The 66,071-nt window shown below is 41.9% G+C and overlaps 11 protein-coding genes across 12 annotated transcripts; 4 read left to right on the forward strand and 7 right to left on the reverse strand.

The window, feature by feature from the left end:
* Positions 1–9,211: 9,211 nt before the first annotated feature.
* LOC133236990 (histone H3.1-like) lies at positions 9,212–12,591 on the reverse strand. The gene has a single exon (XM_061399329.1). The coding sequence runs from the start codon at positions 12,584–12,586 to the stop codon at positions 12,176–12,178; it is 411 nt and encodes a 136-aa protein (XP_061255313.1). The 5' UTR covers positions 12,587–12,591; the 3' UTR covers positions 9,212–12,175.
* An 831-nt stretch (positions 12,592–13,422) lies between these two features.
* LOC133236999 (histone H2A type 1-B) lies at positions 13,423–13,935 on the reverse strand. The gene has a single exon (XM_061399338.1). It carries the CDS (start codon positions 13,874–13,876, stop codon positions 13,484–13,486), a length of 393 nt encoding a protein of 130 aa, XP_061255322.1. The 5' UTR covers positions 13,877–13,935; the 3' UTR covers positions 13,423–13,483.
* A 207-nt stretch (positions 13,936–14,142) lies between these two features.
* Positions 14,143–14,811, forward strand: LOC133237024 (histone H2B type 1-C/E/F/G/I-like). Its single transcript, XM_061399366.1, has one exon. It carries the CDS (start codon positions 14,203–14,205, stop codon positions 14,581–14,583), a length of 381 nt encoding a protein of 126 aa, XP_061255350.1. The 5' UTR covers positions 14,143–14,202; the 3' UTR covers positions 14,584–14,811.
* Positions 14,812–20,790: 5,979 nt separating this feature from the next.
* Positions 20,791–21,275, reverse strand: LOC133237020 (histone H2B type 1-C/E/F/G/I). Its single transcript, XM_061399362.1, has one exon. The coding sequence runs from the start codon at positions 21,227–21,229 to the stop codon at positions 20,849–20,851; it is 381 nt and encodes a 126-aa protein (XP_061255346.1). The 5' UTR covers positions 21,230–21,275; the 3' UTR covers positions 20,791–20,848.
* Positions 21,276–21,486: 211 nt separating this feature from the next.
* LOC133237005 (histone H2A type 1) lies at positions 21,487–22,014 on the forward strand. The gene has a single exon (XM_061399344.1). The coding sequence runs from the start codon at positions 21,552–21,554 to the stop codon at positions 21,942–21,944; it is 393 nt and encodes a 130-aa protein (XP_061255328.1). The 5' UTR covers positions 21,487–21,551; the 3' UTR covers positions 21,945–22,014.
* Positions 22,015–25,186: 3,172 nt separating this feature from the next.
* On the reverse strand, positions 25,187–28,518 carry LOC133236982 (histone H1.4-like). The gene has a single exon (XM_061399322.1). The coding sequence runs from the start codon at positions 26,802–26,804 to the stop codon at positions 26,172–26,174; it is 633 nt and encodes a 210-aa protein (XP_061255306.1). The 5' UTR covers positions 26,805–28,518; the 3' UTR covers positions 25,187–26,171.
* On the forward strand, positions 25,503–26,153 carry LOC133236995 (histone H3.1). The gene has a single exon (XM_061399335.1). The coding sequence runs from the start codon at positions 25,503–25,505 to the stop codon at positions 25,911–25,913; it is 411 nt and encodes a 136-aa protein (XP_061255319.1). The 3' UTR covers positions 25,914–26,153.
* A 1,217-nt stretch (positions 28,519–29,735) lies between the features above and the next one.
* LOC133237025 (histone H4) lies at positions 29,736–30,148 on the forward strand. The gene has a single exon (XM_061399368.1). It carries the CDS (start codon positions 29,777–29,779, stop codon positions 30,086–30,088), a length of 312 nt encoding a protein of 103 aa, XP_061255352.1. The 5' UTR covers positions 29,736–29,776; the 3' UTR covers positions 30,089–30,148.
* Positions 30,149–34,632: 4,484 nt separating this feature from the next.
* On the reverse strand, positions 34,633–35,111 carry LOC133237021 (histone H2B type 1-C/E/F/G/I). Its single transcript, XM_061399363.1, has one exon. The coding sequence runs from the start codon at positions 35,069–35,071 to the stop codon at positions 34,691–34,693; it is 381 nt and encodes a 126-aa protein (XP_061255347.1). The 5' UTR covers positions 35,072–35,111; the 3' UTR covers positions 34,633–34,690.
* An 8,060-nt stretch (positions 35,112–43,171) lies between these two features.
* On the reverse strand, positions 43,172–50,576 carry LOC133237011 (histone H2B type 1-M). Of its 2 annotated transcripts, none has more exons than XM_061399351.1 (2): positions 49,827–50,576; positions 43,172–43,318 (listed from the first exon to the last, which is right to left on the reverse strand). In XM_061399351.1, exon 1 carries the CDS (start codon positions 50,214–50,216, stop codon positions 49,836–49,838), a length of 381 nt encoding a protein of 126 aa, XP_061255335.1. In that variant the 5' UTR covers positions 50,217–50,576; the 3' UTR covers positions 43,172–43,318; positions 49,827–49,835. The 2 variants fall into 2 exon arrangements, with proteins under 2 accessions (XP_061255335.1, XP_061255334.1); XM_061399350.1 differs by lacking the exon at positions 43,172–43,318 and adding an exon at positions 46,615–49,520 and having other exon boundaries at positions 49,827–50,575.
* A 220-nt stretch (positions 50,577–50,796) lies between these two features.
* H1-4 (H1.4 linker histone, cluster member) lies at positions 50,797–52,003 on the reverse strand. The gene has a single exon (XM_061399318.1). It carries the CDS (start codon positions 51,928–51,930, stop codon positions 51,271–51,273), a length of 660 nt encoding a protein of 219 aa, XP_061255302.1. The 5' UTR covers positions 51,931–52,003; the 3' UTR covers positions 50,797–51,270.
* Between the last annotated feature and the right edge of the window lie 14,068 nt (positions 52,004–66,071).

Raw genomic sequence — 66,071 nt, forward strand, 5'->3', positions numbered from 1 at the left:
TCTACACAGTCAGCAAAAACAAGACAGGGAGCTGACTGTGGCTCAGATCATGACCTCCTTATTGCCAAATTCAGACTGAAATTGAAGAAAGTGGAGAAAACCACTAGACCATTCAGATCAGATCAGATCAGATCAGTCGCTCAGTCATGTCCGACTCTTTGCGACCCCATGAATCGCAGCACGCTAGGCCTCCCTGTCCATCACCAACTCCCAGAGTTCACTCAGACTCACGTCCATCGAGTCAGTGATGCCATCCAGCCATCTCATCCTCTGTCGTCCCCTTCTCCTCCTGCCCCCAATCCCTCCCAGCATCAGAGTCTTTTCCAATGAGTCAACTCTTCGCATCAGGTGGCCAAAGTACTGGAGTTTCAGCTTCAGCATCATTTCCTCCAAAGAAATCCCAGGGCTGATCTCCTTCAAGATGGACTGGTTGGATCTCCTTGCAGTCCAAGGGACTCTCAAGAGTCTTCTCCAACACCACAGTTCAAAAGCATCAATTCTTTGGCTCTTGGCCTTCTTCACAGTCTAACTCTCACATCCATACATGACCACAGGAAAAACCATAGCCTTGACTAGACGAGCCTTTGTTGGCAAAATAATGTCTCTGCTTTTGAATATGCTGTCTAGGTTGGTCATAACTTTCCTTCCAAGGAGTAAGCGTCTTTTAATTTCATGGCTGCAGTACCATCTGCAGTGATTTTGGAGCCCTAAAAAATAAAGTCTGACACTGTTTCCACTGTTTCCCCATCTATTTCCCATGAATTGGTGGGACCGGATGCCATGATCTTTGTTTTCTGAATGTTGAGCTTTAAGCCAACTTTATCACTCTCCACTTTCACTTTCATCAAGAGGCTTTTGAGTTCCTCTTCACTTTCTGCCATAAGGGTGGTGTCATCTGCATATCTGAGGTTATTGATATTTCTCCCAGCAATCTTGATTCCAGCTTGTGCTTCTTCCAGTCCAGCGTTTCTCATGATGTACTCTGCATAGAAGTTAAATAAACAGGGTGACAATATATAGCCTTGACGAACTCCTTTTCCTATTTGGAACCAGTCTGTTGTTCCATGTCCAGTTCTAACTGTTGCTTCTTGACCTGCATACATATTTCTCAAGAGGCAGATCAGGTGGTCTGGTATTCCCATCTCTTGAAGAATTTTCCACAGTTTATTGTGATCCACACAGTCAAAGGCTTTGGCATAGTCAATAAAGCAGAAATAGATGCTTTTCTGGAATTCTCTTGCTTTTTCCATGATCCAGCGGATGTTGGCAATTTGATCTCTGGTTCCTCTGTCTTTTCTAAAACCAGCTTGAACATCAGGAAGTTCATGGTTCACATATTGGTGAAGCCTGGCTTGGAGAATTTTGAGCATTACTTTACTAGTGTGTAAGATGAGTGCAATTGTGCGGTAGTTTGAGCACTCTTTGGCATTGCCTTTCTTTGGGATTGGAATGAAAACTGACCTCTTCCACTGCTGAGTTTTCCAAATTTGCTGGCATATTGAGTGCAGCACTTTCACATATGACCTTAATCAAATTCCTTATGACCATACAATGGAAGTGAGAAATCGATTTAAGGTACTAGATCTGATAGAAAGAGTGCCTGATGAACCATGGATGGAGGTACATGACATTGTACAGGAGACAGGAATCAAGACCATCTCCATGGAAAAGAAATGCAAAAAAGCAAATGGCTGTCTGGGGAGGCCTTACAAATAGCTATGAAAAGAAGGGAAGTGAAAAGCAAAGGAGCAAAGGAAAGATATACCCATTTGAATACAGAGTTCCAAAGACTAGCAAGAAGAGATAAGAAAGGTTTCCTCAGGGATCAATGCAAAGAAATAGAGGAAAACAACAGAATGGGAAAGACTAGAGAAATCTCTTCAAGAAAATTAGAGATACCAAGGAAACATTTCATGCAAAGATGGGCTCAATAAAGGACAGAAATGGTAGGGACCTAACAGAAGCAGAAGATGTTAAGAAGAGTTGGCAAGAATACACAGAAGAACTTACAAAAAAGATCTTCACAACCCACATAATCACAATGGTGTGATCACTAACCTAGAGCCAGACATCCTGGAATGTGAAGTCAAGTTGGCCTTAGGAAGCATCACTACGAACAAAGCTAGTGGAGGTGATGGAATTCCAGTTGAGCTCTTTCAAATCCTGAAAGATGATGCTGTGAAAGTGCTGCACTCAATAGTCCAGCAAATTTGGAAAACTCAGCAGTGGCCACAGGACTGGAAAAGGTCAGTTTTCATTCCAATCCCAAAGAAAGGCAATGCCAAAGAATGCTCAAACTACCGCACAATTGCAGTCATCTCACACGCTAATAAAGTAATGCTCAAAATTCTCCAAGCCAGGCTTCAGCAATATGTGAACCGTGAGCTTCCTGATGTTCAAGCTGGTTTTAGAAAAGACAGAGGAACCAGAGATCAAATTGCCAACATCTGCTGGATCATGGAAAAAGCAAGAGAGTTCCAGAAAAGCATCTATTTCTGCTTTATTGACTATGCCAAAGCCTTTGACTGTGTGGATCACAATAAACTGTGGAAAATTCTGAAAGAGATAGGTATACCAGGCCACCTGACCTGCCTCTTGAGAAACCTGTATGCAGGTCAGGAAGCAACAGTTAGAACTGCAGATGGAACAATGGACTGGTTCCAGTTAGGAAAAGGAGTATGTCAAGGCTGTATATTGTCACCCTGCTTATTTAACTTATATGCAGAGTACATCATGAGCAGTGCTGGGCTGGAGGAAGCACAAGAGGGAATCAAGATGGCCAGGAGAAATATCAGTAACCTCAGATATGCAGATAACACCAGCCTTATGGCAGAAAGTGAAGAAAAACTAAAGAGCCTCTTGATGAAAGTGAAAGAGGAGAGTGAAGAAGTTGGCTGAAAGCACAACATTCAGAAAACTAAGATTATGGCATCTGGTCCCATTAGTTCATGGGAAATAGATGGGGAAACAGTGGAAACAGTGTCAGACTTTATTTTGGGGGGCTCCAAAATCACTGCAGATGGTGATTGCAGCCATGAAACTAAAAGACGCTTACTCCTTGGAAGGAAAGTTATGACCAAACCTAGATAGCATATTCAAAAGCAGAGACATTACTTTGCCAACAAAGGTCCATCTAGTCACATTTATGGTTTTTCCAGTGGTCATGTATGGATGTGAGAGTTGGACTGTGAAGAAAGCTGAGCACTGAAGAATTGATGCTTTTGAACCGTGGTGTTGGAGAAGACTCTTGAGAGTCCCTTGGACTGCATGGAGATCCAACCGGTCCATCCTAAAGGAGATTGGTCCTGGGTGTTCATTGGAAGGACTGATGTTGAAGCTGAAACTCCAATACTTTGGCCACCAGATGCGAAGAGCTGAGTCATTTGAAAAGACCCTGATGCTGGAAAAGATTGATGGCAGGAGCAGAAGGGGACGACAGAGGATGAGATGGTTGGATGGCATCACCGACTCAATGGACATGGGTTTGGGTAGACTCTGGGAGTTGGTGTTGAACAGGGAGGCCTGGCATACTCTGGTTCATGGAGTTGCAAAGAGTTGTACACAACTGAGTGACTGAACTGAACTGAACTGGAAGCAAGGAAAAAAGGAGTTCATGATGTCCAATATACAAGGCCACTGAAGGATTCTGTGAAAATGTACTTTGATCATCTATTTACTATTGATTGTAAGTACCAAATTAAGTGAATTTACTTAACTTGCAAAGGCCTTATTTGGTAGAAAGGCAAATCACTTTGGTAAGGTGAAACAGATATAACTCCAAAGATTTCTAACCTCTTGGATTAATAAAATAATTTTAATAATCTTATCCTAACATTTCTTACATTGTCTATAAATATTCTAATTTCTTAAACGTTCTTTGAACTTAATACAGCATTTTACCTGTTGGTTCATTTATTGAAAAGTGAAGCTCTTTGACACAAATTCATTTTTATTTGTTGATCATAATTTTTTTGTTTAAAAAAAAAGAAATGTGATATTATGTGCTTGTGACTGGAGACTGGGACATTGGAAATAAAGACAGTCAAAGAGATGTGTTGTTCCTGTCACCTTTATCTTTAGGCCTGGGATATTGCACACTTGTCTCTCAATGCCATGGCAAATCATCATTGATAAGCAGCACAAAGTAAGTTGGAAATTGCAGACAGGAAAGCAGATTCTGCATCAAGCATGAGTTCATTGTGGACCAAGGAAATGCTCTGGCCACTACAGAAAAACCTCTGAAATCTGCTAAGATATATCTAAATATTAAATTAAGGTAAAAGAATGGACTGAATTTCCTTTCGTTGTCATATGAAAATATAGTCTAAAATGTCTGCAGATCTGTTTTTTAGTTTTTCTAAAGGAAGGTATTTCTGTTTAATTACGTATTACGCTGAACCTACAATACATTGGCCACTTGATGAGAAGAGGTGATTCATTGGAAAAAACACTGATGCTGGGAAAGCCTGAAGGCAAAAGGAAAAGGAGGTGGGATATTTTTGTCCATTACAGAGAAATATTATCTTTATCTACTAGAAAAGGTAAAGGTTATAATATAATTCAATAAACCTTTTTGATCTAAATTGCTCTTTTAACTTGAATTCAACCTTCTTCCCTTCTTCCCTGATTGTGATGGTGGTGGTGGTAGTAGTGGTAATGGAGGTTGTAAATATTTCCTCTATACCTCTTGATTTTGGATTAGCAAAGGAAAAATAAATAGGACTATTAAACGTATATTCATACATGCAGAGGAAGAGACCCAGTTCACCTGAGTTCAGTCGTTCAGTCATGTCCAACTCTTTGCAACCCCATGGACTGTAGCACAGCAGTCCTCCTTGGCAATCAACAACACCCGGAGTTTACCAAGACTCATGTCCATTGAGTCGGTGATGACATCCAACCATCTCATTCTCTGTCGTCCCCTTCTCCTCCCACCTTCAATAATTCCCAGCATCAGGGTCTTTTCAAATAAGTCAGTTCTATGCATTAGGTGGCCAAAGTATTGGAGTTTCAGCTTTAGCATCACTCCTTCCAATGAATATTCAGGACTGATTTACTTTAGGATGGACTGGTTGGATCTCGTTGCAGTCCAAGGTACTCCCAAGAGTCTTCTCGAACACCACGTTTCAAAGGCATCAATTCTTCAGCACTCAGCTTTCTTTATACTCCAACTCTTACATCCATACATGACTACTGGAAAAACAATAGCCTTGACTAGACTGACCTTTATTGCCAAAGTAATGTCTCTGCTTTTTAATATGTTATCTACGTTGGTCATCATTTTTCTTCCAAGTAGCAAGCGTCTTTTAATTTCATGGCTGGAGTCACCACCTACAGTGATTTTGGACCCCGCCAAAATAAAGTCTGTCACTGTTTCCATTGTTTCCCAATCTATTTGCCACGAAGTGATGAGACCAGATGGTGACTGCAGCCATGAAATTAAGACACTTACTCCTTGAAAGAAAAGTTATGACCAACCTAGACAGCATATTTAAAAGCGGAGACATTACTTTGCCAACAAAGGTCTGTCTAGTCAAGGCTATGGTTTTTCCTGTGGTCATGTATGGATGTGAGAGTTGGACTGTGAAGAAAGCTGAGCGCCGAAGAATTGATGCTTTTGAACTATGGTGTTGGAGAAGACTCTTGAGAGTCCCTTGGACTGCAAGGAGATCCAACCAGTCCATTCTGAAGGGGATCAGCCCTGAGATTTCTTTGGAGGGAATGATGCTGAAGCTAAAACTCCAGTACTTTGGCCACCTCATGCGAAGAGTTGATTCATTGGAAAAGACTCTGATGCTGGGAGGGATTGGAGGCAGGAGAAGGGGTTAGACATTGAGTTAGACAAGGCTGTGGTCCTAGTGTGATTAGATTGACTAGTTTTCTGTGAGTATGGTTTCAGTGTGTCTGCCCTCTGATGCCCTCTTGCAACAGCTATCATCTTACTTGGGTTTCTCTTACCTTGGGCGTGGGGTATCTCTTCACGGCTGCTCCAGCAAAGCGCAACCGCTGCTCCTTACCTTGGACGAGGGGTATCTCCTCACTGCCGCCATTCCTGACCTTCAACGGGGGATAGCTCCTCTAGGCCCTCCTGCACCTGTCTTGTCTAACTCAATGAAACTAAGCCATACCCGTGGGGCAACCCAAGACGTTCGGGTCATGGTAGAGAGATCTGACAGAATGTGGTCCACTGGAGAAGGGAATGGCAAACCACTTCAGTATTCTTGCCTTGAGAACCCCATGAACAGTATGAAAAGGTAAAATGATAGGATACTGAAAGAGGAACTCCCCAGGTCAGTAGGTGCCCAATATGCTACTGGAGATCAGTGGAGAAATAACTCCAGAAAGAATGAAGGGATGGAGTCAAAGCAAAAAGAATACCCAGCTGTGGATGTGACTGGTGATAGAAGCAAGGTCCGATGCTGTAAAGAGCAATATTGCATAGGAATCTGGAATGTCAGGTCCATGAATCAAGGCAAACTGGAAGTGGTCAAACAAGAGATGACAAGAGTGAATGTAGACATTCTAGGAATCAGCCAACTAAAATGGACTGGAATGGGTGAATTTAACTCAGATGACCATTATATCTACTACTGTGGGCAGGAATCCCTCAGAAGAAATGGAGTAGCCATCATGGTCAACAAGAGTCCGAAATGCAGTACTTGGATGCAATCTCAAAAACGACAGAATGATCTCTGTTCGTTTCCAAGGCAAACCATTCAATATCACAGTAATCCAAGTCTATGCCCCAACCAGTAATGCTGAAGAAGCTAGAGTTGAACAGTTCTATGAAGACCTACAAGACCTTTTAGAACTAACACCCCAAAAAGATGTCCTTTTCATTATAGGGGACTGGAATGCAAAAGTAGGAAGTCAAGAAAGACCTGAAGTAACAGGCAAATTTGGCCTTGGAATACGGAATGAAGCAGGGCAAAGACTAATAGAGTTTTGCCAAGAAAATGCACTGGTCAGAAAAAACACCCTCTTCCAACAACACAAGAGAAGACTCTATACATGGACATCAGCAGATGGTCAACACTGAAATCAGATTGATTATATTTTTTGCAGCCAAAGATGGAGAAGCTCTATATAGTCAGCAAAAACAAGACCAGGAGCTTACTGTGGCTCAGATCATGAACTCCTTATTGCCAAATTCAGACTTAAATTGAAGAAGGTAGGGAAAACCACTAGACCATTCAGGTATGACCTAAATCAAATCCCTTATGATTATACAGTGGAAGTGAGAAATAGATTTAAGGGCCTAGATCTGATAGACAGAGTGCCTGATGAACTATGGATGGAGGTTCGTGACATTGTACAGGAGACAGGGATCAAGACCATCCCCATGGAAAAGAAATTCAAAAACGCAAAATGGCTGTCTGGGGAGGCCTTACAAATAGCTGTGAAAAGAAGAGAAGCAAAAAGCAAAGGAGAAAAGGAAAGATATAAGCATCTGAATGCAGAGTTCCAAAGAATAGCAAGAAGAGATAAGAAAGCTTTCTTCAGCAATCAATGCAAAGAAATAGAGGAAAACAATAGAATGGGAAAAACTAGAGATCTCTTCAAGAAAATTAGAGATACCAAGGAAACATTTCATGCAAAGATGGGCTCAATAAAGGACAGAAATGGTATGGACCTAACAGAAGCAGAAGATATTAAGAAAAGATGGCAAGAATACACAGAAGAACTGTACAAAAAAGATCTTCACGACCCAGATAATCACCATGGTGTGATCACTGACCTAGAGCCAGACATCCTGGAATGTGAAATCAAGTCAGCCTTAGGAAGCATCACTACGAACAAAGCTAGTGGAAGTGATGGAATTCCAGTTGAGCTCTTTCAAATCCTGAAAGATGATGCTGTGAAAGTGCTGCACTCAATAGTCCAGCAAATTTGGAAAACTCAGCAGTGGCCACAGGACTGGAAAAGGTCAGTTTTCATTCCAATCCCAAAGCAAGGCAATGCCAAAAAATGCTCAAACTACCACACAATTGCAGTCATCTCATATGCTAGTAAAGTAATGCTCAAAATTCTCCAAGCCAGGCTTCAGCAATATGTGAACTGTGAACTTCCAGATGTTCAAGCTGGTTTTAGAAAAGACAGAGGAACCAGAGATCAAATTGCCAACATCTGCTGGATCATGGAAAAAGCAAGAGAATTCCAGAAAAGCATCTATTTCTGCTTTATTGACTATGCCAAAGCCTTTGACTGTGTGGATCACAATAAACTGTGGAAAATTCTTCAAGAGATGGGAATACCAGACCACCTGATCTCTCTCTTGAGAAATTTGTATGCAGGTCAGGAAGCAACAGTTAGAACTGGACATGGAACAACCGACTGGTTCCAGTTAGGAAAAGGAGTATGTCAAGGCTGTATATTGTCACCCTGTTTATTTAACTTATATGCAGAATAAATCATGAGAAATGCTGGACTGGAAGAAGCACAAGCTGGAATCAAGATTGCCGGGAAAATTTCAATAACCTCAGATATGCAGATGACACCATTCTTATGGCAGAAAGTGAAGAGGAACTCAAAAGCCTCTTGATGAAAGTGAAAGTGGAGAGTGAAAAAGTTGGCTTAAAGCTCAACATTCAGAAAACAAAGATCATGGCATCCAGTCCCACCACTTCATGGGAAATAGATGGGGAAACAGTGGAAACAGTGTCAGACTTTATTTTGGGGGGCTCCAAAATCACTGCAGATGGTGACTGCAGCCATGAAATTAAAAGACGCTTACTCTTTGGAAGGAAAGTTATGACCAACCTAGACAGCATATTCAAAAGCAGAGACATTACTTTGCCAACAAATGTCCGCCTAGTCAAGGCTATGGTTTTTCCTGTGGTCATGTATGGATTTGAGAGTTGGACTGTGAAGACGGCTGAGCGCCGAAGAATTGATGCTTTTGAACTGTGGTGTTGGAGAAGACTCTTGAGAGTCCCTTGGACTGCAAGGAGATCCAACCAGTCCATCTTGAAGGAGATCAGCCCTGGGATTTCTTTGGAGGAAATGATGCTGAAGCTGAAACTCCAGTACTTTGGCCACCTGATGCGAAGAGTTGACTCATTGGAAAAGACTCTGATGCTGGGAGGGATTGGGGGCAGGAGGAGAAGGGGATGACAGAGGATGAGATGGCTGGATGGCATCACTGACTCGATGGACGTGAGTCTGAGTGAACTCTGGGAGTTGGTGATGGACAGGGAGGCCTAGCGTGCTGCGATTCATGGGGTCGCAAAGAGTCGGACACAACTAAGTGACTGAACTGAACTGAACTGATGGGACCAGATGCCAAGATCTGCATTTTCTGAATGTTGAGTTCTAAGCCAACTTTTTCACGCTCCTTTTTCACTTTCATCAAGAGGCTCTTTAGTTCTTCTTCACTTTCTGCCATTAGGTTGGAGTCATTTGCATGTCTGAGGTTATTGATATTTCTCCCTGCAATCTTGATTCCAGCTTATGCTTCATGCAGTCCAGCATTTCACATGATGTACTCTGCATATAAGTTAAATGAGCAGCATGATAATATACAGTCTTGACATTATACACCCTTTCACTATCTTTAACCAGTCCATTGTTCCATGTCCAGTTCTAACTGTTGCTTCCTGAAATGCATACAGATTTCTCAAGAGGCAGGTCAGTTGGTCTGGTATTCAGAACTCTCAGAATTTTCCTCAGTTCGTTGTGGTCCATACAGTCAAAGGCTTTGGCATAGTCAGTAAAGCAGTAGATGTTTTTCTGGAAGTCTCTTGCTTTTTTCATGATCCAATGCATGTTGGCAACTTGATCTCTGGTTCCTCTGCCTTTTCTAAATCCAGCTTGAACATCTGGAAGTTCACAGTTCCTGTACTGTTGAAGCCTGGCTTGGAGAATTTTGACCATTCCTTTGCTAGCGTGTGAGGTGAATGCAATTGTGCGGTAGTGTGAACATTCTTTGGCATTGATTTTCTTTGGAATTAGAATGAAAACTGACCTCTTCCAGTCCTGTGGCCAATGCTGAGTTTTCCAAATTTGCTGGCGAATTGAGTGTAGCACTTTCACAGAATCCTCTTTTAGGATTTGAAATAGCTCAACCAGAATTCTATCACCTCTGGTACTTTTGTTTACAGTGATGCTTCCTAAGGCCCACTTGACTTCGCATTCCAGGATATCTGGCTGTAGGTTAAGTGATCACTCCATCGTGTTTATCTGGGTCATGAAGATCTTCTTTTGTATAGTTCTGCGTATTCTTGCCACCTCCTCTTAATATCTTCTGCTATTGTTAGGTCCATACCATTTCTGTGCCCATTTTTGCATGAAATGTTCCTTGGTATCTCTACTTTTCTTGAAGAGATCTCTAATCTTTCACATTCTGTTTTCCTCTATTTCTTTTCATTGATTGTTGAGGAAGGCTTTCTTATCTCTTCTTGCTATTCTTTGAAACTCTGCATTCAGATGCTTATATCTTTCCTTTTCTCCTTTGCTTTTTGCTTCTCTTCTTTTCACAGCTATTTGTAAGGCTTCCTCAGACAGTCATTTTGGCTTTTTGCACTTCTCCTTGGGGAAGAGACCCAGGAAAAACTAATTTAAAGACGTGGGTTAGAACTTCAGTTTACATAGTGTCTTCATCAAAGAATTGATTTGTAGAGAAATGACAATGCAAAGAAAAGCAGTTTTAGGCTTCTAAGGGCAGCAAACTGTGAGAAGGTAAATATATGGGAGCAAACTAACCCAGGGTTGTTAGCAAATTTCTGTGGAGCCTCTCTACTCTGACATGTCTACAGCTGTCTCCAGGATAGAATTTATATCCTGCCTTAGGCAGAAAAAGAGGAGTAGAGAGGGTTTTTTCTTGCCATTATTGCTTATTAACTGCCTGCTGCTGCTGCTGCTGCTGCTGCTAAGTCGCTTCAGTGGTGTCCGACTCTGTGCAACCCCATAGACGGGCTCCCCTGTCCCTGAGATTCACCAGGCAAGAGTACTGGAGTGGGTTGCTTTTCCTTCTCCAATGCATAAAGTGAAAAGTGAAAGTGAAGTCGCTCAGTCCTTCCTGTCCGACTCTTAGCCCTTCCCTGTCCGACTCTTAGCGACCCCATGGACTGCAGCCCACCAGGCTCCTCCATCCATGGGATTTTCCAGGCAAGAGTACTGTAGTGGGGTGCCATTGCCTTCTCCAATTAACTGCCTCAGTCAGTTCAGTTCAGTTCAGTCGCTCAGTCATGTCCGACTCTTTGCGACCCCATGAATCGCAGCACGCTAGGCCTCACTGTCCATCACCAACTCCCAGAGTTCACTCAGACTCACGTCCATCGAGTCAGTGATGCCATCCAGCCATCTCATCCTCTGTCCTCCCCTTTCCCTCCTGCTCCCAATCCATCCCAGCATCAGAGTCTTTTCCAATCAATCAACTCTTCGCATGAGGTGGCCAAAGTACTGGAGTTTCAGCTTTAGCATCATTCCCTCCAAAGAAATCCCAGGGCTGATCTCCTTCAGAATGGACTGGGTGGATCTCCTTGCAGTCCAAGGGACTCTCAAGAGTCTTCTCCAACACCACAGTTCAAAGGCATCAATTCTTCGGCGCTCAGCTTTCTTCACAGTCCAACTCTCACATCCATACATGACCACAGGAAAAACCATAGCCTTGACTAGGCGGACCTTTGTTGGCAAAGTAATGTCTCTGCTTTTGAATATGCTGTCTAGGTTGGTCGTAACTTTCCTTCCAAGGAGTAAGCGTCTTTTAATTTCATGGCTGCAGTCACCATCTGCAGTGATTTTGGAGCCCCCCAAAATAAAGTCTGACCCTGTTTCCACTGTTTTCCCATCTATTTCCCATGAAGTGATGGGGCCGGATGCCATGATCTGCGTTTTCTGAATGTTGAATTTTAAGCCAACTTTTTCACTCTCCTCTTTCACTTTCATCAAGAGGCTTTTTAGTTCCTCTTCAATTTCTGCCATAAGGTGTCATCTGCATATCTGAGGTTATTGATATTTCTCCCGGCATTCTTGATTTCCGCTTGTGCTTCTTCCAGCCCAGCGTTTCTCATGATGTACTCTGCATGTAAGTTAAATAAGCAGGGTGACAATATACAGCCTTGACGTATTGCCTAGGGAGGTAAAATAAGGGAAAGCATTACAATAGTTCTTATCGACAAAGTAGGTGGCTCTGAAAAGAGCCTTTTTCAGTACAGAGAAAGCAGCAGGCTTGGGATTAAGCCCTCTCTCCGCGGATGCGGCGGGCAAGCTGGATGTCCTTGGGCATGATGGTGACGCGCTTGGCGTGGATGGCACACAGGTTGGTGTCCTCGAAGAGCCCCACCAGGTAGGCCTCGCACGCCTCCTGCAGCGCCATCACCGCCGAGCTCTGGAAGCGCAGGTCGGTCTTGAAGTCCTGCGCGATCTCGCGCACCAGCCGCTGGAACGGCAGCTTGCGGATCAGCAGCTCCGTGGACTTCTGGTAGCGGCGGATCTCGCGCAGGGCCACCGTGCCCGGGCGGTAGCCGTGAGGCTTCTTCACGCCGCCGGTGGCCGGCGCGCTCTTGCGGGCCGCCTTGGTGGCCAGCTGCTTGCGTGGCGCCTTGCCGCCGGTGGACTTGCGAGCGGTCTGCTTAGTGCGAGCCATGAGGCTAACAGAAAACTGGCAGGAGAGTATTATGCTGCTAGTGCTGCTTCTGACCTGATTTATAGGAGCAAATCAGTTTGATTCCTAGGTCCCGCGCTGTGATGTAATTGGTTCTCACTTTGCCTTTCGGAGAAATATGACCGGATTTCCTTTAAAAATTAAAAGTATAATCGAACTTTTATCCTGAGTCTATAGTCCAGTATAACATGAGTCCATACAGTAATATAACAGTGAAGTTTCATTTAGTACTGATATTAATGTAGTTCATTCATTGCATTTTATGAACAGAAATAACCAACGGACTAAACAATTCTAATCTCGTTATCCGCAAAATTTAAAAATCCCGCCCTGACATGTCACTGGCCAGCTATTCCTCCTTTGTTCTCTTGTTATACTTTTTGACAGGAAATTCATTTGACTATGCATTTATATGTAAAGACATATCGTGAACAATACACGCAAAACCTCTCAATGAGGCATTACGGTCTTGTTATTTACCTACATGTACGTCATTCATAGCCTACAAGCCCAAGTTTATGTTTTGATATGGAATTCTATAAACATGGATTTTTTGAATTTACAAATTATACCTTTTGTTATAGGCTAGGTTAGAAAGCTACTAACAAGAATTTTTCTAAGACTTTATGGCGCGTTAAGTGACCAATGGCTAGCAATTTAGCACCTTTTTAGCAAATATGGGAGATACTCTTCCCTTTTTAAACACAACACTTAACACTATAATATTAGCAAATAAAACTTAACTAAGATAATCCATTCGTTTTCATTGGAACACGCCTCCTGTAGTTACTAAGTAGTCCAGCACTTTACAGAAAAAGTGAGTGGCTCTGAAAAGAGCCTTTGATTTTCAGAACTGGTAATGTAATACTGCTAAACGTTTCACTTGCCCTTGGCCTTGTGGTGGCTCTCGGTCTTCTTGGGCAGTAGCACTGCCTGGATGTTGGGCAGCACACCACCCTGAGCGATGGTCACACGACCCAGCAGCTTGTTGAGCTCCTCGTCGTTGCGGATGGCCAGCTGTAGGTGACGCGGGATAATACGGGTCTTCTTGTTGTCCCGGGCCGCATTGCCTGCCAGCTCTAGAATCTCGGCGGTCAGGTACTCCAGCACCGCCGCCAGGTACACCGGGGCCCCGGCACCGACCCGCTCGGAGTAGTTACCCTTGCGAAGCAGGCGGTGAACTCGGCCCACGGGGAACTGAAGTCCGGCCCGCGAAGAGCGGGTCTTCGCTTTTGCTCGGGCTTTCCCTCCTTGCTTCCCTCGCCCAGACATGACAAGCGTTGAGCAAAATCAGAACCGCCACAGGAAAAGCAGAAAAAAAGTGATCTATAAGCTCCAACAAGATGGCAGTTATAGTGCTGGGTGGAATTGCAGCATGCGAGATAGGATTGGTTAAAACCTTCTGTTTTGTGTCTAACCAATAAGAAAAGAGATCTGGTGGAGGTAAGTTTACATAATCTCGTCACGAATGCCTTGTCAAATCAGGTATGAATATTCGTAACCACCTTATTTGCATAGACCGCCTATAAAAGACGAGATTCTATTTACCAGCAGGCATTTCAAGACCTTTCTGTGTTTTTGGTGTTGTTATTATAGACATGCCTGAACCGGCTAAGTCTGCTCCTGCCCCTAAAAAGGGGTCTAAAAAAACTGTGACCAAGGCCCAGAAGAAGGACGGCAAGAAGCGCAAGCGCAGCCGCAAGGAGAGCTACTCCGTGTACGTGTACAAAGTGCTGAAGCAAGTCCATCCGGACACCGGTATTTCGTCCAAGGCCATGGGAATCATGAATTCTTTCGTCAATGACATTTTCGAGCGCATCGCAGGCGAGGCATCGCGCCTGGCGCATTACAACAAGCGTTCGACTATCACATCCAGAGAGATCCAGACCGCCGTGCGCTTGCTGCTACCTGGGGAGCTGGCCAAGCACGCCGTGTCCGAGGGCACTAAGGCTGTTACCAAGTATACCAGCTCCAAGTAAATACGCTTTGCCACAGTTGACGGAGAATGCAGTGGCACCCCACTAGTCCATGGGGTCGCTAAGAGTCGGACAGGGCTGAGCGACTTCACTTTCACTTTTCACTTTCATGCATTGGAGAAGGAAATGGCAACCCGCTCCAGTGTTGTGGCCTGGAGAATCCTAGGGACGGGGAAGCCTCGTGGGCTGCCGTCTATGGGATCGCACAGAGTCGGACACGACTGAAGCGACTTAGCAGCAGCAGCAGCAGCAGCAGCAGCAGCCGCTGTTAAACCAAAGGCTCTTTTCAGAGCCACTTACATTTTCACTTAAGGAGTTGTATACTCTTTCTGCTCTAATTTGGCTGGGCATATAAAGTGCAGTTATGTTTGGTGCTTGAGATAATGAGATGAGAAGCTTCTATTTTGAGAAGAAGGCTCTTAAGTCTAACATTTACCCAAACTTCGTTTCTGTACTAAATCGGCCAGTTTTTTGTTCTTTTTATATGGTAAGCAAGGGCGGCCGACTAATTGTAGTTTCCAGCTTCCCGCAACCTCTTTTTTCAGGCCAGAGTCTATGTTCCCACATCAGCCTGACCCACAGAGTTAAGATCCTAAACTCTTATCAGGCCTTTGCTCCAGGGTTAAAGATGCTTTTCCCTGACATCCCCTCCCTCACCCCCTTCCCCCTCCTCGTCGCCTGCGTATGGCAGGACCCCTTGATTACCTTTGTAAAAACAACCAATAGTTTTCTAGTTTCCTGACTGGACGTTGAAGTGGTGCCAATCTTCCCTTGATTTTCCTTATTTCACTTAGTTTAAAAGTATTAGGCACTTTGATACTCATTGCATTTTCCTTAATCTGGATGTCGCGAGATTTCATAAAAAATGAACAAATTCACCGACAGATGTAGCCTAATGCTGGGAGAGGAGGTTATTCTTGTAAAAAGACTTCTTGATGTGTTGAGAGATCTGTAGATGTGAAATGTTTTTCAATTCTATTTGGACATCTTTGAAAGAACATTGCCTCAGAAGAACATTGGTTGGAATTTGAATTTTGTGAGGTAAATAATCTTTGGTTCTCACAGCCTCAGTTTCTTACTGTAAAAATGAATATTATGGGAGTTCCCTGAGTTGTCCAAAGGTTAGGACTCGGCTTTTTCACTGCCTTGGCCTGTTCAATCCCTGGGAGGGAAACTAAGATCCTGCCAGCCCTGTGGAGCAGCTCCCCACAGCACTACCCCCCTCCCCCCCCCCCCAAAAAAAATTATTGTAACCAACTCCATTGACAACACTTTTGTGTGAAAAAAATGCAATAATTGTAATAAACACAAACATGTTAGATAGATATACAACTCATGAAGTTATTTATGGACATTATGAGGTTAATTCTTTCCATCATTCCTACACTTTACATATAAGAAAGACAAGTTTTTGAAGTAGTATTATACTCAGAAGTAATAATAATACTATAATGAGTGAGTAAAGTTCTGCTCCATGAAATTAGACATTCTTTTGTTCAGTAGGACCCTATGGGGCCTTCTGTGGAAAATTCTTCATGAGATAGGAATACCAGACCACCTTACCTGCCTCTTGAGAAATCTGTATGTAGGTAAAGAATTAACAGTTAGTCTGGACATGGAACAACAGACTGATTCCAAACTGGGAAAGGAGTACAAGGCATCTGGTCCCATCACATCATGGAAAATAGATGGCGAAACAATGGAAACAGCGATAGGCTTTCTTTTCTTTTCTTTCCAAAATCACTGCAGATGGTGACTGCAGCCATGAATTTAAAAGACGCTTACTCCTTGAAAGAAAAGCTATGACCAACCTAGACAGCATATTAAAAAGCAGAGACGTTACTTTGCCAACAAAGGTCCATCTGGTCAAAGCTATGGTTTTTCCAGTAGTCATGTATGGATGTGAGAGTTAGAGTATAAAGAAAGCTGAGCACTGAAGAATTGATGCTTTTGAACTGTGGTGTTGGAGGATACTCTTGGGATTCCCTTGGACTGCAAGATCAAACCAATCAGTCCTAAGGAAAATCAGTCCTGAATATTCATTCATTGAAAGGATTGATGCTGAAGCTGAAGGTTCAATACTTTGGCCACCTGATGTGAAGCACTGACTCACTGGAAAAGACCCTGATGCTGGATAAGATTGAAGGCAGGAGTATAAGGGGATGACAGAGAATGAGATGGTTTGCTGACATCATGGACTCAATGGACATGAGTTTAAGCAAGCCCAGGGATTTGGTGATGGACAGGAAGCCTGGTGTCCTGCAGTTCATGGTGTCACGAAGAGTCGAACACAACTGAGCAACTGAGCTGGACTGATGGGGCCTTCCCCCATAACCTTTGTTTTAGATCCTCTCTGAGGTATCTTCCCTGATAGTTCAGTTGGTAAAGAATCTGCCTGGAATGCAGGAGACCCTGCATTTCTCGATCTGGAAGATCTGCTGGAGTGGAATAGGCTACTCACTTCAGTATTCTGGCCTGGAGAGTTTCACGGACAGTATGGTCCATTGACATGTATATTCCATAGGGTCACAAAGACTTGGGCAGGACTGAGCGACTTTCACTGAGGTATCAACATTTGATGCAATCTTTCTGACTTCTTTTGCAGAAGTGAAAACCCTTCCACGGAATGGAAGATGTTAACTACTTCATGACCATGACCACCTAGCTCCATGCCTCCTGGAGCCTAAAGTGAAGTGAAGAGGCTCAGACACATCTGACTCTTTGCGACCCCGTGGACTGTAGCCTAACAGGCTCCTCCATCCATGGGATTCTTTAGGCAAGAATACTGGAGTGGGTTGCCATTTCCTTCTCCAGGGGATCTTCCTGAACCAGTGGTCAAACCCGGGTCTCCTGCATTGCAGGCAACGCTTTACCCTCTGAACCACTAGGGAAGCCTGGAAACGAAGATCTGATCAGTTTAACACTTGTAACACCACTCTGTTACTCTTTATAAGTCAGTGAGAGAATTTTGTATAATCTAATCAAATACCGTGGGAAACCACTTCCCTCAGCTCACTTTTAAAAACCCAGGAGCTTGAGGCTTTTTAGGGCCTGAACCACCTCTCATTGCAAGGCTTTAGAAAAAGCCTTTCTCTATTCCCAACGCCAAAGTTTCAGTTTGGCCTCACTGTGCGTTGGGCCCAGGAGACCGAATTAACATTTCTGCTATTAAAACGTAGACACCCTAGCTAAAAAAGGAAATGTAAACTGTTGCTGTTAAAGCAATGTGAAAATTATGTGAGTCTGCAGCATTTAGGAAGCATTTACTAGTATCTATAGTCATTTTCATATTTACCCTTCTAAATTTCAGATATGTAGTTATAATCTTAAAGAACATCATTGAATAAATACATTAATCAATAACTCTTAAACACGTGTAGGTGCATTAATTTTTGGTTGGGGTCTGATAAATTATCACAATTATAGTGGCTTAAAACAATACATTTATAATTTTATGGTTCTTTAGATCAACATTCAGAAATGAATCTCATTGAGGTAAAATCAAGCTGTCAGAGTAAGAGTGAATCTGTTTCCATGCCTTTTGTGACACCTGGAGTGTTCTTTGTTCCTTTGCTCATGGCACCTTTCCTAGATTTGAAAGTAAGCAATATCTGGCCAAATCATTTTCATGCTGCCTTCTCTCTGGATATGCATTCTGATTCCCTCTTCCATTGATAAGGGCCCTTGTATTATATTAGGTTCACTTGGGTTCTCTAGGATAACCTTCTATTTATTTATTTGGCCTCACCACCCAGCATGTGGGATCTTAGTTTACCAACTAGGCATCAAACCCCTGCCCCCTGCAGTGGAAGCATGGAGCCCTAACCACTGGACCACCAGGGTACTCCCTAGGATAGCCCTATTTAAAGTCAAATGATAAGTAACCTAAATGGCATCTGCAATCTTAATTCCCATTTGTTATGTGTCCCAACATATTCATAGACTACAGAGATTAAAAGGTAGACAAAATTGCAGAGGCATCATTGTATCTAGCACAGTAAATGACAGTATTTTTAAAATTTGACAGAATGTTATATATTTTGCTTTTGGCGGGAGGAGGAACATATGGACACATTATTGTATGTAATTTCTGGGAGTTCGTATACTCCACTAAAGCTCATGTAGTAGACCTGGTTTAGGTATTTACCCCTGGGACTACAGAAAGCAAAAATTGTCTATTTACAATAATATGAAGTCTTAAGTACAGCTATATGGTTTAGTTTTCATTCTTTCAATATATATATGTATATGTAATAAATATGTATTATATATTTATATTTATTATTTTTATATATTATATATTATATATATATGTTGTTGCTTTTCTTCTTTATGTATATTGTGTTATTTGAATGTTTGCATACATTTTTGTGTATGTTGTGTTGTAAACTTAAGTGTACTTTGAGTGGGAAGCCTGCCATTCATGAGAAAGTAATTTACACAATGTTATAGGCTATTATGACTTTTTTCCTACCAGGGTTGAAATCCTAAAGTATTTTAAAATATACTCCTAGCATTTGTTCAATATGGGATGTCATTTATAGCGGTTTATAACCTTAAGCAGATTTGTAAATGGGGATTCTCTGGTGGCTCAGCAGTAAAAAATCCACCTGCAAGGCAGGAGACGTGGGAGAGGAGGGTTGGGTCTCTGGTCTTGGAAGAACCCCTAGAGGAGGGCATGTAACCCACTCCAGTACTCTTGCCTGGAGAATCACATGCACAGAAGAGCCTGGTGGGCTAAAGTCCAGTAGTCGTAAAGAGTTAGACACGACTGAAGTGACTAAGCACACACACTCCCAGGTTTGTAATTATGAGAAAGGCTAAGTTATAATGACTGTTATATATGTGTTCACATGACAGGAGAGTGTTGGTAACTGAAATGACGTATGAATTGTTTTTCCATTAATTTTTTTTTTGCTGACCGAGATGAAAACAATCATATGAAATCCATCTTGGGAGAAAGTAACATAGTTTAAGGGAGAGGATGCACCAAAATACCTTCTGGGCATTTCTTTCCTGAACTGCCAGTGTTATGAATCCCAATATGGTAGTTTGGCAATGGTCTAACTTTTCATTAGAGAAACCTTGGACAAATTCTCTTTACAACTAAATGGCCCTATTCTGGAAATGGTGATACTCACTTTTCAACCACTATGTTCATTAATTGCCTTGTTCCCATTAATATTTTGAAAAGTTATATTGCTTTAAGCAAATAAATTGAATACATGTACATTTTCTTCTTACCACAACACTAATACAAGAAGCATTGCATTACATTCCCTATATGGCACATGCCACATGGTCAGCCTGCTCCTGGTGTCACAGCCAGGACCACACCCTGAACACAGGGCGCCTGCTGCGGAAGAAGCTGGTGGGTGGGTTCTGCATCCAAGCCTCCAGATCCTGGGCAGGCCTGGCCTTCCCCCGCCATGCTCTGCTTCCTTGACTGGAAAGGTCCCAGAACTGCCTCCCAAGTGCTATACTGGCTGGAAATTTGGCGTTTGAGTTGGGGCTGCTGGGTGAGGTGAGGGTGGGAGCTTTAGCTCTCCACTGCTCAGCAAGGCCTTTCAGCACCTGGACACTCTGGGACTGGGAAGCCTGTCGGTTCTTGGGCTGTGAGCAGGTGCCGCTCCCCACCAAATCGCATCTCCTCACCTGTAAAATGGATGCGTACACTAGCCCCCGGGAGATTGCAGCAGACAGCAGTGCCTCTCCGCTTACCCTGGTCGGCCTGTCACAGGCTCTGCCCGCAGCGGGGATGTCTCCCCCACTGCATGCAGCTTGGTTGGTCTGGTGTTTGGAACCACTCGGCCCTGCGTCCAGTACGCTCCGACCACCTTGTCCACTACGGACCTGGCAAGCCCACCTTGCACTGATTAAAAAAAAAAAAAAAGCAGCATTGTAAAACTAAAGTTGCTCTTTTCATGAATTGTTTGTAAAGCACACTACTACACCAGTTCAGAAATTCAGATGATACTTGCATGTCCACACTTGGCTAACGTTCAGTTAGTGAGCAGTGAAACAAAACAAAACAAAAAAAGGCCATGTTACTACTTAGTAATTAAAAGAACATGATTGTGTTTTCAACCTAATGGTCTGTGTATCGGGAGTGTTAGCACCACAGAGCACCAAGCTGCTTTTGGAGAAAGTAATGGCAAGAAAACCTAATTTTGGCAACCGGTAGTTGTTACAACGCTTCTACTGAAAAAGTGGGTGGCTCTTAAAAGAGCCTTTGGAATCAAATATGAAAAACGCCCCTTTGTCGGGATCACTTGGAGCTGGTGTACTTGGTGACAGCCTTGGTGCCCTCAGACACCGCATGCTTGGCCAGCTCCCCGGGCAGCAGCAGACGCACTGCGGTCTGGATCTCCCTGGATGTAATAGTGGAGCGCTTGTTGTAATGTGCCAGGCGAGACGCCTCGCCCGCGATGCGCTCAAAGATGTCGTTGACGAAGGAGTTCATGATGCCCATGGCCTTGGAAGAGATGCCGGTATCCGGATGGACTTGCTTCAGCACCTTGTACACGTACACGGAGTAGCTCTCCTTGCGGCTACGCTTGCGCTTCTTGCCATCCTTCTTCTGGGCCTTAGTCACCGCCTTTTTAGAGCCCTTTTTAGGAGCAGGAGCGGACTTAGCTGGTTCAGGCATAGCTAACAAACGGAGCAACTTCCAATCAGAATAAAAATTGTGCTGCTGTTACAGTGGTCGTGATATTTGTAGAAGTAGTATGCAAATATGGTATGTAAAATCTTGCATTCTGATTGGATAAGTTTTGCTAGTTATTATGGCGGTATGCAAATTATGTGCCATCAGTTTTCGTTTTTAATTGGTTGCTACCTTGAAGACACTTTAGCCAATCGAACTGCGTAACTTACAATTCGGCTTACAAGTATAATTGCCTCTGATTTGCTAGGATAATTTGTGTTTCTTTTTCTTTTCTTTTGCTCGTTGTGTTGGTGAGACTATTAAGATGTCTGGACGGGGAAAACAAGGTGGCAAGGCTCGAGCTAAGGCCAAGACCCGCTCTTCGCGGGCTGGACTTCAGTTTCCCGTGGGCCGAGTGCATCGTCTGCTTCGCAAAGGGAACTATGCCGAGCGGGTCGGGGCGGGGGCACCGGTGTATCTGGCGGCCGTGCTGGAGTACTTGACGGCCGAGATCCTGGAGCTGGCGGGCAACGCGGCCCGGGACAACAAGAAGACCCGCATCATCCCGCGTCACTTGCAGCTGGCCATCCGCAACGACGAGGAGCTCAACAAGCTGCTGGGCAAAGTCACCATCGCTCAGGGCGGCGTCCTGCCCAACATCCAGGCCGTGCTGCTCCCTAAGAAGACCGAGAGCCACCATAAGGCCAAGGGCAAGTAAACTGGAATATTCCAAGTTCTTGTTCCTTGAGCATTCAGTCTTAGCCAAAGGCTCTTTTCAGAGCCACCCACGTGTTCATTAAAAGGGCTTACATTATTTTTTAAGCCGAATGATTTTTAGTGCAATTTGTCCATTTTGGAAGTGCTGAAATATTGGTGTCAGTATTTACACTTTGAAACACCAAACTAATCACCCAGTTTAAAATCTTAAAAAAATTCCTCTTAAGTATGTGATCTACAGAAGCCGTATGTAACAAGTAACTTGATCAATTCAACAGGTCCTCAGGGTTGTAAATCTTGAGAAAAGGGTTGCAATAAGATAATGAGTAGATAATGAAAGTTGACATGGAGATATAGTTAGTGACCTACAGGTTGTTAAAGTCACTCCTTTAGTACTACTCCTTGTTGAAAGGAATTGTTTTGCATTATAGTGGGATAAATTGATATGCAATTCACACTTTGGCTTTTAATAGCCAGTCTCTACTAAGCTGGGCCCTAGTTAATTGTGAATAAGCATACAGTATTGGATAGCCTGGATTTAAAATTTATTTAGGTACGGCTTAATACAGGGTCACCTTGAGTTCAAGGAGCAAACAGTTACATTTGGGTTAATACAATAGGAAGTGTGAAATTATTCCAGGGTTAATGGTTTTTTGTGCATCGTCGAAAATTCTGTACAAAGAATTAAGAATCTCTAATGAGAACTGAACCCTGAACAGGCCCCAATCTGTCTGTGGTTTGGGGTTGCTATATGTTTCAGAAAGCAGCTTGTTTCCTGTGAAGACAAAGTCCTCTTCTTTGATAGAATATTTAACTAATATAGTTGGGTTTCGCATCTTCTAGGTAGAGTTCAGAGATTGAGACCTGGGCTTTCATTTGAGGTAGAGGTAACCAGACCATCCAGACTGGGATGTAGTTACCCACAGAACGTTTCACTGTTAACCCAGTATGGATTCATGGCAGTTACAGTAGTTGACACCTTCAGTTCAGTTTAGTTGCTCAGTCGTGTCTGCCTGTTTGTGACCCCATGAATCGCAGCACGCCAGGCCTTCCTGTCCATCACCAACTCCCGGAGTTTGCTCAAACTCATGTCCATGGAGTCAGTGATGCCATCCAGCCATCTCATCCTCTGTCATCCCCTTCCCCTCCTGCCTCCAATCCCTCCCACCATCAGAGTCTTCTCCAATGAGTCAACTCTTCGCATGAGGTGGCCAGAGTATTGGAGTTTCAGCTTTAGCATCAGTCCTTCCAATGAACACCAAGGACTGATCTCCTTTAGAATGGACTGGGTGGATCTCCTTGCAGTCCAAAGGACTCTCAAGAGTCTTCTCCAGCACCACAGTTCAAAAGCATCAATTCTTTGGTGCTCTGCTTTCTTCACAGTCCAACTCTCACATCCATACATGACCACAGGAAAAACCATAGCCTTAACTAAACGGACCTTTGTTGGCAAAGTAATATCTCTGCTTTTGAATATGCTATCTAGGTTGGTCATAACTTTCCTTCCAAGGTGTAAGCGTCTTAATTTCATGGCTGCAGTCATCATCTGCAGTGATTTTGAAGCCTCCCCAAATAAAGTCTGACACTGTTTCCACTGTTTCCCCATCTATTTCCCATGAAGTGATGGGACCAGATGCCATGATCTTCGTTTTCTGAATGTTGAGCTTTAAGCCAACTTTTTCCACTCTCTTCTTTCACATTCATCAAGAGGCTTTTCACTTTCTGCCATAAGGGTGGTGCCATCTGCATATCTGTGGTTATTGATATTTCTCCTGGGAATCTTGATTACAGCTGTGCTTCTTCCATCCCAGCGTTTCTCATGATGTACTACTCTGCATATAAGTTAAATAAGCAGAGTGACAATATACAGCCTTGATGTACTTCTTTTCCTATTTGGAACCAGTCTGTTGTTCCATGCCCAGTCCTAACTGTTGCTTCCTGACCTGCATATAGGTTTCTCAAGAGGCAGGTCAGGTGGTCTGGTATTCCCATCTCTTTCAGAATTTTCCACAGTTTATTGTGATCCACACAGTCAAAGGCTTTGGCATAGTCAATAAAGCAGAAATAGATGTTTTTCTGGAACTCTCTTGCTTTTTCCATGATCCAGCGGATGCTGGCATACTGAAAGAGGAACTCCCCAGGTCAGTAGGTGCCCAATATGCTACTGGAGATCAGTGGAGAAATAACTCCAGAAAGAATGAAGGGATGGAGCCAAAGCAAAAACAATACCCAGTTGTGGATGTGACTGGTGATAGAAACAAGGTCCGATGCTGTAAAGAGCAATATTGCATAGGAACCTGGAATGTTAGGTCCATGAATCAAGGCAAATTGGAAGTGGTCAAACAGGAGATGGCAAGAGTGAACGTCGACATTCTAGGAATCAGCAAAATAAAATGGACTGGAATGGGTGAATTTAACTCAGATGACCATTATATCTACTACTGTGGGCAGGAATCCCTTAGAAGAAATGGAGTAGCCATCATAGTCAACAAAAGCGTCCGAAATGCAGTACTTGGATGCAGTCTCAAAAACGACAGAATGATCTCTCTTCGTTTCCAAGTTGACTCCTTAATAGTTTCTAAAAGGTGTTAAGTCTTTCCAGGTGTCTTTAGTTTTCCTTTTCCCCATATCTTAGAGATATAATCAGATCACAACCTATATGGATGTAAAATCTGAAACTTTTATATATCATTAATATACATTGTACTGTAATTCTAGGGATTCCTTTCTACTATGGCCACAGCTCTCACTCCAAGCAAAAAATTGACACTGGTACATGATGGCTTGGAGTGAACTGTAAGAGCCCATCCAGTGACTGCCAAGGGAAAGCCATTTAGGTCTTACGGGGAAGTTAGAAAAGGGTGGGTTCGGGGGCCTGGTTTGGCGGTTACAATAAAATTCCAGGCATCTTTCCAACTTCTGCTTTCATCTGATCTCTGAACCCCTAAAGTAATGGTTCTCAATCCTATCACATACAACACTCTTCCTATAACAAATACTGTAAGTACTTTTTTTCCTATACTTATACTGAAGTGGAATTTATAGATAATATAATCTACCAATACATATCTTAACTGTAAATATATAAAAGAAAATAAAAGGAAAGTATTTTGTTAAAAATTAAAAGATAGTAGAAATTGATGCAAAATTAGCCTTACTAAATTTGAATGAGTATATAAAAATAACTTGACCAATCACGTGTAACATACGCCTTTTCAGAAAGTGATCAAACGAAAGCCAGTCTCAGGTGCCAAATTTAAATTTTTTTATTCCACGAACAACATTAAGCATTGTGATAATTTGTGTTAAATTCTGCGCAGAAAAGCCACAGAACATTGTAAAGAAATGGCATAAGGAGAAGGAGGCGAGAAAGGGTTGAAAACAGCGATTCAAACGAAGGCTTACGTCATCGGGGGTGAACTTGTGTACCAATGCCTTCACCGCCAGCCATAAGGAACAATTGACTTGTCCAATCAGAACGGGACTCTCTTTATATATACTGGAAGAAAGGGGCAGGGCTTCGTTTTTCCATCAGTTAGCTGCTTTTGGGAAATCTGTAATGGCTCGCACTAAGCAGACCGCTCGCAAGTCCACCGGCGGCAAGGCGCCACGCAAGCAGCTGGCCACCAAGGCGGCCCGCAAGAGCGCGCCGGCCACCGGCGGCGTGAAGAAGCCGCACCGCTACCGCCCCGGCACGGTGGCCCTGCGCGAGATCCGCCGCTACCAGAAGTCCACGGAGCTGCTGATCCGCAAGCTGCCGTTCCAGCGGCTGGTGCGCGAGATCGCGCAGGACTTCAAGACCGACCTGCGTTTCCAGAGCTCGGCGGTGATGGCGCTGCAGGAGGCGTGCGAGGCCTACCTGGTGGGACTCTTCGAGGACACCAACCTGTGTGCCATCCACGCCAAGCGCGTCACCATCATGCCCAAGGACATCCAGCTTGCCCGCCGCATCCGCGGGGAGAGGGCCTAGATGTCCCCCCCCCTCCCCCGCCGCCCCGCCGCCCCGCCGCCCCGCCGCCCCGCCGCCCCGCCGCCATCAGTACCAATTTTCAACCCAAAGGCTCTTCTCAGAGCCACCACTTTTTCTGTTAAAGAGTTGTGTACTGGTATCTCCATTTCGAGGGAAGAGAAACTTACCGGAAGAGGTATTATTACAAGCTCTTTTATAAGATGAGTTGGGTGGCTCTGAAAAGAGCCTTTAGGAAACTAATCCTTATTATTTATTGTCCTACTTTTTTGGGGTCGCCTTTTTAGGCTGGACCGCTTTAGGCTTGGCTACCTTGGGCTTATTAACTTTAGCCTTGACTGGACTCTTGGCCGCCTTGGGCTTAGCTGTCTTCACCTTTTTCGGGCTTTTGGCCACTTTCTTCGCCCTAGTAGCAGGCTTCACCTTCTTCAAGGTCGTCTTAGCGGTTTTCTTCGGGGTGGCCGCACCCGTGGATTTCTTGGGCTTCTTAGCCGCCCCGGCAGCCTTCTTGGGCTTGGCCGCGCCCGCCTTCTTCGCCTTGGGCTTGGCCTCCCCGGTGGCCGCCTTCTTGTTGAGTTTGAAAGAGCCGGAAGCCCCGGTGCCCTTGGTCTGCACCAGGGTGCCCTTGCTCACCAAGCTCTTGAGACCCAGCTTGATGCGGCTGTTGTTCTTCTCCACATCGTAGCCGGCGGCCGCCAGTGCTTTCTTGAGCGCAGCCAGAGACACGCCGCTGCGTTCCTTGGAGGCGGCGACAGCCTTGGTGATGAGGTCGGACACCGAGGGCCCAGAGGCCTTGCGCTTCGGGGCACTGGTGGACTTGCGCGCCTTTTTCTTCACCGGTGTCTTCTCCGCAGGAGAAGGAGCAGGAGGCGCGGCAGGTACAGTTTCAGACATGATTGTCAATTTGGTTTCCTAACAGTAAAAAAATAATATCTCAGGGTTGAGTAGCCAGGCCTCCGAGCGTCTCTATATTTATACACACAGCGCTACTGCTCGCTGATTGGTTCCCAGCTGTCTTCATCTTGACAGCGACCTAGTCTCAGCTCTGTCCCGGAATTGTGTTTTTTACAATTCAAGAAAGCAAAATATAAAAAATTTCCTGTGGAGGCATCACACCAAGTATATTCTACAATGAACCAGGACACCTCAAGGTTTGAGACTTTTGTGGTTACTTCCTCCAGTTTTTACCACTTTGTTCAAAGCCTTTTTCAAAAGCCTCTAACATTCGTGCAGATTCAGAGGTCAGAGGGACAACTTTTTGATTTTCTTTTAAAATACGAATATTCTCTTTATGTCTTCAATAACACGCTCTCAAGTGACATTCTATAGATTCTTGGTTTTTCATGCCTTCAACATTGGCTTGATTCTTATTGAGATTTGCCCAGAAAATCTGTTTCATATGAGGAGAAATAACACAGAGTCTTTCACTTCTCTACAAAAAGCTGTAGTAAAGGCTCCTTGGAATAGTAGCAATATCTGATAAGAAAAGTCATTATTTAGTTTGAAAAAGTTTTATCATAGCTTCTTGTGACTATTTAGAGGGTTAGTTAATTTGGGGACTTTAGGCATTCAAAATTTGTCTAGGAAAATGGCAAAAGCAATAACCAATGATCAACTTGTCATGATAATTGTGCTTGTGTTGCACTAGCTGATGGCAGAGAAAATCCATGTAAAGACTGCTTTATGGGTTTTAAAAATTATTTCATTTACCTTGATTTTACTAAGAAGGATCACTTATTAAAATGTTCACAAGCTCTTGAGTTCTGACTTCTGTCATGCTTCTGGAAGATAACTTTGAGAAAGTAAGTAACAGAATTAAGGAATATACACATGTACAACACTCACACACATACATAATTCCCTTAAGAGAGGGAAATTTAAAAGCATTTATATTCACTACTATGTTTCTTATTTAATCAGGGATATAAGTTTATAGGAAACACATTCTGTGGCTTATACTTTCTGTTCACTAGGAAATAGATTGATGGTAAAAAGTAAAAAGAGCTTTGATTTTCTTCTTCACTCCTCAAACTATGTCTTTAACATATTATGTTTATTTTGAAGCAGCCATGGACTTCTTTGTATTTTTGATAAAGCTTATGAGCCCCTTTCCAGAATAGTGCTTTTTAGTGCTTAATTTATATAGGATTACAAAGGAAAACAGTTATATTAAAATATCATTATCAAATTTATTGAAAAATCCAAATTGGTAAGGTATTCATGTGTTCTTTATTAATTCATTACATAACAAGATTACCCATACAACCAAGTTTAGAAGGTGTAATATATTTAAACAATATGAGAGATGGAGATTGACAGCTGCATCTGCGACTTGATATGAATATAGCTCAGGTCCTGTCACCCACACTGTTTGTTGCCTGCATTCAGAATAGGAGGAAATGCTAAAGTTTGGTTGTAGTATAATAAAAATAAAGTTGGAGTTTTTCTTCTATACAATGATCATATAGATGGATTCATCTATATGTCCCAGGTTAAGAACTCTATTCTAGAATTTGTTTCTGTGCATTGTACACTCATGGAGCAGCTTTGATAATCTTGGTTGTCCTCACAGACCATAGAGCTTTGATAAACTTGGTCCTCCTCACAGATCATGGAGAAAAAGCAAAAAAAAAAAAAAAAATCTATCTAAGTCATCTGGAACTCAGAGGAATTAACCATTCATTAAATCTTTATGTGGGCTTCCTTGGTGGCTCACACAGTAAAGGAACTGCCTGCAATGTAAGAGACTGGGGCTTGATCCTTGGGTGGGGAAGATCTGGAGGAGGGAATGGCTACCCACTCTGGTATTCTTGCCTGCAGAATTCCATGGACAGAGGAACCTGGCGGTCTATAGTCTATGGAGTCGCAAAGAGTCAGACAGGACAGAGCAACTAACACATTAAAAAAAAAAACTTCCAAATTTTTATGTGTTATTTTGTGGAATCCTTAAAGGAAGGTTTTAGTAAACTAATTACTTAGACTTTCACTTTAGAGGCATGAATTTTGAATGCAGGAGTTGAGAGAAGACAGGATACTGTAATATGTCATAATAAATAATGCTAATTGCTTCTTTGCAGATGTTTTAAAAAAGTTGTATTGTCTCTTTTAAATTTCAGTGCTCTATAATTTACACTTTCTTATACATTTAAAAGGAAAAAAAAAAAAAAAACGTACAGACTGCTCAAGGTCACAAACCAGTACGTGGAGCAGGCTGTCTCGAGCTTGACTGGAGTAATGCCACCGGCTTGCAGAAACAGAATGTGGTTACATATATAATGCCAGATACAACTTGTTTGTAAATTACTTTATAATCATACCACAAATTTTGGGCTTACAGCCCAATAAGTTTTTTTAATTCACTTTTGGATATACATATTTATAAATCTCCAGTGTAGCACTCAATGGATTTGTTTAAATCCGTAAAGAACTTCATGGTGGGCTGCCATCTCTGGGGTCGCACAGAGTCGGACACGACTGAAGCGACTTACCAGCAGCAGCAGCAAAGGACAATAGCATGGGCTATCTGATTATTTCATACTATAGGAAGTCTGAAGAACAAGTCTCAGGCTTCTTTGGGGAAAGTGTATGAACTGTTGCCTCACTTAATGGCTGCCCGTTTTGTATGCACGCACAAACACAGATATCCATAAATAGGAAAAAATTTTATATTCCATTTCCATGATCCAGCCGCTGCAGGCGCCTTGCCTAGCTGCTACAGCTGTGACCAAGCGACAAATAAGCGAAGGGCGGGAACTGAATGTGGTTACCGCCCCTGCTCTTGCGTTTTCAAACAGGTCCGTTCCGTTACTATAAATGCTCTCTAAAGGCGCCCTTAATCCTGTTCGCTGTTCAATCTGCGGTTCATAATGTCTGGACGCGGTAAAGGCGGAAAGGGGCTCGGAAAAGGTGGTGCTAAGCGCCATCGTAAAGTTCTGAGAGATAATATCCAGGGCATCACTAAGCCCGCCATTCGTCGCCTGGCCCGCCGTGGTGGTGTTAAACGGATTTCTGGGCTCATCTACGAGGAGACCCGCGGGGTGCTGAAGGTGTTCCTGGAGAACGTGATCCGGGACGCGGTCACCTACACCGAGCACGCCAAGCGCAAAACTGTCACCGCCATGGACGTGGTCTACGCGCTCAAGCGCCAGGGACGCACTCTCTACGGCTTCGGCGGTTAAGTTCCAGGCAGCCATTTGGCATAGTCTAATAAAACCAAAGGCCCTTTTCAGGGCCACTTACCCATTCACTTAAAGAGTTTTGCGCTTTATGATGTAGTATGGAGGTGTTTAGGCTACTACTGCTTCTAGTCCATAGCCTTACATTGACGTACGTTCCCCCTCCACCCCGCGTTTCAGATTAGTTGCAGACCACCAGAGCTGGTATACAACCTCAAGCTGAACTTTTATTTAATATACTTTGAAATGTATATTTAGCGGGTAGTGGTTAAGAGGCCAGCTCAGTGTGGTAGACATTTTGCACAGCCGTTAGTGAAAAAGCTGCAAGGCGTCTAGAAACAAAAGTCTCATGCTAGAAAAATGGAAAAGTCTAGATAGGAATTTTTGAACTGAAGATATTAAAACAGTATGCCTTCTCGGACATAACAATAAAGGGGAGTGTGTGCCCATAAACTATTTTGAAGGCTGTTAAATTCTAGAAAAAACTACTTGGTAATTAAGATTGTAAATCGACTGTGTATATTTATTCATTATAGAGAGTGTAGTTAGGGTTCTTTGTTGAGTTTTAAAGTGGAATGGAGACAGACTGACTTGTCTCTGCTTCTCTGAACTGTCCTCCCATCCCAAAGGATCTCTTACTTGAACCTTTCATTAAGGTTGATAGAAGTGCTTCATACAAAAAATACAGGTTTATGTTCCCACTCCAGTATTGTTACCTGGAGAATCCCCATGGACCGAGGCCCTTGGTGGGCTACAGTCACCACTGAGCAGCTAAGCACACTGCACACGTTTACAAAGTTGTTATTATGTTGGCTCTAAATATTTAGAGTTTAAATATTTAATAATCTAGTCCCTTGGACTGCAAGGAGATCCAACCAGTCCATCCTGAAGGAGATCAGTCATGGGTGTTCATTGGAAGGACTGATGTTGAAGCTGAAACTCGAATCCTTTGGCCACCTGATGCGAAGAGCTGACTCATTTGAAAAGACCCTGATGCTGGGAAAGATTGAGGGCAGGAGGAGAGGGGGACGACAGAGGATGAGATGGTTGGATGGCATCACCGACACGATGGACATGGGTTTGGGTGGACTCCGGGAGTTGGTGATGGACAGGGAGGCCTGGCGTGCTGTGGTTCATGGGGTTGCAAAGAGTCGGACACGACTGAGCGACTGAGCTGAACTGAACTGAATCTATGCCATTGAATAAATAGTTTATTAGATTTTAAAGAAACAGTCTCAATACCATTCCTCAGTGATAAAAAGAAGGAAACCTTGTGCACAGGGATGCTATTCTTTTTCTCTTTCCTTGGATAAGTCATTTAAACCTGTGTATGACTCTGTTTCCTTATCTGTAAAATGGAGATAACTTTAATTCCTATCTTATAGTTTCAGGGGTGAATGACATTAAATAGTACTTCATATTTTGGCCACTGCCTGTCACATCGTAAATGATGTATGTTTTGGCTGTTGTTATTTGCGTTATTGGTATTCTTATTTCTCATGTCATCAAAGAGACACGGAGAAAAAGAAAGTGGCATTTGAACCATGATGACATACATTTGAAGTCTTGAATAATCATTTTCTATAGTTGTGGTCTTTAGCAAACTGCTAACCACTGTTCCCTTATCTGTAATGTAGGAGTAAATTCATATTTTTGTGAGGATTGAGTGAAACAACCTAGGAATATGTTTATGTATATGTTCAACAAATATAGTTTACATATGTTCTTAAGAAATTGAAAGTGTACAAATGGAAGTTCTTTTGTACAAATTGATGTAAACATAAAAAAACAAAGAATTCCAGATAATTAAAAAAAAAACTTTCTAGAAAGTTAAATTTGCTGACTATATTTAAGGAATTACTGAACACTTAGGCCTTTTTCTTCAGTCCCTTTTTTTTCAGTTTTAGGAAAGCAAATCTGATTAATCCAGGTGGGCAGATGCCTACATCAATCAAATATGATGGCCCAAGATAGAAGGTAACAAGATAATGGCCACACATGGGGCTCAGTCCTAAGTAGAGTTTTTTCCAGGCCATAAACTCATTTTTATCACCCAGAAACTCCTGTGTTCGCTTTTTCTTCACCATATATTAGATGTTCTCAAAACCTACTACATAAAGAGCATCTTAATTTGCTGGGCATTTTTTTTTTGTAAGGTAAGTTCTCACATCTCCCAGGGCTAATGAAATAGAAACTTTGGGAATGGGGACAGCAATCTATCCTTTAACAAGCCATCTGGGTGATTCTGATGTATACTCAAGTTCTTTATAGATTCAGTACATAATTCAGCTCTTGGGACTTGAACATACAATGAACTTGGTGGATGTACCTTCTGTCCAGAAGGTTCTTACATCAGGCAGTGCATGTGCCATCTCAAAGTTCATTTGCCCTCTTTCCTTACTAATTCAACCTCGGTTTTTTTAAGGTCTCCATTTTCTCCCTGCCTTGTGCTCCAGGGAAAGCAGAGTCCCTCTCTTAGGCTCAGGAATGGGGTTCTGATTCCACCCAAGTCCCTCAGTATTGATTAATTTGAGGTGGGGAGGTGAAGGTGGGTATATGGCCAGTTGTTTGTGGCTCTGAGAGCCTTAAACAGTGGAGTCCAGCTTCCCCAAGAATCTAGTCATTAGGCTGAAATTGGAGTTGCTGGTCAATAAACTGTGTATATGCTGGGGATGGATGTGGAATCAGGAACATTTCAGGCAAAGAATAATTGCAGAGGCCTGGAGGCTGGAGAAAGAGGCCCACAGTTTAAAGGATGTAAGGGAAGGAGGGTGGTGGGAACAAAACCAAAAAACAATGAAGAAACACAAAACAAAATAGAGAAAAAAGAAATCCTTTGGGTTTGGGCTGGAGAGAGATGAGGGCCAGACTCTGCAGGGCTTGTGGCCATAGCATAGATTTTTTGATTTCAGTGAGATGGGGGATCATCCAAAGGCTGTGAGCCGGTAAAATTAAACACACACACACACACACACACACACACACACACACACGAAACATAAAGCCCCCCACGGTGACTCTGGAATAGAAACCAAATTCACTATGGACAGAAGAGTTTCAGTATCACCTCAAACTCAAAGCAAGTTTATCAGAATCAGTGCAAGAGCAATTGTAATTTGGCAACCTGAAAATAAACTGGTTTTTATCCTTGTGCTTATTTTTTTAACTTTTTGAGACAATAAAAGGGAGCTCTGATAGACCGGCCAGGGAGGCCGCCTAGGATTGTTTCTAAAGGACAATAATAGCAGTTCTTGGGTGGATTTGGCATTTCCATGAGTGGGTGAGGTGCCCTTAACCCAACCCTTCATTCCTAACTTCCAAAAGGACGCCTCTAATTTGCAGTTTCCGGAAATATGAGGAAGAGCCCTGCCTTTTATCTTTCGGGATTTATTCTCTCGAGCATAAACCGTAGGCTTTCAAACCTCGGTGTTCGGCTCACAACGTTAAAAAGCATCTTTACATCCACAGTTTTCCTTGTTTGCGTTCTGAGCCGGCCCTGAGGACCCCTCTTCTTTGTCACCAAGATGGCTGCGTTTTCTGAACTGAGCGCGGGGAGGACTGGAAGCAGGATAGGGGGATGGGCTCGGAAGATCGCAGTAACCTGACGGACTGGAGATTGTTCAGACAGGTTTCACAGTATGTGGCCGCACGAGTGAAGACTGAGTCGGCTGAACACAGAATTCCGTGAACTTTGCTAGTCTAGTTTGTAAAACGAGTCAGAAGACTGGGATGATTGTATTCTTAAAAAAAAAAAAAAAAAATCTAATGACGAGAGCCTCTCTAAAATCCAGGAGGAAGATAAAACAAACAAACAAACAAAAAAATAAATAACTACTGTTCCCTTACTGGAGAGTTGCAGCCACCAAACATGTAAAGAATCTATGCTTAGCCAGAGCTCGAAAGCCCTAGGCAAAGGGCCAGGGGTAGGCGAGAGGGAGTAAAAGGAATTAGTAGTAGTAGTAGTAGTAGTAGTAAAAGTCACTCAGTCGTGCTCGACTCTTGCGACCCCATAGACTGTAGCCCGCCAGGTTCCTTTGTCCACGGGATTCTCCAGGTAAGAATATTGGAGTGGGTTGCCGTTGCCTTCTCCAGGGGATGTTCCCGACCCAGGAATCGAACACCATGGCTTCTGCATTGCAGGCACATTCTTTACCGACTGAGCTAGGAGAGAAGCCCTGGAGCCACACAAAAGAACCCGGGTGGAGACCCGCAACGTCATACTTACGAAGTTCCGGTTTTATAGAGCGGGATTTTCAAACGTAAATGTTGCCTCTAGAATTCGGCAGGGTGACGGTTTAGATATAACCAAGATCAGAGATTCATAAAGTGCCCATAGTAGCCAACGGAGCACCCTGTACAAATTTTATTAAGATAACCTGGAGCTCCAAGAATTGGGGTTAGCAGATTATTTCAGCCGACGTTCAGTTAGGCTGCTGGGGACCTTTGTAAGCGGAACCGTTGGTAGAAAGTAGTGCTTTGATGAATACATGTTAACCTAAACACTGACTGAACTCCTCGTATTCACACCAGTACGCAGCTCTGATGGTGAAAACATGCGGTGGCTCTGAAAAGAGCCTTTGGGTTTTATAGTTACTATAAATATATCTACTTGGAGCTGGTGTACTTGGTGACAGCCTTGGTGCCCTCAGACACGGCGTGCTTGGCCAGCTCCCCGGGCAACAGCAGGCGAACGGCGGTCTGGATCTCCCTGGATGTGATGGTCGAGCGCTTGTTGTAATGCGCCAGGCGCGATGCCTCGCCAGCGATGCGCTCGAAAATATCATTCACGAACGAATTCATGATTCCCATGGCTTTGGACGAGATACCGGTGTCCGGGTGGACCTGCTTCAGCACCTTGTACACGTACACGGAGTAGCTCTCCTTGCGGCTGCGCTTGCGCTTCTTGCCATCCTTCTTCTGAGCCTTGGTCACCGCCTTTTTGGAGCCCTTCTTAGGGGCCGGTGCGGACTTGGCTGGTTCCGGCATTATGATTGCAGTGTCTTCTGAGAGAAACTAAAATGGCGCCTGCGCCACCGAATTTGTAGGCAAACTTATGCAAATGAAGGCCTACTTTTACAATTGCTGATTGGTTCACTTGCATGCAAATAAGTGATTCCAGATCTACTTTCTCATACCTGTGACAGTTTTCCCCCAATCAGGCCAATTTTTTAATCTAGTTAACCTTTTAATAATAAATTCTGTTTCGTTTATAACAATTCAGACTACTTTGTTTTAAACACTTGAAGTCACTCTCGCCAGTGCTTTAAAATTACCAAAGAAGCAAAGCTCGAGGCACAGTTCTGTCTCCTATTTGCAAGGCCTGTTTATACCTCCTTGAAAGCAGTAGCATTACATCTGAATCTAGATTTTAGACAAGGGAGAGGAAATGAACTGTGGTCATCCAGACAATTCTGAATACCATGTTTCCTATTGTACACAAGATGCAGAAATAGAGCATGAAAATAAAGGGTAAGGGGAAAAAGTACATCACTTGAAGGGAGATAAGGAATTTCGTAGCCCATATAGCTACAATCTTTCGAACTGGAAAGGATCAAATTACATCTAGTTTAGGCACAAAGGAAGGTCAGAAATAGTTCTTCAGTCCAACCAGTGAAAAGATTAAACACACACACACACACACACACACACACACACACACACACACAGAAATGGAAGAACCCATTGTTTAACGCCTGTATTTTAAAGTTTTTATTACCAGCATCATCATCTTCGACTGAAACCAGTTTTTAGCTAATTCTTCCAATACCATCTATCTTTTCTGCAGAGAGGTGTGTTCCCTGAATTTGCCTTTTTGCCTAACATTCCCCAGGCTCCTTAACCTTCCGCTGCTGCTGCTGCTGCTGCTAAGTCGCTTCAGTCGTGTCCGACTCTGTGCGATCCCATAGATAGCAGCCCACCACGCTCCCCCGTCCCTGGGATTCTCCAGGCAAGAACACTGGAGTGGGTTGCCATTTCCTTCTCCAATGCATGAAAGTGAAAAGTGAAAGTGAAGTTGCTCAGTCGTGTCCGACTCTTAGCGACCTCATGGACGGCACCACCAGGCTCCTCCGTCCATGGGATTCTCTAGGCAATAGTACTGGAGTGGGGTGTCATTGCCTTCTCCGCAGTTAGTCAGTTCAGTCGTTCAGTCGTGTCTGACTCTTTGTGACCCGGTGAATCGCAGCACGCCAGGCCTCCCTGTCCATCACCAACCCCCGGAGTTCACTCAGACTCATGTCCATCGAGTCAGTGATGCCATCCAGCCATCTCATCCTCTGTCGTCCCCTTCTCCTCCTGCCCCCCAATCCCTCCCAGCATCAGAGTCTTTTCCAATGAGTCAGCTCTTCGCATGAGGTGACTGGAGTTTCAGCTTCAGCATCATTCCCTCCAAAGAAATCCCAGGGCTGATCTTCAGAATGGACTGGTTGGATCTCCCTGCAGTCCAAGGGACTCTCACGAGTCTTCTCCAACACCACAGTTCAAAAGCATCAATTCTTCGGCGCTCAGCCTTCTTCACAGTCCAACTCTCACATTCATACATGACCACAGGAAAAACCATAGCCTTGACTAGACGAGCCTTTGTTGGCAAAGTAATGTCTCTGCTTTTGAATATGCTATCTAGGTTGGTCATCACTTTCCTTCCAAAGAGTAAGCGTCTTTTAATTTCATGGCTGCAGTCATCATCAGCAGTGATTTTGGAGCCCCTCAAAATAAAGTCTGACACTGTTTCCACTCTTTCCCCGTCTATTTCCCGCAGACAACCCCTAAAGTTTTAAATTTGTGACCTAGGTTCGTAGCGCCTCCTAGTGCCTTATTAAGGCAAACACAACCACCTTCAGGCGGGAAGCCTCTTCACCACCCACTTTCCTAGATACAATGTGAACAGGTTGATTGTGATTTATTTAATCAGCAATTATTTATTTAGCATCTATCATGTTAGGAACATTCTACCAGGAACTTGAGATGTCCAAATATAAGATTATAACAAATAGTATCAAATCAAAGAGGAAAAGAGACACTGTAGAGTTCGGGCTTCCAAAGAAACAACAGCCTTAGATTCCCTCTTTCCCTCAGACAATGATTTGCAGATACTGAAATTATCAGACACTATAACATAACAATTTCCTGAAAGTTTAAAGAAATCAAAATCTGATAATGCAATCAAGGAACAAGGGACAATAAAAATTAACCTAATTTTTAAAATTAAAAAAACATAGGAATTCTAGAAATCAAAAGAGCTATATTCCATAAAGATAGAATTAAAATCTACTGATAAGATGAAACATTCGGGACCTCATATGCCCATGATTAAGGTAAGAGCTGACAGAATTAGCAGGAGAATTTCAAATTTAGAGCTGTTTGTCAACTTTTCATTATATTAAGCTTATAAATTCTCATAGCTAGCAAACAAAAAAAAATGTGTATGCTTATAGAAAATTTGGACAACACAGTCAACAAACTTGATCTATCTTTGTGTGATTCCCGTATTTCACACATAGAGAATGTCCAACTTTTAAAGAACACATTTAATAATCTCAAAAATTCAACACTGGCTTCAGAAAATGTCACAATGGATACAAAAGAATCAGTTTCATATATATGACACTCTTTTATCATAATCTAATTAAAGAGCAATAGAAAAGATTTTTTTTAGGATAATAAAAATAAAACAAACTTGATGTATGATTGGAAACTAAAAGCACACTTCTAAATACAATGAATTAGAATATTATCCCAGAAACTATGCAATATTATGAGATAAATATAAATGGAAATAATACACATGAAAATCGTTGGATGTATCTAAAGGTGTACTAAAAGGGACATACATAATATTAAAAGCATACTTTAAGGAACAAAATTCACTAAAGATATACAAAATAGGTGTTCAACAACAACAATGAAAAGCTAGAAAAAGAACAAGAAAGTAAATCAAAATTATGTCGAAAGAATTGGTCTTAGAATTCTTAGTGTGTTGTACTGTTGTGAATGATGCTCTGTTTCAATTCCAGATAGGCCATTGTTAATGTATAGAAAGGCCATGTATTTTTATGTGGTGTACATATTTACCAACCCTACTGAGTTCTTATTTGATTTCCTTGTGTGTTTATAGGTTCTCATGGATTTTCAAGTTGACATATTATTTTAAGTATGTCAACCTTAAAATTAAAAAAATTTATTTTAAATAGAGATAATTCATAAACAACAACCTTGTTCTTTGAAAAGTCTTATGCTGCTGCTGCTGCTGCTAAGTCTCTTCTTCAGTCATGTCCGACTCTGTGGGACCCCATAAGACGGCAGCCTACCAGGCTCCCCTGTCCCTGGGGTTCTCCAAGCAAGAACACTGAATGGGTTGCCATTTCCGAAAAGTCTTATAACAATAAACATCTATAAAAATTAATGAGGAAAAAAATATTGTGTATGTGAAAAAATTATACAAATAGAAAAAAGGACAGTTGCTACCAAAAGAGAGATATTAAGCTTAACAGAAAACAATTTTCAAGAAAAACTTAAGTAATGGGCTGAATAAACAAGTTATGATTATGGAAATAGGATAGGCAGTTAAAAAACAAATTTCTTGTACTCTTCAGTCTAAATGATACCACACTTGGCTGGGTTTTACAGGCTAGTGAAATTTAAGTAATTGATAATCCCTATTTTGCAAATGTTTCAATAGAAAAATAGCTATCTTGTTTTTTTTTTTTTTTTTTTGGCAAATTGTTTACCCTTACCTAAATTGGACAGGAAGAACACAGAATGAAAGAGAGAAAGAGATGAGAAAAAGTTATAGTCTCATTTTACTTATGAAATTCCTTTTCTTTTTTTTTTAAAGCTCTATTTAGAATGCAAGCAAATGGAAACCAAGAGATAACATTATTTAAAAAACAATAGTATATTATGTTTGGTTTATTATAAGAATGGAAAAAATTTTAACATTCGAAATCTGCCACTGTAAGAAATTAAGAGAAAAGCTGTTATCATTTGCATAGATACTAGGAAAGTATTTATTAGAATATCACACACCTTCATTATCAACATTTTTAACAAACTAGAAGGATAAGGAGTAGCGACTCACTTTATAAGAAGTAGGTACAGTGAGCACAACATTTAATAGTGTAATTTTAGAAGGATTCCAAAACTATAAAAAGACAAAAGCTTTTTGGTACTACTCTTATGCAACGTAACACTGAGGGCCTGGCTAATATCATAAGTACGAGAGACAAGAAGGATAAGTATTCAACAAGAAAAGACGTTATCTTTATTGTTTGAAAATAATATGTCATTGTGAAAATTAACAAGAATCTATAAACAATTAGATCTTTCTGAGCATAAGAGGGTTACTGAATATATGAGTACCACATAAAAATTCATGGCTTTTCTGGATTTGAAATAGAAAATTCAGACATTATTTACAACAGTAGAATACATTCTAATGATTCTAAATCCAAGAAAAAATATTCCAGATCTGTATATATAAAACTATGAAATCCTGAAATAAAAAAGAAGATTCACTCAAACTAAGAGACAGCTATACATTAGACTTCCTTCCTCAGTGATCAATGCAAAGAAATAGAGGAAAACAATAGAATGGGAAAGACTAGAGATCTCTTCAAGAAAATTAGAGATACCAAGGGATCATTTCATGTAAAGATGGGCACAATAAAGGACAAAAATGGTATAGACCTAACAGAAGCAGAAGATATTCAGAAGAGGTGGCAAGAATACACAGAACTGTGCAAAAAAAGATCTTCATGACCCAGATAACCACGATGGTGTGATTATTCACCTAGAGCCAGACATCCTGGAATGCGAAGTCAAGTGGGCCTTAGAAAGCATCACTATGATCAAAGCTAGTGAAGGTGATGGAACTCCAGTTGAGCTATTTCAAATCCTAAAAGATGATGCTATGAAAGTGCTGCACTCAATATGCCAGCAAATTTGGAAAATTCAGCAGTGGCCACAGGAATGGAAAAGGTCAGTAATTCTAATCCCAAAGAAAGGCAATGCCAAACTATGTTCAAACAACAGAATTGCACTCATCTCACACACTAGTAAAATAATGCTCAAAATTCTCCAAGCCAGGCTTCAATAATATGTGAACCATGAACTTCCAGATGTTCAAGCTGGATTTAGAAAAGAAAGAGAAACCAGAGATCAAATTGCTAACATCCTCTGGATCATCAAAAAACCAAGAGAGTTCCAGAAAAACATCTACTTCTGCTTTATTAACTATGCCAAAGCCTTTGACTGTGTGGATCATATCAAACTGTAGAAAATTCTTAAAGAGATGGGAATGCCAGACCATCTTACCTGCTTCCTGAGAAATCTGTATGCAAGTCAAGAAGCAACAATTACAACTGGACATAAAACACATCAGGTGGCTGAATTATTGGAGTTTCAGCTTCAGTATCAGTCCTTCCAATGAATATTCAGGACTGATCTCCTTTAGGATGGACTGGCTGGATCTCCTTGCAGTCCAAGGGACTCTCAAGTGTCTTCTCCAACACCACAGTTCAAAAGATCAATTCTTAGGCCCTCAGCTTTCTTTATAGTCCAACTCTCACATCCATACACAACTCCTGGAAAAACCAAAGCTTTGACTAGACAGATGGACCTTTGTTGGCAAAGTAATGTCTCCGCTTTTTAATATGCTGTCTAGGTTGGTCATAGCTTTTCTTCCAAGGAGCAAGTGTCTTTTAATTTCATGACTGCAGTCACCATCTGCAGTGATTTTGGAGCCCGCCCAAATAAAGTCTGTCACTGTTTCCACTATTTCCCCATCTATATGCCATGAAGTGATGGGACCAGATGCCATGATCTTAGTTTTCTGAATGTTGAGCTTTAAGCCAATTTTTTCACTCTCCTCTTTCACTTTCATCAAGAGGCTCTTTAGTTCTTCTTAGCTTTGTGCCATAAGTGTGGTGTCATCTGCATTTCTGAGGTTATTGATATTTCTGCTGGCAATCAATACATATGGCTAAAATAGCGATAATAATAGTTCACAGGTGTGTTAGGAAGATTAAAGGTGTTAACATCTGGAAAGCACTAGGAAATGTGTACACCAAAAAAAAAAAAAAAAAGCAATAAAAAAAAAAGTAAATAGAAGTAATTGGAGATGGTTGTGTGTTACCTGCACCCAAGGTTGCACTGTTTTGCGGGCCCCACTGTCTTTTACCTTCCTGGGCCCTCTCCTCCATAAAACCAACAAAAACAGTAACATTATTAAAATTACATAAAGTATTAGAACATTTAGTAGAACGGTTTCATCGTTCTAGTTATATGGTATATTAGAACATTTTCGTCGACCTAAAACTTCATTTTTAATTCTGATTTTAGATGAAATTAAAATACATTCGTGAGCGTCCAAAAATACTGTGGGCTGTACGCTCCGTGTCTACTCTAGCTTAATGGATGTAGGCCCTTCATGCATCTGAAGATGAAACTTAAAACACATATTCAAGTAGGAAATAATAATAATCCACACATACATACACATACACCCACTTAATCCTCAAAGTGTCCTACAAATATGAGAGCGAATAAACGGGTGGTGCAAGGAAAGTGTCTTGGGGACTAGTTATGACGGAAAGTGCCTTTTCAGAACAGGTTTTGAGAGGAGGAAAAAAAAAATTAACAGAGGGTGATGTCTTGTTTCTCGGTCTTCAAACAACTCCGTTCTCCGCTTCAATAAGTGAAAGTGAAGTCGCTCAGTCCTGTTTGACTCTCTGCGACCCCATGGATGGTAGCCTACCCGGCTCCGCGGTCCATGGTATTTTCCAGGCAAGAATATTGGAGTGGGCTGCCATTTCCTTCTCCAGGAATTCTTCCCAACCCAGGGGTCGAACCCGGGTCTCCTGCATTGCAGACAGACGCATTACCGTCTGAGCCACTAGAAAGCCCATCAATAAGTGAATGCCCCCTTAAACGGTTAGGGTCTCTCATTTCCACTGGCAGATCCAAGAGAGGCTGGGGGTAGGCTGCACTTGCGCAGCAGTAGGGGTTGGTCATGAGAAACCAGAGTGGTGGCCGGAAGCCTACAACTTACTGGCGACTTCGTAGGGGAGCCGAAGGTGATGTACACGTAACGTGGGGCTCCAGGAAAAACAGCGGAGCATCAAGTGGGTTGGGAAGACCCAGTGAGGGAGACTGTGCGGCGGGCCGTGGCTATGGGAGGCGGGACAGACAGAGGTGGGGCATGGAAGGCCCATGCTATTTTGTATGGCCACACCAGAAGGAGGTGCTAATTTTTAGGACTTGACACTCAGTTGAAACTCAAGGCAATTTTCCAGTTTTGTGTGACTGGTAGTATCATCCCAGGTGGCGCAGTGGTAAAGAATTCACCTGCAATGCAGGTAGACCCGGGTTAGATCCCTGGGTTGGGATCCCAGGAGAAACGGGATGGCTGCCGTTGGGTTGCAAAGAGTCCGACACAACTGAAGGGGGGTTTCACTTTTTTTTTTTTTCTCCCAAGTGTGATCCCCGGATGCATTAGCATCACTTTGATAATTTAGAAATGCAAATTATTGGCCCCTACTCCAGATCTAGTCAATCTAGTGAAACTGAGGTGGGGCCTAGCAATCTGCTTTTCAAAGCCCTTCAAGTAGCGCACACTTAACTCAGAGTGCTTCAAAGTAATGTCTTCCCGTTAATTGAGGTGTTGAAGGTGACTTACCATTTGTCAGCTTAGATAAACTAAGTTGTTTACCTTCGAGATTGTTGCCAAAGCCAAAACAGTTCTTACGCCTTACCCACTCAAAACTTAATGGTAGAAAAATGAAAAAATTGTTTGTATAGAAAAGGGTTATCTAAGGAGAAGGATTTGAATTAACAAAAGGTGAATTCCAGTTATCCACAGATTTTATTAAATGTGGAATCTCACAGATGTTTTGCCATTCTCTCCTTTAGACTTCCCCCACCTAAGTGAGTAGATGGTAAATAATAAATTTCCAGTAATTAGGCCTATGATAGAAATAAATTCTATCTTCATGATTTAAATAAAATGACAAAGCTAAAACACCTTGTTTAGGCTCTTGCACCTAGGTAATGATCTCCTTCTCCTTTGTAGGTAAATCAATGTGCAATAAATCAGGATGGGTAGGATTTTAATGGGATATACACAATAATCAATTACTTCAGGCAGATCAGACATCATACTTCATAACTTCTATGGCCAGATTTTCATTTTCTGTTAACTGTTTGCATTCATTTCTTCTCTGTACTCTTATCTCACCCCTGATTGAAGAAACAAAAATGGTTTATATGTTAGGTGCCATTTTACCGTCAGCATTAATATTTGCTATACAAAAAAGAGGGTTCTGTTTACATATACTTCTATAATGTGCTATGAGGAATCTCTACTCCAATGTTACCTACACTTTATTAGCATTAATAGATAATAGTCATTATTAGCATTAATAGATAATGACTCAAAACATAGGGCTTCCCGGGTGGCTCTGCAGTAAAGAATCTGCCTGTCAGTGCAGGAGAAGCAGGAGATACGTGTTCGATCCCTGGGTTGGGAAGATCCTCTGGAGCAGGAAATGGCAACCCACTCTATTATTCTTGCTGGAAGTGTTTGGAGAGCAGTTGGTATAAGTCAAGGGGAAGACTGCTGAAGTTGCTCATCTGAATAAAGTACAAAAAATAGTCTTCCATGAGACAATTTCTGGATTCATAGTTGATTTAAACATGCAAAAGTATATGACAGAACAGACATAAGAAGCAAATAGTTGTAGAACTCGAGTTATAGTCAGTGATAGATGAAGTGAAGTGAAAGTTGCTCAGTTGTGTCCAACTCTTTGAGACCCCATTCTCTAGGCCAGAATACTGCAGTTGGTAGCCTTTGGCTTCTTCCCAACTTAGGGATCGAACCCAGGTCTCCCGAATTGTGGGTGGATTCTTTACCAACTGAGCCACAAAGGAAGCCCAAGTTTTTAGGAGTGGGTAGCCTATCCCTTCTCCAGGGGATCTTCCTGACCCAGGAATTGAACTGGGGTCTCCTGCATGGCAGGTGGTCTTTACCAACTGAGTTATCAATTCAAAATTGTAAAAATATAGTTTTTCTTGTGACTGTGTGCAGAATTAGCCTTATTTGAAGAGATATGGCCTTTTCCCTTTGCTAAAACGTGATCTGTTGGCTTTTGGAATGTATTGCTTCTTATGTCTGTGCTGGATAAAAGATAAGAATATCTTTGTGTACCATGAGGCCTTGAGCTACACTGGGTAGTCTAATAGAATCATTTTTGTTGGGTTCTTTGGGTCATGCTGTATCTATACTAGATCCAGAGGGAGTGGGTAAAGATCCAGTCTGGACACCAAGGCTTGATTGAGTTTCCCTAGTTAGCAATACATATTGTGTTTCACACATCATTGCAGGAAGGTATTGTTAACAGTTGGTGACTCCGCTGGAGGAGTACTACTGGAAGCTCTCAGTTTGGAACACCCTTAGACTCTGATCCATGTGTCTCTTCCTTTGCTGATTTTGCTTTGTGTCCTTTTGCTATAATGAACCCTAATCTTGTGTATAATAACTTTCAGTGAGTTCTGTGAGTCCTTCTAATAAATTACATCGTCTGAGGGTAGTTTTGGTGAGAACTCTGAACCCTGCAGTTGGTGTCAGATGGACCATCCCTTAGCTTTGCCACTATATTACCATGGTATTAATATTACTTATCACTAAAAAATTGGGATAGTTTTTTTTTTTAACCTTAATTTAATGAGTTTGGTAGTTCTCATGTGAATCTAAGTCTATTCGCCTGCAAATTTCCAAAGAGTGATAAACACTTGTTCAGGCTTTGGTGAAAGATAAAGGGATATGAAAGCAGTTAACTGTAAGCATTCTTGACAGTCTTACAAAACTGAGAACTCCTTTAAGTCAAGGACAACCTTATTTGTCTTTGTATCTCCGGTACCCATGTCAGTGACTAGCCTGCTGCTGCTGCTGCTGCTGCTGCTAAGTCGCTTCAGTCGTGTCCGACTCTGTGCAACCCCATAGACGGCAGCCCACCAGGCTCCCCGTCCCTGGGATTCTCCAGGCAAGAACACTAGAGTGGGTTGCCATTTCCTTCTCCAATGCATGAAAGTGAAAAGTGAAAGCGAAGTCGCTCAGTCATGTCTGACTCCTAGCGACCCCATGGACTGCGGCCTACCAGGCTCCTCCATCCATGGGATTTTCTAGGCAAGAGTACTGAAGTGGGGTGCCATCGCCTTCTCTAGTGACTAGCCTAGAGACATTCAATGACTATCTCTTAAATAAATTGATGTATAAATAAATAACTTGTACAATTTACCAGGGTATTTTGACATACATCAAAATCTCCTTATAAACCTTCATAACTTAATTCTTCTTTAGTTTCTTCTTTTACCAAGCTTCTGGTAACCCTTAATTTGTTACCTTACATTTTTTTAAACATTGTATTTTCTTTCAATCAGTCATCAGTCTTCACTCCTATATTTTAAATAAATTTTTAACTTCTTAAAGTTCTTATCAATTTTAAATTTCATTAATTTTTTTCTTAAGTGTTATTTCTTCTCTTTTCAAATGCCAAAGTATTTCCTGGGATTATAATTTTGTATTATATTTATTTTCTTTAATTTCTTTTGTTTCAAAAAGATCAAACCTATCATGCATTCCAAAACAATCATGCATCAGAGATTTGCTTTACTGGTAGTAGTTGGGGATTTCTCAGCTGAATTAATTCAATTCATTCAATATTTTTTTAAGGTATCGACTACTATCTGAGATAATGTTTTATTTAACATAAAAGGCTACTATTTTGTTCTTTAAAACCTCAGAAAAAGGAACTATCAGAACATCATGTGGGAGTTTTATTGACTTTGTAGAAAGTGGTCTATTATAGTCTATGTTGCTGGAATTCCTAAAAATCTACCAAGTGGAAAGGTATTAAGTTTGGGTGATTTTAGAGCTTATTTTTATGTAATCTTTAAAGCACAGATACTTTTTACATTCAAGATTTATAGCATAAAAAGAATCATGTGGTGGTTTTAAAATACACAAATTCTTTTAATATCCTTACCTCAAAAGATGGATCCTAATTCCCCTTCTGAATAAATGCCAGATTTAAGTGACTTGCTTCTAATGAATAGAAAGTAGCAGAAGTGTCAGTGTGTCAGAATTAGGTCACAGAGGCATTCCTGCCATTCTCTCTGTCTCTGATTTCTTTTTCTATGGGATAATAGCTACTGTGCTTTGAAGCAGTCTCTTCCATCCTCTGGAGTAACTGAGTTCTAGCCAGCAGACATTTGTCTGGGGAATCCTCCAGCTACAGTCAAGCTTTCAGTTGACTGCAGTGTTTGCTTACTTCTTGACTTCACACTCCCCAGAGACCCTGAGTCATAACTACCCAACTAAGTCATTTAAGTGAAGGACAGGAAAGCCTGGCATGTTGCAGTCCATGGGGTTGCAAAAAGTCGGACACAACTGAGTGACTGAACAACAACAAAGTCATTTCTGGAGTCCTGATCTCAGAAATTGAATGAGATAATAAATATTCATTGACTTAGGCTGCTCAGTTTGGAGATAATTTATTATACAGCAGTAAGTAATAAAAGAGAACTCCCACAATGAAGTTTATGAAGCTACCATAACTTTAAGGACGAAATCTGATGAAGGCAAACCCAAAAGAGAAAAATCATAGAATGATTTTATGTATGAATAGTAGAGGATTTTAAATATCCATGTAAAATATTAAAATTTGTCCAGGCATCATTTAAGATAAAGATACAGCATGACCAATAAGGGACTTCCCTGGTGGTCCAGTGGTTAAGAGTCTGCTTGCCACTGTGGGAAAGGCGGGCTGCATCCTTGGTCCAGGAAGATCCCACATGCCGAGATGCAACTAAGCCCATGTGCCGCAACTACTGAAGCCCGTGAGCCTAGACCCTATACTCTGCAACAACAGAAGCCACTGAGATGAGAAGCCAACCTGCCACAATGAAGAATGGTCTCCGCTTGCGGCAACTAGAGAAAGCCTTTGAGCAGCAAGAAAACCCAGCACAGCCAAAAGAAAAAAAAGAAAAGAAATGACCAAATAAGATTTGGCCTAGAACTAGAAATATGGATTAACATTAGAATATCTATGTGTACTTTGTTGCAACAGGCTTAAGGAGAAAAAGCACATTATTTCATCAGATGCCAAAAATCCATAAATCACTCCTAATAACTCATAATAGAATTAAAAGGAAATTATATCAATACAATAAAGACTACTCACACACATATGTAATATTAGAAATCACAAACTACCAAAGCTAGTTCCATGAAAAGGAGGAAGAAATGGTGACATCAGCTAGCATGTCTAATATGGGATAGTTTGTGATTTTAGCTAACAGTAATTTTATAAAAGACAAATTGTTATTGGAAAGGATATCAAACATTTTTTCTGTGCTAATGATAGTATTATATGAAAGTCAAGATAATCCATCAGATATTAACATTAACAGAAGTTAGTAACTAGCAAGACACAAAATGCTTGTGAATAATCAATCACTCCCTTCCACCCCACCATTAGAATTTCAAACAGTGCTTTTTGATCTGATGCCATATGTCCACCCAGAAAATCAGCATTAAATTTGTAAGAATGTATAGAGTTTAGTTCTGTGTCACACAGTAACCCTTTTTTGTTATATCATTTCACTACATTTTATGAGTAATCCATCAATTCTAAACAATTATGGGCCCTGATCATTTAAATCTCACATCTGCATCATTTTCTGTTTGTCCTGCCACTATAGTTAGATGCATGCCAGACAATTTTATTACCAATTCCAGATCTCTTAAGCTCATTTTTACATCCCTCTTTCTGCATTTTGGATAATTCCTTGAGATCTGGTTTGCTATTCATGAAAAGTCTTTAACTGGGTCCAATTTACTATTAAGCTCATCCAGTAAGCTTTTAATTTTATTCTCTCTGTATAGAAAACAAATAGAAGTTCTAGAAATATTTATTTGCTTCAAAACTATGTGATCATTTTTTGTATGCTCTTAATCCTTCACATATTTCAGGTTTCGTTTGGAAATATATTAGTCACTTGAAGTCTGTATCTGTTAATGTGTGCTTTGGTTTCCATTGTCTGTTCTTGGTCATGGTGTCTTTTGCTAATTTTGGTTGTGAAGCTGCTCTTTCATTTTCTTGGCTATATATTTGTGGGATTTATTAAGGCCTAAAATGAAGCTTACCGTTTCAGAGAGGATTTGTATTTGCTTTTACCGGGTGCCCAAGGGGCACCAAAACAGTTTGGGATATTTCTAAATTAAATTATCAGCCTAGGTGTTTTGAATCCCTATTTTATTCTGTTCACGCTGAAACAAAAAAGTGTGAAGCCTGGCTTGTATTCCAAATTCTCAGCAGTGGAGTTTACTTGCTCAGCACCAAGTTTCAGGACAGATTCTTTGCCCTCCATTATCTACTGTGAATGAATGTGTGTATTTATTTCTAGTTCTTTTTGGTCTGGTGTCTCAGCTTCACTGGGAAAGTTCTTATCATGCCTCCCCACCATGGCTAGGCTTCACATAACACCCTAAAAAACAAAGCTCAGGTTTGGGTAAAAATCAGCAGAGGTGCTTGGGGTTTCACATGGGCCAAGCCCCTCGGACTGAGTGTTCCTTACTTTTATACTGGCTCTTCATTGCTTCATCCTCAGCCCAGGCTCATCTACCTGGCAATTTTCTTGGTTACCTCTACTGATTCCTTTCCTCCTGACCACTCCCTCCTAGTCCCGCCCCCCCTCCCTCCCCGCCCCCCCTCCCACCCGCCTCCGCGTCCCAGCCTCTTCCGATTTATCTTCTTGGCAAAATGTTATTTCCCAGAAGGGAAAGCGCTTATTTCTATCCTACCTAGTACACATTCTACCAGGAAGGGTTTTCCTTTCCTTTCTACTTCCTCTCCGCCCTTGATGCTTGGGGACATCCGGGAAAGCAGAAGGAGTGCTCAAAAGGGGGCCTGAGCCAAGTAGACAGACTCCTTTACCGATGGGGAGAATGATAACCGGACATCTGAGACCCAGAATACTTTAAAGCTGAATGCTGCCCCCAGAGGACTACAAATTAAATAGGACTTTCTGGGAAAGAAATTATAGCAGCTGACAGGATTTGAAGGCTTCCTTTTTCTTTTCCTCGGTGCCTTCAGGATAGAGCCTAGGCTCCTCCTCACCACAGAAACTGCACCAATTACAAAGCAAGGAAACCAGAAAAAACCTTTGTAACATTTTTGCGAAAATTCATTGTCTTCAGCATTGTCCCCCTCCCCGAAATACATGTATATGTGGTTTAAAAAATGAAAAAAAAAAAAAAAGGAAAATAAAAATGGGTGGAAAAGCTCTGAGTAGAATGAAGTTGATTAGAGCATGCTCTTTTACATTCTGGGTAAGGGTTCATCGCCAAATTCCGGATCACCGTCAGGATCAACTTGAAGACCTACGTACGGAAAAGAAAGCTGTACCTTAAACGGCATTTTCAGGGCAAATTGATAAATGGTTTCGTAGTATCATGGTTCTATGTAACTACTTGCTTGTAGTGGGCATGCAATGAATGGAACGTATTGTCTAGCTTGCCCATAGTAATTCTTACGCAGATGCAATACAACCTTAAAGAATGCTAGTGAAAATTTAAATTTGGTAGAAATCGGAATATAGCCTTTGTAATGAAAGGATTACAACTCATTTGCTGAAAACATGCGTGGCTCTTAAAAGAGCCTTTGGGGTTAGGTGTAAGGACGCTTACTTGGCAAGTTTACTTGGAGCTGGTGTACTTGGTGACAGCCTTGGTGCCCTCGGACACGGCGTGTTTGGCCAACTCCCCGGGCAACAGCAGGCGCACGGCCGTCTGGATCTCCCTGGATGTGATGGTCGAGCGCTTGTTGTAATGCGCCAGACGCGACGCCTCCCCCGCGATGCGCTCGAAGATGTCGTTGACAAATGAATTCATGATGCCCATGGCCTTGGACGAGATGCCGGTGTCCGGGTGGACCTGCTTCAGCACCTTGTACACGTACACGGAGTAGCTCTCCTTGCGGCTGCGCTTGCGCTTCTTGCCATCTTTCTTCTGCGCCTTGGTCACCGCCTTCTTCGAGCCTTTCTTTGGGGCTGGAGCTGACTTAGTGGGTTCAGGCATCTTACCGATAAAAACTGCAACAGTTACACTGACAGCTGAGAAAATAGTTGCTTCCAGTGAGGCCACATTTATTTATAGACGCGGTATTCAAATGAGGTTCGTAAGACTTCGCTCAGGATTGGATTAATTTTATTGTGGCGTCATAAACACGAATGTAAATTATTCTAACAGGTCTACCTTTTCATTGGCTGCTTTGTTACTTTGCTTTGACCCAATCACAGGGACTACTCTAGGCTACCCATAGCTAGTATAAATACCCTGTTCAGGAAACTGCATTGTGTAATTCACAGCTACCAGATCCAAGTAGTTGAGAACATGCCAGTTTTGGGTTTGTAACTAAAGGCAACTTCTCTGTTCCCTTGTGTAACGCTGAGAATGGGCTCGGGCCCCGTACATAGTGGCTGGTGAGCAAGCTCGATAAGAGCATTATCCTGCGCCTCGGGGCAGGTAACCAATGGACAGCTAACTATAATTGTAGCCGACACTCCAGCTTGTGGGCTGGGTCACCCTGTTATAAAGTTCACCATTCCTTATCTTCGTCTCCTACCATTAGCCCTGATTATTAGAAAATCCATGGTGGTTAAGATACTGATGTCCCAATATATCCTCGTGGAAGAAAATGCAAGTAACCCATTCAATGACTAACCCATCTAAATTTCACATTTGGGGTTTACAAAACCCTACAGAACGTAGCGTCTATCTGCAGAATTACTTCTCTCAAACTTATACTGGACTTGATCGTGCCATTTGAGGCAGTTGGGAGTTTACGTCAAACCAGCCCACTGTTCTGTGAGCCTTGCACAGGGTAAACCAAGTTAGGCGCAAGCTTATTTACCCGTTTAACTCCACGGTTCGCTGGTACTACCCTCATGTTTTACGGAAACTGTTAAGACCCACCTCCCACCCCAGCCGGGCCCGCCCTCCACTTGCTGCCTCTTCCGCCCGACCACGCCCCCCTAAGTGTGCAACAGCTCTTTTCCCGAGATCTTTGGGTGGCTCTGAAAAGAGCCTTTGGGTTGTGTCGAGCTTCGAAGCCGGAGGCCAAAGGAACTTCCTATTTCTTCTTGGCCGCCGCCTTCTTTGGCTTGGCTGCCTTGGGTTTGGCGGTCTTTGGTTTAGCCGCCTTGGGTTTCACCGCTTTGGCCTTCGCTGGACTCTTGGGCGCCTTCTTCGGCTTGGCTGCTTTCGCTTTTTTCGGACTCTTTGCTTTTTTGGCTCCTGCAGCCGCAGCAGGCTTCTTCGCCTTCTTTGGGGTCTTCTTGGCGCTCTTCTTGGGGGTTGCCGCCCCAGTAGCCTTCTTCGGCTTCTTAGCTGCTCCTGCGGGCTTCTTGGGCTTGGCCGCACCCGCCTTCTTGGCTTTGGGCTTGGCTTCCCCAGTGGCCGCCTTCTTGTTGAGCTTGAAAGAGCCGGAAGCCCCAGTGCCCTTCGTCTGCACTAGGGTGCCCTTGCTCACCAAGCTCTTGAGACCCAGCTTGATGCGGCTGTTATTCTTCTCCACATCATAGCCGGCAGCCGCAAGTGCCTTCTTGAGCGCGGCTAAAGACACGCCGCTGCGCTCCTTGGAGGCGGCGACAGCCTTGGTGATGAGCTCGGACACCGGGGGACCAGACGCCTTGCGCTTCGCAGCACCTGCGGCCTTACGGGCCTTCTTTTTCACAGGCGTCTTCTCGGCGGGGGCCGGTGCAGCGGGCGCGGCGGGCGCAGTCTCGGACATGTTGAAGGCGGGCGTAGGTAGAGCAATTCGAGCCGGAAGCAGAGGTACTGGCCGGGACTCGGGCCGCGCCGCTGCGCCCGCCCGTTTATATAGGGCGGAGCTGCGCCGTGATTGGTGCGCTGTCCAGCCCGCCTCGCTGGCAGCCGCAGAGTGTCCTCTCGGATCCCGAGTTGTGTTTGTTACACCTCAAAAAATGCCAAAAATATCAAAATTCTCTGCATCGAATTGCCCGATTTTTCTCAGAAAGTGATCCCCGAAGCCTCAGGCTTTACGCAGGTCTCAAATTATGAGGAAAGCACAAAACCTTATGCCAAAAACCTGCAATATTTCCCGCCGTGCTCGTCAAATTTCGACTCAGAGAAACAAAACTTTCTATTTTCTTAGTAAATTATACACTGATCTTTAACTGTGGAGTTTTCTGACCTCTCAAATATGATTCTCCAAGTGCTTAGGTTCTTATGTGTCCAAAAACCATGTCACTGGCATTAAGATTTTTATTATAAATCTGCGCTTAAGTGAGGGAAGTAACACAGGCTCCTCGGAGAGTCCTGCCTATTGAGCCGAGGGCATTTGAGTTCATCAAACTGGTTTAGTTTAATGCTAAACAAATTATTGCACAAGTGACGTTAAATTTTGGACCCCTGGGACATCAACCTATGCAGCCATGGTTTTATTTGTGTCTGCCGCGTCTGGATTTTTAAATAATTCCTTAGGATAATTCTCTTCCTTTCTGCTCCCAAGGGTTGGGGGCGGGGCTGTTGCTTCTCTTCCTCCGGACAACTGCTCCAGGACTTTAGATACCTTGAATTCAGGATATTTGTGAAGGAAAGGGAATCCAAAACATAGTCAGGGTACACAGATGGAAAAGGATTAATTTTCAAATAACACACAGATGTTGTCCATAAAGTCACTGGAAGTGGCAGTGCACTTGGACGATATGTCTGCAGTCCTGCTGGATTCTTTTGGCATGTGCTTCAGAATCAAATAGTAATATACTCTTAGGATTGAAATTCAGGCATTGATCATAAGGGGAACTAAATGGAAAGTATAGATTGTAACATATCTGTTCCCATTACTAGAGAAACTCAGACCTGTTATCACTGTGTAGCTGATGAGTGACTAGTCCACACAGCAAAAATGGCTTCAGTCATGAAGATTAAGGCCTTTCTGCTTCCCAGCACTCCATGAAAAAGAAAAGAAGTTACATGTAGGATTGAATGGTCTTGGAGGAGGGCATGCAACCCATTCTAGTATCCTTGCCTGAAGAATCCCATGGACAAATAAGCCTGGCAGGCTACAGTCCATAGGGTTGCAGAGAGTTGGACATGACTGAAGCGACTTACCATGCAAGCAGAATTGAATGACAAGTTCAGATTTCCAGCTCAGACACAGAGCTTTGAGGAATCATCCAAGTTAAGTCTTTGTCCCCTGGAGACATTCTTGCAAGGTCTTCAAAAAAGTGGTTTTGTTTAGGTAGTACACATTGGCAATCGCTAAAGCAGTACATGTTGGCAATGAAAAACTCAACTAAAGGAATTATTCCTGGAAACTGGTCTGTATGGAATTGTCTTCAAAATCTGCGGGTCATGTACTTGAAAGACGTGAAATTTTGTCCAGTGTTATAAGGTGATATGATACAATTCTGTGGGTGTGGCTGGTTGCAACATAGCATTAGACATCAAATTAATTTTTAGTTCCATTGCCCCCAATTTCCTCCACACACAACAGATTCTACCACTGTAATAAGAGGATACAGATAATTGATACATTAATGAAATATCTCAAAACAGTCTAGTTTAATTTTTTAATGCTGAATCTGATATAAAAGTCATATAAATTATCAATATTTTGAATGACTTACCATATAAAAATTTTCAATGTAATTTGTGCATGCTAGTGAAAAATAAATTTATGATTTCTTATATATTGAAATAAAATGGAATGAATAAGATTCTAAAATAGATCAATTGATGGTTACTACAGAAACTGATTCTATGGACATTTTAACTCAGAACAGTGGGGTTATACTCATTTTCAATGACAAACAAAACCACTCCCCTAAATAGTTGAAATCAGCAAAACAGACTAAAATTAAAATTCTCTCCAATGCTTCACTTTATTATATGTATCCCTAACTATATCAGACTTTGAGGCACTTAAATCCTTCATATTCTGTGATCTTTTAAGTCACCTGTGCTCATGTCCTGTGGTGCAGTTTGTTTTCTAAAAAACATAAAACTATTTGACAGAATTAAGGAAGACATCAAGGATCTGCCACTATCACATCAAACGTTTATTTGAAATAAAAGTAACACCAAAATGTTCCATTTTCCAATTGATCTATCAGTTAAATCAGAATTACATAGGGTGTTGGTATGACTGTGTGTGTGTGTGTGTTGTAAATGTGTTTTAAATATAGATTCCAGAGTCTTGGCCCAGATAATCCTGAATTCTCCTGAGAAGACTCCTGTTAAGAAGTGCATCCAGGATTCCAGCTTACAGCTATCTGACTTCAAAGCATTTGCTCTCAACACACGTGTTTTTCAGGCCACAGGTCTGAATAATCATTAAAGGTTGTGAAATCAAGTTATCAAGTTTGTAGCACAAGGTCAAAATGTTTCCCTTTTAATGAACTAGAATAGAATACAAAATATCAGAGCCCAGGGCATGCAGTTTCAGTTGTCTACACAGCTTTTTTTTTTTTTTTTTTCCTGCACTTCAAGGCATGCAGGTTTTTATCTTCCTGACCAAGTATCAAACCATCACCCCTGCAGGGGAAGAACACAGTCAGCCACTGGACTGCCAAGGAAGTGCCGTCTACACAGCTTTTTGACTGTGTTCTGGGTGCCCCCATGTAAAATGTATTTCCTACAGTACAAGTTACATGGTTGGATTTGGAGAAGTCTTCCTGAAGCAATTTCTTGAAACTTTATAGCCATTAAATATTCTCGTGTATTAATCTCTGACGAACTAAAAAAAGTAACTTCCTATTATTGGCTTTTTAAAGTCTCTAAGAAACCCCGAGTCATAGAAAATGGGAGCACTCTACACATTTCCATTTTGAACAAGACAGTGTGCTAAGAGGAACTTTGTGATTTGTAGAAAAGCTGAAAGGAAAGGGAGGCTTATACTTGGTTCATTTACTCCAAAATTCTGGGCTCTAATCAAACACTTGATTCTGGACTTTCCTACATCAGTAGGTTACCATGATTGTATTATTGAAGACAGGGTTTGGGGAAGAGGTGCTTTTTTTGGATAAACAAATTTTCCCTTTTCCAGCTTCCTCATAGGAGTGTTGTTGTATGAGCACAACCAAGATAATGCTGTGAAGACCACCTGTAAATCACTGTCTGATGAAGAAGACTCCCCTTTGTGGACTCTTAAGAGTCACACTATCTTGGCTTTTGGTACAGAGCTTTTCTGGAAAACTTTTCTTAAAATGGGCTATATATTATTTTATAAATTGTTATTCTTTTTATTTAATTCAACAAATAAAAAAGGGGGAGAGGGCATACCCAAGTTTGCAGCATTGTTTGGAACTGTAAAATATTGGAATGAACGTTAATATTCACATAAAAAAGTGAATAAATTAGGACACATATGCACAGTTGGGTAATATGCACCTACAAAAATGAATAAGGACAATCTCCATGAGCTACTAAGGGATGAATTCCAGGACAGATGATTAACTGAAAAGTCAAATGCAAGAGTATCCATAGTATGATTCCCTCTGTAAGGGAATGATGAAGACATAAGAAAATACATTTTTTGTTCATTTGTGCAAAAGATATACAGGAAGGATAAACCAAAAATGAAAGAGAATTGTTATCTCTGGGAGTGGGGATTAGAAGGGAACGGGGAAAAGGGAGGAATGGGAGCAGAGTCATAGTGATGAAGAGGCAGTGACAGTTTTCTGAGTATGTCTTTTTGTACAACTCTGACTCTTACAACTATAGTAATATTTCATATACCAGCAAAACAATCACATTATTAAAAGTAATAGGAATGGGGGAACTCAGAATGGAATACAAGCACTAACAAATGAACCAAAATGTATTAAATTAATAACACTAAACGGATTTGGAAGGATTAAAATTAACTTAACTATAGAAAACAGAATCTTGATTGGATAATACAAGGATAAGACAAAAGTAGGTAGACATAAAGGTTGTAATGCAATAGTTTTAGCGCAGAGATCAGATCAGATCAGATCAGTCACTCAGTCATGTCTGACTCGTCTAGTCAAGGCTATGGTTTTTCCTGTGGTCATGTATGGATGTGAGAGTTGGACTGTGAAGAAGGCTGAGCGCAGAAGAATTGATGCTTTTGAACTGTGGTGTTGGAGAAGACTCTTGAGAGTCCCTTGGACTGCAAGGAGATCCAACCAGTCCATTCTGAAGGAGATCAGCCCTGGGATTTCTTTGGAAGGAATGATGCTAAAGCTGAAACTCCAGTACTTTGGCCACCTGATGCGAAGAGTTGACTCATTGGAAAAGACTGATGCTGGGAGGGATTGGGGGCAAGAGGAGAAGGGGACGACAGAGGATGAGATGGCTGGATGGCATCACTGACTAGATGGACGTGAGTCTGAGTGAACTCTGGGAGTTGGTGATGGACAGGGAGGCCTGGCATGCTGCGATTCATGGGGTTGCAAAGAGTTGCAAAGAGTGCAGAGATAGGGATTAATGATTCTGAAACTACTATGTGTCTACTAGAATTGAATAAAGAAGTAAATACTATGTACAAAGTGAGACCCAGTGTTCTCACTAGTGGAAAAAGACACATTTAGATAAAATGACATTTGTCCTAGATTAAGATCAGGAGTATTAATATAAAGTTATATTTTAAAATACATCTACAGTTTTATAGATACAGAAACCTAGAAGAAAGTGTATGTGCATGGGTTAACATACACATATACTTCCTTGCTCTGTCAGTGGAGAGGACCTAAAAGCAGTTACAGCCTAGTAGGAATTAGCACACTTGGCACTCAATCTTTGGTTTTTAAGCATCATTCTTCAATTAAAGAACCCAGGGGCCCCTTGAAAAGGGATTGGCTCCAAGACTGGAGTATGAAAAGTATAGGGTGGACTAGGAATATTTTGTGGTGCCAGAAAATAGGAAGTTGCTTAAAATAAAATGAAAATTTGTTGAAAAACGTGGCAAGCCAGTCTAAAGCTGGTATGATTTGAACAATAAAATACAAATGGATAATATTGGATTTTAACTCACAGATTAAAATATATATCCATAGATAACATACATACATAAGGAAAACAGACAACTTTTCCTTGTTTCAGTTAAGTTAAAATCAAGAGGTGGAAGCTAAAGTTGAATTAAATTTGAAGGAGAAATCAGGATTTGTAGTCTCAAAGTATCTTCCCCAATATGTCTCTCTAGTGCAAGAGAAAGGAAATACATTTATAGTTGAGAAACCTGTATGCCACCTTAATTGAGTAAGGTAAATCTCACAAGTAGTAGACACATCAACATCATGAACTCCTTGCATTGAGAAGGATACTTCATCGTTTTTGTGATATTTCCTGGCAAAATGCAGGATGAGAAAAGTAGACAAATTCGAACCAAGGAATGTTTTAAGAGATAATTAATCAGGGCTTCCTTGGTGGTCAAGAGGCTGAATTTACCTGCCAGTGCAGGGGATATGGGTTCAATCCCTGATCCTGGAAAAACCCACAGGCCACTGGGCAACTAAGCTTGTGCACCACAACTACTGAGCCAAGCACCTAGAGCCCATGCTCTACAAGAGAAGCCACCAACAATGAGAAGCCCACCTGCAACAATGAACACCCAATTCAGACACTAAACAAAACAAAACAAAAACTAGAAAAACAAAATAATGATCATCAATACTCCAAAAATGTGAAGTGCATAAAAGGAAAGGACAGACTAAGGAATTATAGACAGGAAGAGACTAAGGACAAACATTAAGTAAATTCAATGTGAGATCCTGAATAAGACCCTAGAACAGAACAAGAACTTGGTGGAAAAATCTGTGAAATTGAATATAGTCTAAAGTTTAGTTAGCAATATTGCACCAATGTCCATTTCCTATTCTCCAAAACTGTACAATGGTTATGTAAGACATTAACATCAGGGGAAGCCAGTTGAGGGATATAAGGAAACTTAAAAAAAAAAAACTATTCTTGCAACTTTCTTGTAAATCTAAAATTAGTTCAAAATAAAAAGTTTCCTAAGAAAAGATTTCTGTATCTCACCATGTTATAACTCTTTTCATAGAAGGGAGAAATACACCTGAATGTGGCACAGATTTGCCAAGGGGTGGAAACATAGATGGCTTTTATTCTTGTGTCCAAACTTTTAACAGTTTTTCAAAGTTTCTATCTGACTTTACTGTTAGCAAACAACATGCTTATTTAAAAAAAAAAATAATGGATGCTGAGTTTCCAGACATCTAGGTGTTATCTCTCCTCTTTCTGCTCTTTATCTGGACTTTCACTGAAATTATATACTTGTTTTTTTATTTATAGATTTTTCACTTATATATGTATTCATAAACAATATGGTTTAGCTTGTCCTGATTTTGAAATGTACATATGCAAAGTCATATCTGGAGTATTTTGCTTTTATACCTGAGTAAGATCGTCCCTCTGTGTTATACTGATGCAGAGAGTTCTAGTTTGCTGATATGCACTGCCTTTGAATATTCCATTTTTACCTGTGCACCAATGTATTTATTTATCTAGTCTACCACTCATGGACATTCTTGTGGTTATACAATATAGCAGGTTTAATTTCTCAAAAATGGTCACAACAATTTCTCCTGACCCACATTCACTCCTCTATCAAATTTAATTCTGGTCCCCTTGAATCTGAATGACCTTGTGGCAGCTTACTCCAATAGAGTGTGGAGGAAGGGAAGCTGTGGGACTTTCATGGCCAGGTCTTAAAAAGCAGCGCATTGTCTGCCTTATTTGCTGGAACCCTCAGGCTTTGATCTCTGAACTATCCATCTCTGAATTTCAGTGATTCTGAGGGCCCCATGTAGTGAGAAAGCCAATCTATCTGTGGAGATGACATTTGGATACGCTGGTTAGTCTCTGTAATCTTTGAACCATCCTAGTTTAAGGAGTAGTGTTCTTCTGAATCTCCAGCTGTTTCCAGCTTCCCGTGGTCAAGTCTTCTCAGCTGAAGTCCCAAATATCATGGCATAGAGAGAAGCCAACTTCACTCTGCTCAATATGAAATCTTGATTTGAAGAATCTATGGGTATAATAAAATGGTTGTTATTTGAGGTCACTAAGTTTTCAGTGCTTTGTAACCTAAACAATAATGGTTTCAGTTTACTTTCAAAAGTTATTAGCTGGCCAGTTACTTATTTTTTTAAGAACTCTTTTTGACTATAACCTACATTAAAAAACACATTTTTCATTATATAGTCACACTTAGTGTACTCATGCTTGCCCTAACTGAGCTTTTGAGGAAGTAATAGATATTCCTTTTAAATGAAATTTGCTCTGCTGTTTATTCTTCTCATCTATTCCCTCTCCTCTTTTCTTTATTTAAGTTCAGTAAAGATGATCACAACGAAAGAAGTTGATTTCATAAATAATAGGTCTCAGTCAGCAGATTGAAGGTGTAGTTTAAAAGGTGGTCTTAATCTCTATCTTGTAGAATATGTATACATTTCAATTCTTATATATATATTGCATTATACACAAACCCACACATATTTTACACTTTAAACTCAGAGTTAAATTGTTCTACACTGGCCTAAGGCTGAGTAAATCAATAAAAACCAAAACAAAAAATATGGAGTCAATCTAATAAATGCTTCTAAACTTAATTTGGATGTTAAAGCATATGGAAACTCCAGGAACCCATCATTGTTTTAAAATGAAAGCCTGAGACAGGTTAGTGACTCACCCCTGGACTGCCAGAAAGGGAATTCTATGGTACCTGGAGGGAAAATGTCCCTGCAGAAGTTCCAAGTGTAGAGTAGTTTGGATTTGGGGATGGGATGGAGGATTTGTATCCTTTCTTGGTCCAGAGGAGCTTAAGAATATCAAACATAAGTGTTTACATATATACTCTTGAATCAAAACACAGATATCTTAATCCTGGCAAGCTCTTCCTGTCTAGAAACAGGACCCTGTGAGAAAGAATGACTTCATTGATAGTAACTACCTTTCCATTAACCTTAATATTGGACTCAAAGTCACTTTCCTAATTAATCCCTTCACTATCTATTTATTCAAAGATGCTGCTGATGTTTTCAAAAGAGATGGTTCAATGAACAAGAACAGATTGCATTTAGGCCGGTGTATGTTTTCTCTGTTCTTTACTTTTCTGTCTTTATCTGTACCTCTTCCTATTATTTCCTCACCATCCTTTTACATTCCCTCCCCATTCTCCCTAACTTCATGCACTTGCTGGCTTGTAAATGTAAGGTTTATCCATTTACAGAGGATTGTTAATTCATAACTAGCTGCAGTTTGGCATGACAATTAGACACATTCTTGTATAGTTCTCTATTGCTACACGATATGCTATCCCAGAATTTAATAGTTTAAAATAATAACAAGCATGTATTATCTCACACAGTTTCCATGGGTCAGAAATTTGGGGGTGACTTAACCGGTTGGTTTTGATGTGAGATCTATGATTAGACTGGAGTCATATTTATTTTGGAAGATCACCTGAAAACTTGATTGAAAATAGGAAAGCCAGTTCTCACATGGCTTACATGGCTAGCAAGTCAGTATTGTCTGTTGGCAAAAGGCCTCAGTTCCTGGGCACATGTACCTGTTTACTGAGCTGCTTGAGGGCTCAGTCCATCACAGCTGGCTTCCACAAGAATGAGTGATCCAAGAGAGGGCAAAATTGAAGTCATACTATCTTTTATGACAAAACTTCAGAAATCACAATATTCTCTTACTTCCATAGGTCAGTCCTATTTAGTTTAGTTGTATGCACAAGTGGCTGCATATCAGATGAGAATTTCCAGGGCCATGTTGGACTCTCTGGCTATCACTGTCCTGGAGACAAACAACTTCATTTCAGACCCCAATTCTAGCACTTACTCGGTTTGCAACTTTAAGACATATACTAAATTCTGTTTCTCATGTTTAAAATCTGGATGAGGGTAGTACAGTAGATTTCACTTTTACTCCCAATATTTTGCTGCCCTTTTGGGGAGGATTATACATCCTTGCCCACTGATATGGATTTATAATAGGCCTCCCCCTGTGAGGAATATATCGCCTCAATATCAGTCATCACCATGGGAGTTGCTTTGGCTGATAAAATGTGAGTAGAAGTGAGGTGGATCCACATACCAGCAGAATCTTTACAAGCAGTGAGATCTCTTTATGTCATTTTCTTTAAGTCTGGGTCCCTCCATGAATAAAATGTGGAGCAGAGCCACAGCTGATCTATAAAAAATATATATATATACAATGTGAACCTAAAATAACCTTTGCTGTTGTTATCCACCATGTTTTGGGGGTTGTTTGTTACCTAATCTAGCAGAATCTAACTGACACAACAATTAATCAGTAGGAGTACCTTAAGATTTGATAAAGTGTTTTTGAAGTGTTTATAACACTGAGACATAGTAAACAACCCTATGTATTACCTTTTATCTATTAACCAACCTAAGCTCCCCTGAATTGAGTTTGTAAGCCATGACGTCAATTCGTTTGTCAGAGGTGTATTTACTTTCTGGTCTGTGCTGTGTGCTGTCCTTAGTCGTTCAGTCATGTCCGACTCTTTGTGACCCCATGGACTGTATTTTCATCCGGCAGTAGTCTCCCAATCAGTCAGTTCCACCACCCTGAGGACCCTTGTGTACAGTGTTTTGTGGAAAAGAAACACTGAACAAGTTACCATTCTACAAACTCTTCTTTTTCTAGGGAATCACCAATCTTCTTTTTCTCATACTTGCTTTTATGTGAATTTTCCAGACTTACAGTAATCAAGATATTCCAGTATAATTTATGACAGTTACAATATCAATATAGTCAGTTACAATTTAGAATATTACAACATACTTATAAAGTTTACCATAGAGAAAATACAATGTGGTAGGCACTGTTCTAAGCACTTTACAAATGCTTAGTCACTTAATTCTTATGATAACCTTATGTGTTATTATTATCACCATTTTCCAAAAGACAAAATTGCATCCAAAGACATTAAGCAACTTGCCCAGGAACTTAAACTAAGAGACAATGCTGTCTCTTAAACTAAGAGACACCTTGCTGTTTCTTCTCTTGGTGAGATAATTCCATTGACTAATTCCACCATCCTTTATAAATTGGTTTTATACCACATACAGTGAAATTTTATTTTCATATTTTAAAGTTTTATTTCTAAGCACTATTCTTTAGTGCTTTAGGTTTGGGGTGGTGTAGAAAGAAACATGAGAAATAGAATTTAGTAAATTTCTTAAAGTTGCAAACCGAGTATTCTTGAGGTTTGGGTTGGGGTAGAAAGAAAGGGGGATGCAGTAGGAAACAGGGAACAATTTGTAGGACAGCATAGTTTATGAAGTCATAGCATAATCCACAGTAGCTTTGAGAGAGTCAATTCCTAGGCAGGTTGATAAGAAGTCTGGGGTCCCCGAGGAGGAGCAAGGGGTCTGGGGCTCTCGAGGAGGAGCAAGGGGTCTGGAGTTCTCAAGGAGGAGAAAAGGACAAACTTTTTTTTCCTTTAATCCAGGAGCTGATGATTACCCAACAAAACAACTCAGTTTAAACTCTGTACTAAGGATTATATGCAGATGACACCACCCTTATGGCAGAAAGTGAAGAGGAACTAAAAAGCCTCTTGATGAAAGTGAAAGTGGAGAGTGAAAAAGTTGGCTTAAAGCTCAACATTCAGAAAACTAAGATCATGCATCTGGTCCCATCACTTCATGGGAAATAGATGGGGAAACAGTGGAAACAGTGTCAGACTTGATTTTTCTGGGCTCCAAAATCACTACAGATGGTGACTGCAGCCATGAAATTAAAAGACGCTTACTCCTTGGAAGGAAAGTTATGACCAACCTAGACAGCATATTCAAAAGCAGAGACATTACTTTGCCAACAAAGGTTCGTCTAGTCAAGGCTATGGTTTTTCCTGTGGTCATGTATGGATGTGAGAGTTGGACTGTGAAGAAGGCTGAGCGCTGAAGAATTGATGCTTTTGAACTGTGGTGTTGGAGAAGACTCTTGAGAGTCCCTTGGACTGCAAGGAGATCCAACCAGCCCATTCTGATGGAGATCAGCCCTGGGTGTTCTTTGGAAGGAATGATGCTAAAGCTGAAACTCTAGTACTTTGGCCACCTCATGTGAAGAGTTGACTCATTGGAAAAGACTCTGATGCTGGGAGGGATTGGGGGCAGGAGGAGAAGGGGACGACAGAGGATGAGATGGCTGGATGGCATCACCGACTCGATGGACGTTGAGTTTGAGTGAACTCTGGGAGTTGGTGATGAACAGGGAGGCCTGGCGTGCTGGGATTCATGGGGCAAAGAGTCAGACACTACTGAGCGACTAAACTGATCTGAAGGATTATATAACAACAATGTATCCTGTTTGAGGACATGTTTCTCTTTGAGAACCTTCTGACTAATCCTGTTAAAATGTATATTATGGGAGTGGGTCTGATGAAAGTGAAAGTGAAGTCGCTCAGTGGTGAGACACTATGGGCTGTAGCCTACCAGGCTCCTCCATCCATGGAATTGTCCAGGCAAGAGTACTGAAGTGGGTTGCCATTTCCTTCTCCAGGTGATTTTCCTGACCCAGGGATCGAACCCAGGTCTCTGGCATTGCAGGCAGTCACTTTACCATCTGAGCCACCTGGGAAGCCCAATCTTGCTATTAGTTCTAATCTTGTCATCTTAAAATGTAAATTGTGGGAGTGTAAGATCTGTACAACCTTGAGATTTTTTTTTGTTTGTTTATTAAACAATTTAAAAAGTATGTAACTCCCTTGCTAAGACTAGTGAGGGGGCACTCTCTGTCCCCCTTCTGATGTCTATGTCAGAAGCTTCCTCTGTCCCGTTTTATACTTTAATAAAACTCTGCTATACAAAAACTCTTGAGTGATCAAGCCTGGTCCCTGGTCCCGAAGCTAAATCTTCTTCGGAGATAATGAATCCAACATCATTCACCATAAGCCATCAGCTTCCCCTTTAGTTTCCATCAATGACCCACCTCTTCTGTGATGTGGACAATTCAGGCTTTTAGATTTTTTTTCTTTTCTACTCCTTTCACCCAATACTGGTCTCACATAAAGTGTTTCCATATACTTCCCTGGTGGCTCAGAGGTTAAAGTATCTGCCTGCAATGCGGGAGACCTGGGTTTGATCCCTGGGCTGGCAAGATCCCCTGGAGAAGGAAATGGCAACCCACTCCAGTATACTTGCCTGGAGAATCCCATGGACAGAGGAGCCTGGTGGGCAACAGTCCACGGGGTCGCAAAGAGTCGACCACGACTGAACGATTTCACTTTTACTTTCACACACTTCCCAACCAAAATGTGGTTCTTAAAATTTCCCTATGGAGAAATTCTGGAGCCCTTAGTATTCAGGGGTTTAAGAGAGCACAGATGTCATAAAGGTTCTCCCTTTGTAAAATATGAATCTTGAGCCTACAGTGGTGAAGCTGCATCCTGAAAAAAAACACCCTCCATAGAGCCAGCAGTGTGAGCGCTAGGACAGATATTTTTGTTCTTGTCCAGTTACTCAGTCGTGTTCAACTCTTTGCAACCACATGGACTACAGCATATCAGGCTTCTTTGTCCACCATCTCCTGGAGTTTGCTCAAACTCATGTCTATTGAGTTGGTGATGCCATCCAACCATCTTGTCCTCTGTTGTCCCCTTCTCCTCCTGCCTTCTATCTTTCCCAGATAGATATCCCAGGGCAGATACTGGGTACCGCAAACATTTTAGAAAATGCTGAAAACACAGCTCCGTATACGAGTTGCTCAGGAAAGACCAATGTTTATCAGTTGGGTTCAGCCCCACTGTCTGTCACTCTATTAGTACAGTCCAGTTAAAAAACTGTTCTAGGGGTTCACATAGGAGGAATCTAATAGCAGTAATTAGATAAACAGATCATGAAAGAGTTAAGAAACCAGAAGAAAGATGCTGCTAATCTGCTAAGTCGCTTCAGTCGTATCCGACTCTGTGCGACCCCATAGACGGCAGCCCACCAGGCTCTCCGTCCCTGGGATTCTCCAGGCAAGAACACTAGAGTGGGTTGCCATTTCCTTCTCCAATGCGCAAAAGTGAAAAGTGAAAGTGAAGTCGCTCAGTCATGTCCGACTCCTAGCGACCCCATGGACTGCAGCCCACCAGGCCTCTCCGTTCATGGGATTTTCCAGGCAAGAGTACTGGAGTGGGTTGCCACTGCCTTGAGGAGTAACCAAAAATAAGCAGCAGCAAGAAGTTGCCACTTTTCCAAGGGCCAGAGTTGGGATGGACTCCCCAGTGAAGCTGAAATGACACAGGCTGGTGAGATAGGAGCTGAGACCACCAAGAGATCAGCTCGCTAGTGGAGAGCTATACACTCTAGCAGCCATACAGGATCAGGAGGCTGGATCTCAGGAAGGAGAAATTCCAGGGTTTTCCCAGGAAGCAAAGCAAGAAGGGGAGAAATATCTTGGTCTCACCAACATGTTCTATCAGTCCTTCCCATTGGTCAAGTCTATTGGAAACCAGTGAGCAAGAAAGAAAGTGAAGTCACTCACTCGTGTCCGAGTCTTTGTGACCACATGGACTGTAACCTACCAGGCTTCTCTGTCCATGGGATTTTGCAGACACAGGTACTGGAGTGGATTGCCATTTCCTTCTCCAAGGGATTTTTCCGACCCAGGGACTGGACCAGGGTCTTCTGCATTGCAAGCAGACACTTTACCATCTGAGCCACCAGGGAAACCAATAATGTCAGCTGTGGGCTCTTCACATATGGCCTTCATTGTGCTTGTGTGTGTTAGTTGCTCAGTCGTGTCCAACTCTTTGCGATTCCACAGACTGTGGCCCGCCAGGCTTCTCTGTCTATGGGAGTCTCCAGGCAAAAATAGTGGAGTGGATTGCCATTCCCTTCGCCAGAGCAACTTTCCAACTCAGGGATGGAACCCTGGTCTTTTGCATCGCAGTCAGGTTCTTTA

This window comes from Bos javanicus, chromosome 23, assembly GCF_032452875.1.
Source record: "Bos javanicus breed banteng chromosome 23, ARS-OSU_banteng_1.0, whole genome shotgun sequence".
Classification (NCBI taxonomy): Eukaryota; Metazoa; Chordata; class Mammalia; order Artiodactyla; family Bovidae; genus Bos; species Bos javanicus.

What these genes read in the sequence shown, in the direction of transcription:
- LOC133237005 (XM_061399344.1), top strand. Translation starts at nt 21,552, where the DNA reads ATGTCTGGACGGGGAAAACAAGGTGGCAAGGCTCGAGCTAAGGCCAAG.
- LOC133236982 (XM_061399322.1), bottom strand. Translation starts at nt 26,804, where the DNA reads ATGTCTGAAACTGTACCTGCCGCGCCTCCTGCTCCTTCTCCTGCGGAG.
- LOC133237025 (XM_061399368.1), top strand. Translation starts at nt 29,777, where the DNA reads ATGTCTGGACGCGGTAAAGGCGGAAAGGGGCTCGGAAAAGGTGGTGCT.
- LOC133237024 (XM_061399366.1), top strand. Translation starts at nt 14,203, where the DNA reads ATGCCTGAACCGGCTAAGTCTGCTCCTGCCCCTAAAAAGGGGTCTAAA.
- LOC133236990 (XM_061399329.1), bottom strand. Translation starts at nt 12,586, where the DNA reads ATGGCTCGCACTAAGCAGACCGCTCGCAAGTCCACCGGCGGCAAGGCG.
- LOC133236995 (XM_061399335.1), top strand. Translation starts at nt 25,503, where the DNA reads ATGGCTCGCACTAAGCAGACCGCTCGCAAGTCCACCGGCGGCAAGGCG.
- LOC133237021 (XM_061399363.1), bottom strand. Translation starts at nt 35,071, where the DNA reads ATGCCGGAACCAGCCAAGTCCGCACCGGCCCCTAAGAAGGGCTCCAAA.
- LOC133237020 (XM_061399362.1), bottom strand. Translation starts at nt 21,229, where the DNA reads ATGCCTGAACCAGCTAAGTCCGCTCCTGCTCCTAAAAAGGGCTCTAAA.
- LOC133236999 (XM_061399338.1), bottom strand. Translation starts at nt 13,876, where the DNA reads ATGTCTGGGCGAGGGAAGCAAGGAGGGAAAGCCCGAGCAAAAGCGAAG.
- H1-4 (XM_061399318.1), bottom strand. Translation starts at nt 51,930, where the DNA reads ATGTCCGAGACTGCGCCCGCCGCGCCCGCTGCACCGGCCCCCGCCGAG.
- LOC133237011 (XM_061399351.1), bottom strand. Translation starts at nt 50,216, where the DNA reads ATGCCTGAACCCACTAAGTCAGCTCCAGCCCCAAAGAAAGGCTCGAAG.